A 72,089-nucleotide genomic window follows, 5' to 3' on the forward strand; every position below is an offset into this window, starting at 1 on the left:
AAGACACACACACACACACACACACACACACACACACACACACACACACACACGCAAGTGTGCCATTTTATTTTGCCTGTATTGTATTACTTTACATGTCTTAGTTTTTCATCCAGGAACACAGGTAATACACCTCTTATAACTGTGTTATTAAAGATTTAATTGGTTTTGTGTTAACCATACAGAAGCCATCTTTAAAGTCATTGCGTCAAGCCCATTTAAGCTGGGGAGGTGGGAATGTTTTTGTCTGGATATCTTTATTTTATGTTATTACTTTTATTTATTTGTAATATGTAGTTTTGATATTATATTGTGGGTCAAACATGTACTTCTAATTATGTCATAGATCATATCTCACACACTCAAGCCACACATTCCCTTTCCTAAGGTATTGTTTTTCCCCCAAAAGTTGCAGGATGAAATTGGTTTGTAGCAGTAGGTTAGAATGCACACAGAGTTCTGTTCCGCATTGGGGCTGGAGGAGGGGTAGGCTACAACTGAGCAGTGTGTTACTGAACTAGTTAGTAGAGCATCAACCCAATTTAAAACATGTGAAAATTAAATTAAATTAGTTGTAGACGCTGAAAACTTTAGAAGGGAAATCAGTATTTGGTGAAACAACTTGATAGACATCTGAAATTTGATCCCTACTACACTGCGTTCTGTAAGACGTTAGAAGACAAAAAGGTTTGAAAACAGTGGTTTAAACTTTAGCAATATGTCATATAAATAGCTTCATATATTATCCATTATGTATAATCTTCATCTTAAAAGTGACTAGTAACTAAAATTGTAAAGTAAATGTTGTGGAGAAAGAACAGTACTTCCCTCTGAAATGTAGTAAACAGTAGCGTAAAATGGAAGAATGTGGCTTGCATGATGCCCCTGTTTACAGTTACTCTTACTCTACATCACCTGCATTCCATTCATCAAGTTTGGCCACAGAAGCCTCGCTTGTACATGTTTTCCCCCATAGCAGTTTGGTGAGATTCAGAGTTAGCCATTTCATGTTCAAGCCAGACTCAAGCCATATTTGGTGCACTAGCTTACCATGGTGGCCCATGGCATGGAAAGTGTTGAACGGTGCGAGGGGGAGGCAAGAGGAAAGAGGTGAGCAGGCACAGGGCCTGTTTCAAGTCGGGTTGTGCCGCCAAGAGCTCGGAGCTGCATGCTAGGCCGTGGAAACTTTCCCGTCCGGGGAAAAGGAGGCCTATATTAAATATCCAAAAGGAAAAGGGAAATTGTAAATTGAAGATCCAGACAGGAAGACGGAAAAGTTTGACAGCTGAAGTGAATAGTTTTGCTTGTAAAGGCCTCCAGCTTTTTATTGCTTTTGTCAAGCGGCATTTATATTTCCTCAAAGTGGAGCTGAAGCTGGGTTAGTGTGGCCATATGCCTCCGCAGTCATTGACTGGAGTATAATGTTACCGAAAAGTCCAAGGAAAAATGATTAACAAACATTTCCAATCTCTAGGGACTCATTTGTAAAGATGGACGAAAACAACAAAAACTAAAAAAAAAAGACTGGATCGAGACAGATGGAGGTTTAAACCAATCAAATCAGATGGTTTCAGTTTGTACAATGATGAAATGATACCATGATGTACCCATCCAGGTCACGGAAAGGCTGACATGCCGCTAGATGTCAGAGACACAAAGGGTATTTTTCTCACAGGCGTTGCAGCCAGCCTGTGTGCCCTGTGGTCTCTCTGGTCTTCAGGTCACACTATTGTTTTTTCAGCATCTATGTTAACACTGGATCAAGCGCATGCCAGCAAACAGTCAGTCTGTTATTTATAGGGGTCTCCATAGACTGGTGAGGGTGGGTGGCAGTGGGAATGGGGGAGGGGGGAGCAAAAGGGGAAACAGAGTCGTGTAAATTTAGATCCTACCAATGGCCGCCTCCATTATGTCACGTGGGCCCCTTCTACACATGTTCAACTTTGACCCACGAACCTCAGCCAGAGTCTGTGAGCCAGAGCTACCTTTGAACTTCAATTTCACTTGATGACGGTGCGTCTATTGTATGTCCATTTGAAAGTATGTGTTATTTCTGGAGTTCCTAAAATGCTTGATTTGTCCTCCCAGGCACCTTATCAGAGAAGGGAAGCTGTCTCAATCTGAGATGCTCAATTTAAGCCAGATGCAACTCCAAGCTATTCCAGGTTCTGTGCATGTCTCACAGGATCCCCCCCCCCCTTCCTCCTGCCCTTTTTTATTAGCTTCTGACTCCTAATCTGTGTGAAACATTAAGCCTCAGATCATTTTTGGTTGTTTTTATACATCTCCATTTTGGGTTCCTAGATAAAATATCAATGGAATTAATTGAAGATGTTTAATATAGTCTATTCATTAAAAAGAGTACTACACTGTGCATTTATAGCATGAAGAGCACCACATTACACCATTTTAAGTTAATAGGTGCATCTGCTGAAGCAGTGCACATTACAAGGACCAGAAGGATACTTTCAGAGAAGTAAATACCTTGTCTTTGTCATCGTTCTTGCAAACTTGACAATTAACACAACTATTAAAACTCTGTTTGTCCATAACTGTTTCTATGTCTTCATGCATTGGATGTGGTACATGCACCACAATGTGTGGTTTATTTCCTGATATACTGTATATGTTGTGTGGCCTGCTATAAAACTCCTCTTCCCCTAAAATACAGAATTAAAACACTACATTACTAGTGGTCGCGCACACCTTTTGAACATCATCTTTCCATATCTGTCGAGTACGATGTCTGCAGCTCAATGACAGTGAAATTGTAAATTACAGTGACATTGTAAATAAATAGTCGCTTTTCTGTCACCAAACAGTGACCGTGCATTAATCCAAACCGCAACAGGTGTGCATCAAGTCAAAGGAATGGCGTTCTTTTCGAACTATTGGGCGTACCACATGCGCACTGACTGTTGACAGATTAAATCGTTTAGATGGCACTCCCGGTCTTCCCCACACGACCCATTTATCTTCCAACCACCACGAACGGTTTCCCCATATTTCAACCGCTCTTTGACAAAAAAACAATTAGCTCAGCCTTGATGCAATACGGCCGGAAACGACTAAATGAAATCGATTTAAATCAACAAACCAATGAAAAATAAAATTAACAGTATAATATGACATTATGACATTAAACAAATATATAACTATCAAGTAGGTGCCAAACTAAATGCTGAACTTACAAAACCTTGACTTAAGGCTATAATCTTAATGGTGTAAACTTTATATGTATTTCATGTTAGTCAAAGACATGGTATTAGTAATACGGCCTCTCATGAAAAAAAATTAAGAAAAACCCCTACAAGTGTCCTTTGGGTAGTAACTTTCATACGCTCTATTCGGATCTATTTTGGATCTAGCCTAAGACACGGGAATAGTTAATATATATTAATATATTTGATGTATTCAGTAAGCACAGATCTAAATTGCATTGCATTGTCTCCGTCATGACTACAAGGTGTCATTTCACAGATGTAGGTTATACATCATTTGCACTTTGGCAAACTATGAGCGGGTGATACTCCTGTTGCTCCTCAAACGTGCAGTCGAAATCCTGTTGAAAGTGTATTTATTTCATATAAAAACTAAATTCACAATGTCCTTATTCCGTTATATTTCCGCTGTAGCGACATCCCTTTTTGCCAGGCTTGCCTGTCGTCTGGAGACGCAACAGAGGGCAGAGAGTTTGTGTGAGCTCCTCTCACTGCTCCGGCTATGGATGACTCTTCGTGTCCCCTTATCGCCCCAACCGGTGGGCAGGAAACCGCCAAGCTGTTGGTCTCTTCATTTCTCTCTCCTCTACCTTTCTGAAGAAGAAGTCTGGAGTTACGTCAGACCCCGGCCAAAAGTGCAGGGCAAGCACATAAGCGGCTAAGGAGCTATTCGTAGGCAGAGCTGCCAAACCCGGGTGAGAGCCTCAGCGCACTCCTCAGAGATTTCTGCTATCATTGCGTTAAGCGTATGTGTTGCAGCATGTGGTAAGTCATCTGCTTTCTGCAAATATAAAACACTGGGGATCTTGGCAGTTCTTTTATTTCTTTACACCAATGACAGGTATTCGGCACAGGGTAAGTGCAACAGAAAAACTTATTGGACGTAAATAAACTTTTTTTTGGTCAACCTGACATGCAATGACATCATGGATCATTTAGAATTTTGTGCCTGGAGAAGTTGCGTGACCCTTTTTTGACTAGATTTATCATTAATCTCAAGTCAACATGCCTCACACTCGAAATAGGAACCCCAGTCCTATCCCAGAGGTAACATGGGACACGGGCTTAAAAGAAATGAACGAGACTTGGAAGGGAGCAATTGCCTGCCTTGGAGTAGCAGTATTTTTTGTCATGACCATTGGGATCATTTATTGGCAAGTTGTGGATCAGCCTAATAAGAATTGGATCTTGAAGGGGAGTTTTAGCGGACTGATATGGGAGAGAAGAAGTCAAACTCTTGTGATCCAGACTCTGACGGAGGACAAGACGTTTGTGGAAATTGATGTGGGCAACGTGGGGAACCCCGACACGGAGGTCCCGTTTGTTCGGAACCTGTGTTGGCTCAACAAAACCGAGTTCTGTTACACCTGGGATTCGGTTGCGGACGTGAAAATATCACTGGATATACCTGATATGCTTCACCAAACAGAGTGCTACAGCATGAAATGGACCCCAGTCCACTGTCACGTACACCTGAAGGTAGGACACCGGTGTTTTACTATCAATCATGTCAGAGAAAGTGTCTTTTTAAAAGTAGCCTAAAGAAATCTAATTTTGTCCAGTTTAGAGAACTTAAAGTCTAGAAATATTATGAACGTATCAATTCCATTGGATTGTGCCTTTTGGCATAAATTGTCTAATATGCATGAATGATTAGATAGGCCTAATCGATTTAGGTACCTCCACATTCAAAATCCAGAATACCATGAGGTGCTATTTATATATTTTATATATTTTTTATACTTATTTCCCTTACCCAAATTACATTGTTAATATTACGAAACATTTAGCAATTTGGTGCAAAATATATTTTTTATTAAATATGTTCCCCATACAAAGGAAATATTGACTGAAAAAGAATTTAAGTAACACAGCATGTGTGGTAAGAGTAGCCTTTATGCTGTATTTTATTTCTCGTTACCTTAGATTATTCATTGCTCTGTCTTCCTCAGAGGGTTTTCAAAGCAATGGCGGATGTTTTGAAAGTTTAATCTTTCCATTTAGTACATTCCCGAAATGACTCCCTGTCATGTGTTCCTTCAAATTCTCCCCTAAATCTTGTTGTTTTGGACAAAGTGTTTTTCACAGAAATTCCTAAATCCTATTAGTGCTCAGACGACTTGCACCTGCCTCCCCTCTGTGTCAGATGATAAGCCCTTGGACACATGCTGTGATATATTAATTATGGAAATAAACAGGGTTAGGTAAATTTATGACAGAAGTGACACCCCAGAGTCCTTATGCTTGATAGCCTGTAATTGCAGACCTCCCGTGTTGTGCGTCCAGCCCACAGCAGATTGCATGTAGTCTGTGAAATATAGAAACATTTACAGTAACACATTGGATACATTTCTGAACTCACACCTAATTATTGAGTGAAGATCCAGGTTGCAGACATGATAATGAGCAGGAAATATAAGAAGTATTTTGCATTCTCTGGTGACAGTGTCTATGCGAATACACTTATCACACAATGTCCCTGTAGAAATTAGAATTTCTCTCATTACCGTGATGTTTCATAAGTGAGACACTGGGAAACATGCATGGCAAAACCAAGAACTCCCTTAAAATACTTGTGTTTCACCTATACATGTATGCCAATTCATGCTGTTCTGGAACCTCACATTAGCATGAATTTAAGACACATATTATTTTTAAGACAGGTGCAGAATGTAACTGACTTGTAATTACATGCAGTACGAGTGCTCTTCATGTACCCCTGTGTAAGAGTAATACCCTACACGGTATACAAAGCAGCACACATATGTGTTTCTTCACAGTTTTTTTTGCATCTAGCCTAATTCACAAACCAGTCATCTTCGTTTGTTTGTTTGTTTGTTTCACTCATCGTCTCTCTCTCCTCCTTCCTCTCTGTCCCCTCGCCCCAGGACTGTTTCTCCATGAGTAACGTGTCATGGTATGGGGGCGCAAGCGTCGTCATGCCCAGCTGGCCCATTAATGAGGCCAACATCTCCATGCAAGCCTTCGTCATGAGCGACCTGCGGGACAACCCCTTGGGCTATGGCTCCGTCCTTGAGCGCTACTTCCTGGGCTCCTCAGGTGAGGGGGCTTCTCACACGCCACCCCCCAGAAGACAGGGGATGCACCCGAAGTGTCGTATGTGTATGTGTGTTTGTGTGTTTGTGTGTGTGGGTGTGTGTTTTTGTGTGTCCAGCCACCAACTCTGGTCCGACAAGCTCAGAAGAAGGCCTGCTACACACTCAAATATAGAGTAACTTAATCCTAGAGGTAGCCTACTGCTTATTAGTGTAGAGATTAAACAACAAAGGCCCAGGACACTACCTACCCTCTTTAATTAACTCGTTTGGACTCCACCATGATTGCCTCGTGTTGCTAAAAAAAACATAAACAAGCCAGAGCCATGGTGATTTTAATAACTTGTGAAGCTATTTTTGGGGGGTGTCTGGATGATTGTAATGGGGGTGGAGGGGCAGAGATTCCATGTGGATGTGGGTAAATGGTTAATGGGATTCATTGAGAGGGCATTATAATGACCCTTGGGACTCCAGACCTCCAGCCCTGCTATGGGAGACATGTGTGAGTGGGCAGCTGAACACCAAACCTGGCCAAAGCCCTGCATCAGGGGCCTGGGAGTGCTCTCAGGAGGACATGGGCATACGGATACACAACAACTTACACAGGCCTCTGCTCTACACTCAACACATTCTTGAGTTGGTCCATAGGTAAATAAAAACACAGAAATCACACACAAGTGCACACACACGCATGCGCGCACACACACATATTCTCGACATAGTTTTCAAAACATTTTCCACATTTTGTCAAGAATTAGAGAAGGCGCTTATTATTGTTTGTACGCTGGCACTCACTGATACATCTTTATGCGTAGCTTCAGAGTTTCTTTTTTTCTTCTTACGTTTTTTTGTCATCTAAGTATTCGCAAATATATGTGTGTGTGTGTGTGTATGTGTGTGTGTGTGTGTGTGTAGTAGTAGTCTCTGCGAGTGCTTTAGTCCTCAGCTAAAAGGTGAAAGTGGTAATCTGTGTCCCAGACAGCTGTGGAGAATTACTATAAATCAATAAAGGGGCATGGCACCAACCAAAGGACATAATTATCATCATGTGACCCAAACAAAGGCCTTTTATGATTTCCTAGACGATTGTGTGTGCGGTCCTCTTGGCACTGTTGTGTAATGCAAGGGTGGGCTGAACAGAGAGAAAGAGAGAGAAACAGTCGCATGACTTTAATCCTTTTGCCACCTTCCTCAAAGGCCAGTCTTAATTAGGGCCGGAGCTCACAGCTCACAGGCTGCCCCACCCTCATGGACACACACCATCATCTGATTGTCACAGTTTTGAAAGAAAGAACACTAAGCTCTCAGTGAAGGCCAACTGTTGCTTGTTGCTAGGTAACCACACATAGACAAAATACATATCTGTTGGATCTGACATGTTGGAGAGTAACAGGAATAATACCGTTGGCTTGGTGCCTGGCTGTGTTTTATAATTTTGTTTTGTTAGTGGATGTCTATTTTTCTTTGTGGGATGTAAGTTGGCTTGAGTCATGTCATATCTTTATGAGGTCACTCACTGAACATGCCCTGTTATCAGGAATGTACATAGAATACACTGGAATCTAAAAAAGGCGCTTAGACTTCTGGTCCTTAAGCAGGTTAGTGGCTTTACGTCACATCAGCTGCTTTCCTACCTTATACAACCCAAATCAAATTTCGCTTGTCTACTTCGAGTTTACTAGTTCCCCCTCCTGCTTCAGTCTCATGACGCAGAGGCACGTGGTGCACCTATCTGGACGCTGTCCTCGCCAACTCTCGAGTGTGAGAGTGTGACATTCGACACTGGCCACCGTGATGATGAGGAGAAGGGTTGGCTGTGGGGTTGGGGGGGGTGGAGGGACTTGTCTGTGGTGGTGCCCCCCCCCCCCCCACCTGTATCTGACTGTGCGGAAGAACTGTAAGTGGCTGAGTGCAGATTGAATATCGCAGAGGAGCAGGAAAGAGAATGAGCTTCATTCAGACGCTGTGGATCCTCAGAGGCTCACTCCTATTTCTGTGATAAACGACCACTGCTCTGCTGCCATGCAGTCGGGCTCCACTCACAGAACTAAGGGTTTACCCCCCCTTGTGATCGCTGAACAATGAAAATATTCTTTTATATCACATTTCTCTCTATAACACTAGATTTTTTTTCAAAATGTATCAAATATTTTCTTATTACAGCCACTCATTTTTGGCAATGAATGGTCTCAAATTTGAAAGACGACAACTCAGTTAGCCTAAATGTATACAAGTACCAATAAATACATTCATTTACTGGCTTTACTGATCCAAACAACTGTCGTAATTAAGGCAGCTGCAAACAGTGACTGAAGATTTCAACCTCTCATGTTTAAAGGCACAATATGCAACAATTATGCTTCAGGATTAGGGTTAGGATAAGCAGTTTAACCTTAAAATAACAGCTTAAAAAAAATTGGGGCGCTGCAATGACTTTCAATATGGAGAATTGCGTCCGTGCCAATGGCATAGCAGGGTCGATAGGCATATAACTGCCTTCTGTAGTTTTGCCTGCCGATGCCCGCCGACCTGACTTTGATTACCTTCTGCCGATCTAGTAAGTAGCTTATTTGCCGTCTTGCTTAGTCTTGTGTTGCACATGATTGATGTTTGACTGTGTAAGGACAGTCGTTGAGTAATTAGTTTGTCATAATGTCAAAGTCAGCACATTTCAAGAGATTTCGTTAGTTTTAGCTGCTAGCATACCTTTAGCGAATAGCTATTAATCCTTAATGCACCTTTAAAAGTACTCAATTGCTGTAAGCCTAATTCATCTATCGATTTATTTGATATCATTTCTATGTTCATCCTACATCCTGTGAGATGAGGACCATTTTTGAACTTTGTTCTTTTATGAACTCAGCTTAATTTTTTTTTATTAAGGTAATCATAGATTACACACATAAAAATGCCAGTGAGGCAGGAAGTTATATTTATGGATATAGGTTATCAGTTCTAAAAGGAAAACGTGCTGTTTGAGTGCTGACATCTCTATATATCTCATTAACGTTAACGACTCACAATCTATTGGCAATAAGCAAGATTCTCATTTAATTAAATTCTTTAGTATATTAAGTGTAATCACCCAGTATTTTCCGTTTGCTATCTTATTTAAGCCATACAAAGCACACAATAAGTCTTTCCTAAAAAAGATGGATTGTTTGCCTCTCTGAAGTTCCCCTAGTTCAAATGCACAAATGAAGCCTTCGGAGAGACACTGGTCTATGTTGCTTTTATAGCGAGCTCTCACAGAAGATGCAGTCATTGAACGATAAAGAAATCACCTGTCTAAGACACAGCCTGGAAGAAGTTAAAGTGTTTTCCTGCCCTGATTTCAGACTCAGACGTTTTTTTTCCCCAGCAGTCTTGGTGAAGAATGAGAAGAGGATTAGAGTTTGAAATTAATTCTGAGAGACAGGCGGGACAGACTTTAGCGTTTGTTCTACCTTTTCTCACCCTGAGATTCCTTGGCTGGAGGCTGCAGGGTCACTGCACTGAAAAGCCTTCAGAGTTAGGGATGGGGCGTTTCTGAATCCCAGCTGGAAACTCTGTGGTAGCTTTTATTCTGACTCCTGTAGTGGTTACAACGTGGATCATATGGTGGCCTGTGCTTTTTGCAATAAAGAGTCTATTTTATCAGTGGCCTTAAGAAATCATTTCAGTTAAGCAATACTACTGCTTTTCATTTTAGATGCTGTTTGTACCCTGCTTCCTGCCCCATATGGTCAACTGGTCTTTCAGAGATACAGAATCGTCAGACATCTTCTTTGGGTGCACACTGGCCAATTTCTGTTGATGAGCTGGCTTCTTGGTCTGTCCACCTCATCAGTTGCAAACATTTCTTCTTAGTTTCCATGACCGAGCTCTCCTTTTCTCTGCTATGACATTCACACTCTCAAAGGTCTCAGCAATTGAATGATTGAGGGGAGTCACCGCAGACTGCACAGGAAGCTGCTTTGCCTCCTCAACAAACCCCCGCCAAGACTCCCCTGTCTGACCTACAGTGGAGAGTCCCTAAAGCCAGTGGAAACCTTACAGCATTCTTAGGGTCAGTCTGACCCTTCACCTCCTAGAACAAAGAGCTCTTTAAAAAGCAGAAGAGACTCCTGGAGCCTGCTTGCTCTGTTTGCCACGACTTTGATGTTTACTTCAATGGCTTTTGAGTGAGCAAGGGTCAAATTGTAGAAGTTGAAGCTTACCAAATTCACCTTTTCCCCCTTCAATTCAACCCCTCTAATTCAACCCCTCACCTCATTTTCAGGGTTGGAGAGAAAATAGGAGATACCAATAGGTATTCATATTTTCTGTTAAGCGCGTGGAAAATATTTCAGGAAAGCTGGCAGTATTTCCTGAGGGGGAATTGTTCTAAAAATAAGAGGCAGACCAATCCTCCAACCATCCTCCATTACCTCCACCAACTCTCCATACTTCAGCCCCCCCCCAGCCCTCATCCCCTTAAACTCCAGGGGAACCCAACGTGGCCATAACTCAAGCCCTAAAACTCTTAAATTTCACCAAATGACAGTTATTGATTCCCTTCTCTGTAGAATTCCTGTGCGCTACATGCACATTGTGCGAGGCCCCCGGAACGTTTGAAAGTGCTGCTGCTAGGTAAATCTTTTTTTTCTCTGCGAGCGCTTCAACTCACCACTATTTCGATACCCAAAAATAGAACTGTACGCCAGTCTGCGCACCATCTCACGCATGCATTCTAAGGCATTTCTTTTTCCACTCGTGTGTCTTTCGTACTCTTCCCCCCTAGCTGCTGGAAAGGTTTTACCCGTCTTAATGTAAGCCTCTGGGAATCATGGGGAACATTTTAAAGTCTTAGATGTTGGCTAGACTTTTATTGGTAGTTGTAGTTATAGTACTTTTTTGTTTGTTTCTTGATGTATGTGTGGTAGCTTGACAGTGTCACAGTATTATATCTTTATAGTCATTTGAGTGGCAGAAGATGCCACACAACTGAGGAAAACTGCCTCTTCCCTCTGCCCTGGGCACAGATCTTAATGTAGTCTGCAATCAGCCGTGGGATAGTGACTTAATACCTTGGGAAAGTCAGTGGCCGTGTAACATGTATTCCTTTGACATTATCCAACACTCTCACATGCTCATATTACCAATCCCTAACAGCCCCTTCTCTAACTCTGCAGCCCAATAAACTATGCTTTTCACATTCTTGAAAAAAATTTACATTTTAAAAGAACGATTTTGCTCATGTAGTTGCAAGTGTAAATCTTAACAGTCTACTTTAAAATACTGACAAGCAAACAAACAACTGTTTTATGATGACGCTGGCAACATCTCCATCTCTTTTTCAAAAATATGTTTTTAATGTTTAAACCCTAATCTTCTCAGTGTGGTTGTAAAATCCCAGGCTGCCTCATACCCTCGTGCCCTGAACTTGGTGAGCAAGACCTGGGAAATGAGGATGAGTGAGGGGAACCGGTGAGAGACGAAATGAAAAACAGCATGTGGTACAAGTTAGACAGACAGTCCTGGGTGAGTCCTGGCGGAGGTGTGAGCGACAGCTTCATTGGGTTTTGGAGGAGGGAGGCATGCAGGCCTGGGGGTGGGGTGGGGGTGTTAGAGAGTTGAGCATAAGGGGCTGGGGCTGGTGTGGCTTTGGCATGGCAGGGAAACCTGAGAGGGGGGAGGAATTCCTGGTAGGGCAGCTCCATCTGCGGACACCATTATCTGGCACGCATAATCTAATTTTTTCACTTGGGATGTGGGGGACCCTTTAAATACGAAACAGAAGCAAGGTACTGCCCCGCGTACTGACATACACACAAACGTACCCACACAAATGCACACATAAACTCACATTCACACATACACGTGCACATGCACAGACACACAAACATGGACACACAAACACACATTCACATGTATGTGCAAGTCTACCCCTTGTTGACTTTGAGGGTCTGTTGAGGGAGACTATCCATATTTGTCCGATCAGATCAGAGATAACATAGTTTTTGCATATGGGAGCTCTTAACTCTACCATATAATTTATAGATGTGGCCTTAAAAAGAGTTTCATGTGGTATGGGTTTCCTAGTGTGGTTTAGCTATAGTTACGGGTTGCAATCGAATTCTCAGCGCTCCAAGATACGTGCAGTTTAAACAGTTGCCTGGGGTTTTATTCTGGTTTGTTATAACAATAAGAAGGCCTCAGCACTGGCATTGTCTCCTTGTTTGTGCACTCTAGGTTACTGGGCTGCTGATGAGCATAACATCCAACTTGATGTAAGGGAGATTGTAGAAGCCTGTGAGATTTCAACTTTAATGTATTAATGTAAGGCATTCGTCTCACAGTTGGCAGTGAGTAAATTAATGAGTGAGTGTGTGTGAAATATATGGACAGAAATGGAAATAAAGTAGAGGTTGGTATTTACCACAGCCTGTGAGAGGACTGGCTTTAAATCAAAGCTCTGTTTTGGAAAGTCCACACCAAAGCAGAGTGATAAGACAGGGGCTATTAATAAATGATGGTCCTCCCCAGTGGCCTATAGGTGGACATAAGCTCAGGGTCTGCTACCCCTATAGAGAGAGAGAGGGATAGAGAGAGAGGGGGATAGAGGGAAAACATATTGCTTCACTTCCTTTCACCACTCAGAGATGTGCTGAGTGGACACAGAGAATCATTTCCAGCCTTTCTCCAATCCTTTCCTTCCATCTGTATCTCTCCATCATTATCTCTCTCGCTCTCTCTCTCTCTCATTCTCTCTCTCTCTCTCTCTCTCAGCCGTTAACTATTTCGTCATTCCTCATACACTTTTTCTTCATCTCACTCTCTCTCCTTCTATCTCCATCGCCACATGTGAGTGAGTGTGTGTGTATGTCACTACTGAAGAATGTGCTGGGGTCTCTCTCACCAGGGGGCTCTACTGGTGTGTGCGTGAGCTGGGGAACTCTGACCACGTGCTGTGGTCCTCCTTATGTTGACATCAAACAGCTCTTTGTTTATTGAATAATTTGAATATTTATTGATGAAATGGAAATATCGGGAAGCTTTTTCAGGAAGCTGTTAACAACTCTGAGATATCTGTAAAGGTGGCCCCAACTACACACTGCTTTTTACAAGACACCTGATATCAGTGAGGTTACATCAATATTGAAATTCCTGACGTCTAATTGATCATTCTGTCTATGCACACATATTTTTGAACATTATGACCCACTCTCATTGTTGTTTTTTTGTTATCTTTTAGTTTGTAGTCATTGCCTGCTCAAAACACTGCTGCATCCATATCTTACCTCCCTGTCGACTATGAGTGACATTGTGACTTTTATCAAACCTAAACCTGAATGGCAACTTTACACATACATCTGTGTTTGTGTGCATTCTGAAAGGCAAAGCAAATTTGTCATCATTCAGCATTTCTTTGCACTTATCCCTCAGTTTCTGACTTGCAGAATTCAGTGGTCAGTGTGTGTGTTGATACACTGACCACTGCTGATGGCTAGACAGTGTTGATTGCATTGTAATTGTGTATTTTGTGCATTGTTCTATGTGTTCTGTGTACTCATCTTAACACATCCATCTGTGTTTGTGCATCCTAGGTGTGGCGGTTATGGTGGCTCCACAGGTCCCCCTACTGGTAGGGGTGGAGAGCAGACAGCAGTTCTGCCTGCAGAGCGGCTCTAGCCTGGAGAGGCCCCCGCTGCAGTACACAGTGTGTGTGGGAGAAAACCTCCGAGACCTCCACCAGGAGGTGGCGCCGCAGCGGAGCCTGCCCACCCGAGAGCTGCCTAACCTGGGCATCTTACGGTGAGAGTGGGGTCACAAATTTCAGGAGTGATCAGCTGAAACACAAGAAATGTGTTATTAGTGTACAAGTAAAGTAAGAGATGAGCCAGGAAAGTAGTAGGCAAGTAGTAAGTAAAATGCTCTCTCTCTCTCTGTCTCTCTTTGCCTCTCCCTCTCTCATACACACACACACACACACACACACACACACACACACACACACACACACACACACACACACACACACCCTTTCCAGGCAAACCTTCTGGAAGTTTCTCCCTGATGAAGACTCAGGTTTGACGGTGGAGCGGGAGCTGAGGACCTTCTCCAATCGTCTGAAGAGGCACCACCTGGGGGAGGGGGTAATCAGCCTCAATGAACATTCCACATCCCTCCTCGTCAACATGGTGGGTGCTGCTCCCCTTGTCACAAACTACTCATAGAGAAAGTGAGAGAGGGGGAATGAGTGTGTGTGTGTGTGTGTGTGTGTGTGCGTTAGTGAGTGAGTGCATGTGCGTTTGTGTGTGTGCATGTGTGTGTGTGAATGTGTGTGTGTGAATGTGTGTGTGTATGTCCATGCGTGCACGTAAGCGTGTGTCAGAAAGAGACAGAGAAAGTGAGAGAGATCGAGAGCGAGACAGAGAGAGAGATGTACGCTGACTGGGGTGGTGAGAGGCTCTGGAGACTCTGACCTTCAGTGTGGTTGTGGAGTGGCTGCTCTCAAAGCTGATTAATCTTTGGCCGTCAGTGGGACGGGTCCCCACACCTGTCCTGCCAAGGGCTATCAGCTGCCACCCCTATACCCCAGGGGCTGCTGGGAGAGGAAGGGCCTCTGGGAGCTGGGGCTGAGCCATGCTCACTCTCTCTCTCACACACACTCTCTCTCTCTCTCTCTGTCTCTCTTTCTCTCTCTCTGTCTCTCTCTCTCACTTAGATCTCAAACAAGCACACACATACACATTCTCTCTCACACATACACTCACACACACACACTCACTCTCTGGCTCTGTCTCTCACTTATATTTCAAACAAGCACATAAACACACACACACACACACACACACACACACACACACACACACACACACACACACACACACACACACACACACACACACACACACACACACACACACACACACACACACACACACACACACACACATGTACAGACTGTACTGTACAGCAGAATGACCATAATCTGTGTCGCATGACTAGGTTTTAAAAATGGTTGAATTAGTAAGATCTGGATTAGTGCTTGTGAATGGCCCATGCTGTGGTTTATACCTTACAAGTGTGTTTTGCAGACTCTCCTATACAATTGCTATTTATCTTGCCTGTAGTATCCAGACGTAGTGTACCCAATTAACAATATACATTAATTTATTATATTTTTACAGAATTGTGAGCATTATAATGTTTCTCTCTGTTTTATGTGGCAGTAGGCTGTATTCCCTCAACACAGAGACATTGCCAGAGCCACTATGAGGTGTTTTCGATTGTTAAGCTTTGATACAATCTGAGAGTTTTCTGTGGGGGTTACTTTGGATCTTGTGTGCCCACTGTACATGCACCTGGGGTGTAATTTGGACAGTAAAGGTTTGTGCTGAGCAGTGGTTGTCTCACAGTAATCACATCTGAGACAACTAAGGAGGTACAGCGGATGAATGGCAAGGATTGTTCGCTGACGGATGCATCTATGGGTCAAAGAAGGAACGAGAGACAGCGAGTTACTGAGAGACCGAGTGTGTGAGAAATAGAATGAGAGGCTGACAGAGGTCGATGCGGGTGCAGGAGGAGGTGCATAATGAATGAAAATGTGAGGAAAATGGAGAAAATGAGGGAGAAGAGAGAGAAAGAGGCACCGTAAGAGGGAGAGACAGACAGACCAAGAAGCAGAGAGACACATTCAGGGTTCTTAAGTGGACCTAGCTGCAGTTTGAGTGCTAAGTAATAGACATAGAAAATGGGCTGCAGTCCAACACTAACCACCTGGGGTAGAAGGGACACTACAGTAATGCACTAATCTGCCGGCAGCACGGGGAGACGAGTCAGGAGTTCACTGGTTGTTTTTCCAAACGGGCCGCCTGTCACATCACAGGTATTATGTTCCCCATCCAACCCCCCCTCCCATCCACCCCCCACTGCTTGGCTCCGTGAGAAAGATCAGTGGCAGCACACTGTAAAAAGGGAGAGGCTGGCAGGGCCACAGCGCATGGTGTTTCGAGGCTTGTGGAGTTTCATGAAAAAAGGGAGAATAATGATCATTTGGACATTTGTGAAGGAAAACTATGAGTTCAGTTTTCCCTTTTTTCCCAGTTTTCCCTTACTTTATTTCTACATAATGGTGGACACACACAGTTATAACAGTGGTGTAGTGTGTGTGTGTGTTTGAGTATGCGCATGTGAATATGTCATATTGTCTGTCGTGAAGTGAGTTTCCTCTCTAGTTTCCATATTAACGCGCATAACACCAGTCACAATCTGCAACAACAACTTGGCTTGAACGGACTTTCAGTTATAAATACGCCTGCCAGATTTCTCTGTTCATTACTAGACTCACACTTTATTGTACAGTGGTGTGCATAGCTAACCAAAATAGAATTAGACAATAAATCTGTACAAGCATAGATAAAGTGGAAAAGACATTGTGCTGGGCTTTCCAAAGGTAATACGTCTAAGCCAAAAAGTACACTTGGAGTAAAAACAACGCCAGACACTGAACTATTACTTGAAATCCCCATGGTAAAAATATACTGTCCTCGGGTGGAATTAAGTTTCTGCTTCTGTGTCTGTGCTGAACGTGTCTAATATTTCATGCGTAGGATTAGCCTTGTTCATATTGTAGGTCACCATCCCTATAACTTCAGTGCTGGTGTAAGATGATCAAGGCTTCCTCATCAACATCTGCCTTATAGGTTGCCAGTATATGTCAGTCATTTGTAGAGTGATGTTTGTTCCTCTAGTAAAATAGACATTTAAGACCAAATGTATTTCTCACACATGGGCCAGTTCCTCTGGTTATAAGCACAGACTCTGAAATGGAAACAAGAACTCTTTCACAACATTTGCACAAAAATAGGCGAAGTCTCCATATCATTCAGGTCCTGCTATGCATTACAACCGCTTTGACTGTACTGGTGTGAAGTGCTTGCTGTCACATGCTAACCTCCCTTTCACAAATCTGAGGTTGTGTTGTGCCCCCCCCACCCCCCCCCCCCCCCCGGCAGGACCATGACTACCTCTATAGCAAGAGAGGTATGTCGAAGAGGCAGAGCAGGGACCTCGCTTTCGTCAAGCTTCTGAACATTTCCGTCACGCTGTCACCGCTGCTGAGGGTGGACACGCGGCAGTTCCAGAGCTCCATGCGGGACGGCACAGAGGCCTTCTGGCTTAGCCGGCCCTCCTCTTCACAGGGCAGACCGGTAAGAACACGGCACCTCCTCCTGCTCCTTGCACTTCAGCTCATGGCACCTCCTCACTTCTCCTCTGTTTAATTGCTTAGAAGCAAGATATTTACTTATAAAATATTATCACATTTGAAATATGGAGAAACACTAAGTTTATTAGTATTAATATTATTATTATTATTATTCATAAGATATATGTCTGCTCCTCCGCCTGCTCCTCACACTGCCGACTACTCATGTATTAAATATTCTGAAAACAAGAGATTTATTTAAAAAAGATAAAGCATTGGGATATGAATTGAATATTACCTTAGATGGGAAGGACAATGTGTTAGATTATTTAAAAATAAATATATAAATATATAGTCTTGCAAAGACAGACAGACAGACAGACAGACTCTGATTACATCCTGCCTCTTGCTTCAGGTGCCCCTGCTGATGCAGTGGAAGGGGAAGTACTGCGTCAAGCTGAACCTCAGCAACCCTGAGGCAGTGAACTGGTTCCTGGAGCGAGTGAACGTCCTGCAGGCCCACCTGGGCATGGAGTACGTCATCTTGGAGGGGGGCGAGGGGAGCCTGTTCGAGGATCAGGCCCCCCAGTACACACAGGCACTCTCTGGGGACGAGTACGTCCAGCAGCTGGTGGAGCTGGCCGGGAGGATAGGGGACACCACCATAGTGACCTCAGGGACGAGGTGAGGGTGCTGCTGATTGACGATGACCTCAGAGGCATCAGCTTTAGGATAACATCATCTCAGTAAAAGGTCATTAAGAAAAAGGGACTTTCTATTGCTTTTCAAGAATATATGCAAACCAACCAGTCAATCAAGATGTTACAGGGCCACATTTTACTACAATATAACTTTTGACAGTTATTGTAAAACATTTCCATATTCTTGTTGTGAATTAGGATCTCCCCATATCCATTAAGGATGACAGCATGCATATTGCATCATTGTTTTTATGAATCTAGATTAGGTTTGTCACAGTTTATCTTATTTATTATCTGTCATCATTTCAGCTGATTACTTTGGTGGGCTTTAAACATGTTGAAGTACTAACGGCAGTAAGACCAATAGTACCAATCCCTTCTGAACTTCTTTTTTTACCCACCTGTAGTTGTGAGTCTATCCAGAGACATTGTTGCAGTAAGGGGCAAAGTCAGCTAATGCCCGTTGCATTAAATGTCCCACAAACTCAGCATGCATGCTAATACCAGTCTGGTCAGGCTTATATATCTTTGTGCTATTGGAGGGACTAAGGCTTGCTGTCACAGTAGTGTCACAGGTTCAGCCAAGACATGGTATGTTCCTTGTATGACGAGGACATGCTGATGATCCCCTTGTCTCTGTCTATGTGCTTGTTTCTTTATCTCTGTGTGCATGTATGTACAATATTAACATGTATGTGTGTTTGTTTGTGTTTGTGTGTTTGTGTTTGTGTGAGTGTGTGTGTGTGTTTGCGCTGTATATGTTATTGTGGAATTGATGGGCCATGTTTTTTGATCTGGGAACATACTGTACATAGGAAATACTGTTCATAGAGGTGTTGCATGTGTATGTGTGTACTGTATGAAGTAATGTACATAAAAATGTTGCTTGTGTATGTGTGTTTTTTGTATGAAATTATGTGCATAGAGATATTGCATGTGTATGCGTGTACTGTATGTACATCAGGTTTGGCAGATTAGCAGACATCTATGTGTTTTGCGGACATAATGAAAGCTAAGCTGCATGCACAGAATCCAGCTGAACTCTGTGACCTCTGCAGGTCCAGTCACAAGCCGCACTTCATTCAGATGGGTCCGCTGCAGTCAGACTGGAGCTACGCGGGAATCAAGGGCATAATTCCGGCCCTGCTGCACCACAGCCTGCTGGGATACAACTTCGTCATTCCCGACGCAGTAGGTAATAAGAATAAGCTGCCGCTCTTCAGAACATCTTTAGTAAACCACAAAGAATGTCCTCCCCCCCTCCTGTCTTAAAATGGCTTGTCAACTGTTGTTGTGTGTTTTATCATTACGAGGGCAAACATGATAGTTTATGATGGAAAAAAAGGATAAGGCCAAAAAAATCTCTTTTAATCTTATCAGTTTTTGGAGCTGGTGTTTGTGGACCAGCTATTTTTAGAGACTCCAGATGATTCTGATTTCTACCAAAAGTGGAATAGCTCTGTTTTTCCATTTGTATCCCCAGCATCAAATGTTTTGCTCTGTGTTGTTTTTTAATTGTAAATGGAGAGAATCTTGTTAGGAGTCAATCTTATATTGGGGGTTTGAGGCCTCCAAGATGTGCAAAGCTAAGGTATGTTTGGCTTTTGGCAAGTGCAGAGTATCCTTAAATACTCTGAATTCTTGATCCAGAGTACAATAGGCATAGTGGACATGCCACTCACCCAGGGCACTGAATACCCTCTCTTCCAACATTTCCTGCACATCTTTTAAGGCCTAGTTGGGTGGGCAGGTACTTCATATTGACATTGTTTTTGCAAGATTTTTTCAAGATCCAAAGCATTTTGTTTTCTGAATTCATTCAAAGGGTTCAGCTGGGCCTAGCCTCGTTGGCACTTTAACCAGCAGTGTTACTTAAACCTCTAAGTTCTTGCACAAGTTCCTCCAGATCTTTACTGTTTTTTTTTCTATATAAAATGCCATATCTCATCTTCACTGTCTTGGCTGTAGGAGGCTCCCTATGGGAAGAGCTGGTCACCGATGAGGAGCTGTTTGTGCGCTGGCTGGAGATTGTGGCCTTTCTCCCAGTCATTTCCTTTCAGATTCCGCCATGGGACTTTGGGGAGGACAGGGTGAGTTCTAAATCCATTACGATGCCTGATAGACAATATCAGCATCAATGAGCCGAATCCCTGGTTTGAGTCTCTTCCTATATGGCTTCTCTTTCTCCCATTTACTTGCACTCCTTTCTCAGTGTTTTCTCAGTCATTTTTCTTTTTAAGCCAGACTCTCTCAGATTCATCATTCGTTAATATACAGTTCAGTTCACTTGTACTTTATAAGATGCAGCTCACACACAAGAACAAAACCCTTTTTTTAGAAGTACCAGTATTTTAAAAAGTAGTACCCACTGGATATGTGGTCCGTGAAGGCCCAGAAGTGTCTGCTCGCTCATATAGAGCTGTTCTTAGAGATGCTGTTGTAACTCATGCTGTTGTAAGCTGCTGTAACTCACCTCGCCAGTGGGAACTAGGAGACTGTGGAGAATGTTTGTGGTACTAACTCAGGTGTCTGAATAAACAGGCGAGGCACAGGCCAGAGCAGGTTTGTGTTATGAGCGCTGTCAGAGGCAAGGCAGGCTTCGGGCTCCTCTGGTGCAGGACAGGGACAGGGTCTTCATCTCAAGCCACATGGGGGACCAGAGGCACGCCAAAGACAAACAGAAACTTTAAGTTGCATTACTGCTGTTTGAGGGTATCTGTTCCTCATTGATATGTTTAACGGCTTGGTGCCTAGGTTGGATATTGGGGGGAAAATTAAGCTTATTCTCTTTCTTGTGTGTGTGTGTGTGAGAGAGAGATACAGAGAGAGAGCGAGATTATGTGTGTGGGTGTTGGGTGAGGGGTGGGGGTGGACTGTTTTCCTTGCTTTAAGGAAGTAAACCTTGGCGCCATCCCAACATCACCTGTGGTTAAGCATTCAGCTGTTGTGCATTAGCGTCTTTTTTAAATTTACGACCTTCAATCACAGCTATCATGAAAACCACTTCAGCCGGAATGATAATGAATTGAAGGATAAGCCTCACAAAATGAGAAAAATCATTTTATTATGGGCAATTAAACTTTTGAATTTATGGGGAGATATGGTGAAGAGGGCCATTCATAGTCTCCTCTGCTGCTGAAGGTAAATAGATTAGATATGAAACTAATGAGGCAAACGTTATAAATAAGGAACCCGTCCAGTGGTGGTGCTTTGTGTGTTTTTACTTACTAAGTGCCAAGATGCTGTTCCATCTTTTTTCATAAGAAAACAGCCATATTTCATGTGCTCTGGTTACATTTGAAACTCAAAACCAGTATCTCGGTTGGTTAGACACCTACCTTTGCTTTATATGTGGGTCTACATTAGTATGTACATGTGTGTATATGTCTGAGGCTATTTGAGTTGGCTGAATTGGAGATTGGTCCATGTGTGTATGTGACACCCATCAGAGACTGTTAAATCAATGACGGAGTTGGGCCTAAATAGGAATATAACCCAGCACGGTAACCACAAGCCTGTTTTTCCATTTAAGACAAAGTCGAACTCAGGGCTACAGTTCAAAATTCATTTCAAGAGATGTTTTTTCTCCTCCTCAAAATACTTTTTTTATGAATGTGGTTGGACTGGGTTTCCGTCGCCAGTGGCTGGGTAGGATGTGAACTCAAGGATGTGACCCTTCGTGGAATGTGAGAGACACTCCACCAAAGGAGTGGATGAACGTAGTGTCAAACCACAGGTTCAAATATGCACATTCCCTTTCTACATCTGCAGGACAAATTTTCCATCAAAACATCGTGCCGTGGTCACTCTCAGACGTACTCCTTATTTCCCACCTTTAAGAAGCCTGCTTAGTCCATACCAGAGCGACCGCAAAGCACACTGTTGTTTTAGAACTTGAACAACACAAATGATAGGCATCAGTGAGTCAGGTCAGTCCTGGTCGCCTTCAGGACAGCGTGTCCAAACACTCTCCTCATGCTCACGCAGTCTCGAAATAGGCCGATTAACTGCAATCAGTCCGGGTCCCTGTTTCTGTTCTGTGCTGACTTACCTGCCAAACCACTTGCTACTTCAGGTTCTTACCATTTATATTATACTTCAAATTGTAGGCCTTCATAAACAGAGCCTGCTGTGTCAAAAACCAAAATGTCAAATTGATACACATTCTTAATCACATTGAAATGTTAAGTCTAATCGCAGGCTATGACTGTACCCTTCTCATTGAATGTATGTGTTTTTATATGTACAGTATGCTCTCACATTGTGTAGAAATAGAACCAGGGGCATCGCTAGGCCTATTATTGGCCTATTACATACCCTACATGTGCTTCACTTAATTAAATCTATTTGTATATCGAAAGCTATCAGTTATTCTTTGTCATTCAAAAGCCAATCCAGTGGGAAAGCTACTGGTGCCATGGCTTGTGCAACACGCTCTGCAAGAAGTAGGAGCCCTAACCGCTATAGATTACTCTTTGCTTATAACTGATAGCTTCACTAAACTGCAACCCACTGTGCCATTACAGTTATTTAACATTACCTTCCTTTCCACTGACATAGTAAGTAGGGCTACTTGAAGTTAAATATCTACTAGAAAATAAAAGTGTTGATATATTCAAAGTTTCCACCCAGCTCTCATTCTCATTGTTTATTAGGCTGTGGTGAAAAAAAAGTTACACTGCATGATAATAGTTTAATGTAGGCTGCAGTTGACATGACGTTTGTAAGTAAAAAAGGGTAGCAAGAATTTTGGTCAAATTGCATACTTTACCTTCTTGCTTCCTCAGCTGTACTGTACTTCAGGCCATTGACATTTTAGCAGGAGCCTATTTTCTTGTTTTAAACATCCCTGAACAGAACTGGTTTCATGCAGTAATAGTACTAATTGTAACAAATGTTGTTGAACATGTGGCTTTTTATCTCAGAAAATAGTAATGTCAATGAGCAATTTGCCAGCAATTTCACAGGTGCTGGCTACCATAAAAATAAATTGTTGCATGGTTAACCAGTAAATCAGTTTTGATAGTTAATCAGAACGAAAGTTAATAAGTGGAATAAGGAATGGTAAGGGGACATTAAACAGCGGATTGATTTTAATAGCTTAGAGTGCCTCAAATGCATCAAATGCCTCAGCAGGTTACCTCAGCTTAAATTTTGAAATGTTCCCGTTCCCATATGACATAGCAATCTCATGCTGCTACATTCCTCCTTCTACTGTCCTTCTCCGTCCCCAGACCCTGAACCTCACCAGGTTCTATGTATCAAAGCACCAGGACTTAGTAGTTCCCCTGATAATGAAGTACGCCGACGTGTGGCAGACCAGCGGAGACCCAATCTACAGACCCCTCTGGTGGATGAATCCAGATGACCAGGTCACCTTCACTGTGGATGACCAGTTCCTGATTGGGGATGAGGTACTGTTTGGTTAATGATCAATTACATTTTGAACATTTGTTTGCATTCTAAACCCTTATTATTTTTTTCTTATTTCAATAATATATATATATATATACATTCACAACAGGAACTTCTTCCAACACCAACTTAAATATTAAAAGCAAACAATATGTCTGTTGTCAAGCTATGCATTTAGTGTCTGATTTCATGTGATCTGCATTACAGTTGCATGGGGAATCGCCGTAAAATGCAAATTTGTTTTAGATTTTTCCTTTTTTGTGTTTGTTCTTGTGCTCTCAGATCCTTGTTGCCCCAGTGACAGAGAAAGGGGCAACACACAGAGACATTTACCTCCCAGGCACCGACTGTCAGTGGCAGGACCTAAACAACGCTAAAGTGTTTAATGGAGGCACGATGCTGTACAACTACGCGGTCGCTCTGGATGAAGTGGCCATTTTCTTACGCAGGAACTCTTGAGGCCAAGTCACCTAACTTACTTACATTGCTGCCATTTAAAAGAAAATCATCGTGCTGATCTTAAATTGCACTTTCATCAAAGACCAGTACTCTCATCTCAAGACGAGATCTTGAGACTAGATCGAATATCATTTTTATATTTGCACTTTACAAAAGAAACAATTTCTGTTTTCTCATGGTCGTCGTCCTGTCTCCAATCACCGCCATTTGTTTGACCTCAATCGTGCTCCTCTGCTCTTTTTACGTTCTTTCAGTGTCAACGAGTTCTGTGCGTTTACATTTGATTCATTTTTACAGCCTTTTAAAAAGTTACCTTTTTGTATGGAGTCCAGAATAGCCCTTTATTTGCTTACAAACACTATGAATTTCTGAAGACCAAACAAAGATTGAAAGACTGCTACATCATCTCTGCTGAGAGGAAGCCTTCAATGATAGAAAGTGTGAGCAAGTCCTGGACAAAGCTCAAATTCATGTCACTGACTGGTTGAAGGCTTTTTACTTGAACTCTGATGGCTAATTTGCCAATGTTTTGTAAATGTACCTCAATCTAGGTTTATCAATGCCTTTTTTTGTGAAATCTTGTCTCTGTCAACGATCACCACTGTCCATAAGAAATGCTGCCTTAAAAGCACTTATTGTTTAAAGAATAATTTACCACAGTAATGTACAGATGTCTACCTAGAAAAAGGACAAGGTCACGGGAAGCTTGAATAACTCTTACTGTAGGACCCTTGCTCAATTCTGAAACTCACTGCCGCTCCTAGAAGTATGATACACAAACATCTGTTTATCACATCTGTCCTGCCCAATATAAATTCACACTAAAATATTTAGTCCATCAGCACAAACTGGTATTTAGTTTATCAGTATAAACTGGTATTGTCTGTTCATTTTAGATATCTTCTGTGTCCATCTTCAAGCCATTTGATCTAATGAGGTAAATGACTGGAGGTCGGAAATGTGATATTAGCAATATAGTCTTGCAAAACTGGACTGGACGAAGTGATGTCAAAGAAAAAGAGAGCGGTGTAGCAAGCTGAGGTATTTTCATTGCCTTTTAGTACTGACTTGAATACTGTGAGGTACTTTTATGTCTGACCTCGAATAACCTAGTGGTGTGAATAACAATACCTAATAAACCAACCTTCATTTGTATTAAACAAGAAGGTCATCCAAAAACAAAGATCTAAGATGTTATCGGCGAAACTCGAAAACTTACCCCAGCTCTGTTGAAAGCCAATGTAAAGTACCTAAAATCATATTCTACAAGATGACCACAAACTACCCAGAGAAAAGCAACAGATTAAAATCCTGACCCAATAGGCGTATAGTCAGTGACTGAGTCAGGATCCTCTCCTCTGCTGCTGAAGCCTGAAATGCTTACGTGGCTCTTGAGTGTCCTAGGTATACCTCATTAATTCAACTAGCTGTAGGTCTGCAGAGACACTGACCTAGGAGAGAACAGAAGACGGTTCTCCACACAGAACAAGAACCCAGACCAGTACAGTTAGCTTGCAGACTTAAAACAAGGACTTAACTGGTAATGGTATTGACCTTTTAGAACACTGTGTGTTTTTAGTAGAACAGGCTGTCTTCTGTAGTTATCCTAGTCTCTCAGATTGCACAAGGGTTGTTTCATGAAAGGAACATGTTGATAGATAAACCAATTGCATTTTAATATAATAATGATAATGAGTGTGATTATGATGAAAAGAAACATAACGAGATGATTAACTTTTATGTGTGTCCATCTGGGACCTCCGACTTAAAATAGTTCATGTTTACTGTTGTTTTCTGGACACTCAGGTCTCACCTATTAAATGAGAAATGTCTTAGCGAGGCCCTGGATTTAATACACTTTAATGTCTTAAACCACTTCTATATGTGAACGTGATGTTTAAACGTTAAGAAAAAAAAGAAAAAAAAAGAGAAAAAGAATACTAACTGTGATTACCGGCGCCTGTCAACAGGAGGTTTTTTTTTTCTTTAATGCTTTTTTTTAGGTTCACATGAATGAAATTACATTAAAAAACAGTTTTTAATTATTCCCTTCTCATTTTCAGCAGACTTCATGCTATTTTGTGCTTTTTTACCTTAAAACAGGACATATTATGTCAGTCATGTATATATATTTTTTTCAAACACTTTGCCATTAAATGTTGTGTTGTTCCACTGTAAATCAGAGAAATAAGATTGACAATATGCAATAAAGTTTACATTTTTCCCTAAGCACCTTGTCAACCGAGGGGTACGAGTGATTGATCGCATAAGGGGTTTCCATAACGTTATTTTTGAGCTCATTAATGGTGCAGTCCACAATTCTGGCAAAAGGTATTTGACAATATTTAAAGTCAACAGCCATTCAAATGCCATCTCTCCCTTCTGCGCTCCTGAATCAATCTGATGATTGGCTGGAATAATGTATGGCTCAGTACGAGCCACTTTGTCTGTTGTCTATTTACGGTGCCAGGACCAGTTACAGTTTTCTGGGGCACATACACACATTAGAGAGCTAGAACACCATTATCAGCAGTTTGTTGATTTTGACAAAAAATTGCATTGCAAGTGCATTCGATCGCAGACTGCACCTTCAATTTGAGTGGGGGAACATGGGTGTCTGGCATGTGAGAGGCACCTCAGGCCTGGCGTATTGGGCATATCGGGTGGTATTGAATATAGAACATGTTCCCATAAAATGGCAGCTTCCTGTGCTGTATATTTGTATGCTATCTGAGACCATGTGGGAAGTCCGTCAGTCATTCTGCCATCCCCTGAACTCGAGCTCTCTCCTTCGCTGCGCTAGTTCGCCAGACAAGTTTGTGAGCATGTGTGTCTCTGTGTGTCTGTATGTGTCTGTATGTGTGTGTGCTTATGTGTGTATGTACATGCACATTCATCACGCACATAAACACACACACACACACACACACATGCTCACATGTACGGAGGCTGCAAGTCTCTTCCCACCAACCTGGCGACAAACATCTCCACTAATTCTACTTAAACCTTATAAATCTTATTTATAACCACTGTGAGCACGCAAAGCAATTCATATGGGAAACACATTTGCAGGCCCCCTCCTTTACCTTTCACTGGCGGTCTGCCAGCAGTGACCACTCGGAGTCAGCCTTTCAGAGCTAAATGAGAGAAATGCAAAGAAATGCTTATTAATAAATACTGACAGATCTGAATATTTCAGGTGCCGACAGCCAAGACATCTTCATCTCCTTCATGTGTGAACACGCTTTTCAGTTGCTTGCATAAAAACAATATGTTGTTGCGGTTGTGATTTTAGCATGTTGGAATGTAGTTATTTAACATACTTTTTTAAACAATGCCTTCCTCTGTGCACCAAGAAGATTATAAAACTGTACTTTAATTAAGGCTTTTAGTAAGTACAGTAGGACAGAAGTAAAAGCATGACATATTTTAGCGAATAAGGCTTATTTAATTGGTAGGTTATTCATTGGTTATTGCTGTAAATAATGTTCAAAATCACAAAGAAATTATTTAAATGATATCTTAAGTATAGTGCACAAATGTATTGTTGGAAAGCAAACCAAAGTTTTTGTGCATTACTATTTTATATGAATCGATTTCAAGAGAAATTGATGTAAATCCATGGTTGTTTGTGTCTGAAGTGCTGTGCACTGATCTTGACGAGAATTAAACTGGTGACAAGCAACAGGGTGAGAGCCCTCTCTCACGGGCTACTTTTAGAAAGTGCAAGTTGAGGTTTAAAGTTTCAGTGGCTGTCAGAGTGAATAGGTTTTCCAGCTTGCCAATTACAAACACAATTTTATGTTATGCTAGCAGCGAACCGTTAGCTCAGTTGCAAAGGGCAGCCTTATTTTTTTTGCATATGAGTACATATGTTTGTGGACAGTGGACTGTACGCTCTATTTTCTGTTTGTGTGCATTTGTTAGCCTCAGTTTACGAGGTGTTTGCCCTGTATTGGTTTGTGTTAGGGGGCAGGGAATGAAAATCAGTATCTTGTTGTGTCTTACTTAATACTAAAGAGGTTGCTATTTTTCATCTTAAGAGGGCTCGTGTTTAACAGACGTCTGGTGTTCAGGCGTGTTTAAGTAAAGGTCTAAAGAGCATAGAGTTGTTGAAGGGCTCATGGATGCCAGGAATGTGGCCTTGAAATGTAAGCCTGGCAGGGGAAGTGCAGACTACCATGGGTCAACTATTGTGGTGAAGCCCGACTTGGGAAGAGGGTGTGTGTGTGTGTATGTATGTAAGAATGTATGTGTATAGGAATTCACAGAGGTGTGTGTGTGTGTATCAAGGTGGTTCTGTCGCCTGTAATGACTTCCTGTGTCTCCTTGCTGAGAAATGTGTCACCCCACGAGGGCTTTAAACGTCTTCCTCTGCCCAACACACCCACCCGCCTGCTCACCCGCGGGCCCTCCCTGGCCTCCTACAGCAGGGCTATTTTTAAGCAGGCAGGCGGAATTGCCACCACCTGGTGTTGGAAGGTGAGTCCGGGAGGATGGTTGGAAGAGATGTGAGGGAAATTCTCACAAAATCATCCAGCCATGCCTCAAACCAAATGTAATGCTCTCCACTCACATCACACTCAGCCCTGACAATTACAAATGTCTGCAAGAGGTGAATGTAAAGAACAGTGTTAGTTTGATTTTCTCTAATGTGATGGACATACCTCACAGTGTTACTCTGTACATTTAACAGAGTTCTTGTTTACAACTTCCTTAGAATCAGCAGGAACAAACTCAATCATGCTACATCGAGCCCTCTTCTCCGTCATGCTATTAACATTAACATGCTATAAGCACCTTCATTTTGCACTTCTGTCATACTCATTCACATAACGTAGTTCAAATAGGTGGGAATTCAAGTCTGTGTACATTCCTAAAGGTCTGCAGTACATGCCAGGGCTGCATAGGAGTTCATTTCCAAGCAGAAATCTCATTCAGTGAAAACTATCATCAGTTTGAATGTCCTGCAAGGTAGCAACATGCGTTAGAAGAGCATGTGTGATGAAAATCTGAGAATATTCAGGAATAGAACAGACCCCAAGTCTATGTTCTGAACTGGTAGACAAACTGTCCTGTTTCTAAGAACACCTTAAGCTGGTTATTTTTATAAGAACATCTTTAGTCAAAGTCTGCACCATCTTCCAGGCTTTTACCTCCCTCTGCTGGACATGCAGTGTTAACACACGCAGAGAGAGATTTCAAACAGACACATGGTCTCTTCATTGGTACCAGTTTTAAGGGTCACAGAGCATATTTCACTCATCACTCTTCAGTTTGGCCATCAATGATATTACTAGAAGTGGTCTGAATAACTTTGGTCGCATAGCTCTCTCTCTCTCATGGTTACCACTCATACAGTCCCTCTAGTGGACACATCTGAAAGATCTTAAAAATTCATCCAAATTCATGTAATGGGTGAGTACAATATGTGCAAATGGGAGTTATACTTATCTACTTGTGTGTAAAGTAAGGAGTGTGTAAAACTGAAAGATCAATCAAGTCTAAAACTAAAACCTATAACTCTCAAAGTCAAAAGAAAAATGAAAAGGGCTTGTCTCGTGTCTGCTTTCTGTTATCATTTTCAGATAATTTTTCACAAGTAAATGTGTCCCGGATTGCTCATATTATAAACTTTGATGCTACAACTTTCAGATACACTGTTCTTAGATGGAATAATGAAGAGACACCTCTCTTGCAAAACCACAAAAAGACAACTCAGCCCTCCGCTTGGTTATTTAAATTTTATTTTAAAACCAATCTCTTTTGGCTTCTCCGCTGCTCAACTCATCGCACATGTTAATACAGTGAGCGTCATTCTTCATCAAAACCATGCAAAAATGTACATAGAAACCTATGGTGAAAAATACAACTATTTTCCATCTCGAATACCTCAAAAGGAAACATGTTGATGGTGTGTTGACCATTTCATAACTGTACACTTGACTGCTTTCTCTTATTATTTAATCTAACATAAGTAATATAAGTTACAGCAGTGACAACCATCAATGCCCTCTCCCCTCCAAAACAAACAAAACAGAATCCCCAACATACCATTGTCATGTAGAAAGAACTAAAGACTAAAACACATGAATAAATAGCACACTGTTCTCCCGCTGCGGAACATCATATACAGATAAAAATGATTGAATTCCTATTACACCAAGCTTCATTTGTTCTTGAATATGAAAGAGCATTCTCTCATTCTCTTCATATCACACTGACAGACATTGATTCCAGAGCATTCTCAGACTCACCCACAAATACAGTCTTCATTTTCTGTTGAGGAAATCAACGTCAACACTACCAACCCACCCACCCACCTTCCCCAAACATCTAAACTATTGTGGAGTGATTTCTACCACAGAAATGCTAACTAATGCAGTGGTCTACTATGTTGTTCAGTAAAGAACAGTCTCCCTTTGAACATTCGGATATAGGGCATATGAGCACTACACATACCTGTGGCAGCAGTAATGCCATTTGGAACTAACTGGCCATTAACGGAGGACAGAGAAGCCAATCAAAAGTGCAAAGGTCAGCTGAGATGAAGAGACTGAGCTGAAAGTACTGCTAGTAAATATTGCTACCACAGAGTCCTGCGTTACCACACCACCCCCTCCCTCCACACACACACACACACACACACACACACACACACACACACACACACACACACACACACACACACACACACACACACACACACACATGCACACACACACATACACTCACACCCTTGTCAATGCCAGTGCATTATGCTCTCATTCAACAGGTGCTAAATCAGGCATGGAAACAGGTGCACCATGAGTCCCCCCCCCCCGCCCCTATACCCCCTCCTTCACAGCTGGCGACTATACCCACCACTACTGTCCTTAGTGAGGCACGTAGAAGTGCTGAGTCACAGCTACAGGTTAATCAACATACAGTAACTATTTGTGTCGCTGAAGAGCATGGCAGCTAAAAGAGAGGAGACAGCTGACTGGTCAGTCCTACAACAAAGCAGCGGGGTGACAGTAAGGCTCTTACACACACTGGTAAGGCTCGGGCAAGAGCTCTCCAAGATGGCCGCAGCTCCCTCACGGCCCTCCCCCATCCCCCAACCCCCCCCCCCCCCCCCCCCCCCCCTCCCCACTGGCCCTTCAGTCCCAACCCTTATACAACCCTTTTGAATAAAAACAGACCAAAAGGCAAACATCAAACATTCGTAATGAAGAAATGCTTCACTTTTTTTCCTCCTAGTTACCTTTCATAATTATTTGAATTGTATAAATTAAATCCAACAGTGTATCCGTACAGGTTCGAGAAAAGATTCCATCTCTCTCTGTACCTATTTTTTTAAGTGTCCTCCTTTGTTTCAAAAGAAAGAGAGAGATCATTTGATATTTTTCTTATCAAGCTGAAAGAGTTCCAACATGTCACGCATAGCCTGTTTGATTTTAGTTCCAAAGCGATGAGAATCCTGAGAACAGAAAGAGAAAAAAAAGAGGGAGCAGAAAAGAAAAGAAAACAGATATTTTTTAGGACATCTGAAAGAAATTGTAAACTTATTATCAAAGGTTTATTGTTTGTCAATTATTGTGCTGCCTTTAGTGTCCACTGTGATGTTTGTCTGTAAAAGCTTTTGCTTTGCTTTTGAGCTTTTGCTAGTTTTAATGAAACACCATCAGGCAGCACACTTAAATACATGTGCACACTCACGCCAAATGCTGTGTCACTGTATACCAACTTCTGTATATGACTATATAGCTCCCCCTTTTTTTGTGTTATTTAGATCAAATCAGGGAACACTTTAACACAAAATGGCCATTATATCATATATGTCAAATCATGGCACATATCATAAACGAAGATTGACTAGATATGAGACATTTCAACGTATACTGGTCATTTACTTACTCAACCAAGTGACTGTGATATTAGTGTTACAGTTTCTTACACACAAATAAGTGGTCACTTGTCTACGACTTTTACAATTATTACGATAATTTCATTATTTGTAATTATTAAATAGGTTACTTGACGTTATGGTTTGGCCTTTGATGTGCCCTTGTCCCAAAAAGGTTGAAAACTTATTTTTCTTATTCATTTCTATAAAGCACTTCCTAAAACATATTAGATACAACCTGGAGCTTCTTCGTGTCATTACTAGGTCTGTCCTCAAACACAAGTCATGGAACTAATGTAACATGTGTACTCACTGTCTCTGGGCTTGATCTTTTGCTCGATATGTGGAAGTTAATCAAATCTTCCCCAACAATGATATAGGACACTCCATAACCATCATCAGCCACCTACAATGACAAGAGGAGCAGACAGTCATCAGCTGCCTGTCTGAGAGGGGCCCTTAGGCCCAACACCTCTCTATTAAAAAAAAAAAAAAATGTAAACAAGCTGTCAGTAATTAGCAGTAGAGAGAGAGCCTAGGTAATTCAATTCAATCATATTTATATAGTGCTAAATCAATACAATTGTCTCGTGCTGTATTGAGCAAACAAACATGAGGGGCAAATGCAGTAATGTGCAGTTATGTGTTTCTATCATATTCATGCACACATCCTCTCAGTCCTTGTAACATGCCATGAGTGTTGATCACGAGTGGAATCAAAGATATTTAAGCATAGGAGCCCCTCCGATTAAACTTCTTTGGTGGGACTCACCGGGCCAAAGCCTCCTCCGCTGCTCACATACTCAGGGTGGTTCTTCAGGTCAAACAGTGCCACCTGCTGTACGGGAGTCTGACTGGTGGACAGCCGCCAGGGCTGAGACAGTACCTGCACGCACCCACACACACAGAGCGGAGGAGAGGAGTGAGAGACAGAGAGAGACAGAGAGAGAGAGAGAGAGAGAGAGAGAGAGAGACTATCAAAGCCTTGCTTTGAAAACTTTTGGTTTAAGCTAAGTTTTTCAGGAAAGTCAGATCCAGCCACACAAACCTCCTTAAGGAAAGGCGACTCCTCTCCCAGGTACTTGGACACCAGGTAGAGACAGAAGAGGTGGCGGTCAATGCCCTTGCCTGTCATTGCCAGGCGGTACATGCTCTGATGCTTCTCTGCAGCATCCTTCAGCAGCTTCAGCCTCTCTTCTCTCTGGACAGAGGGACACATATAAACAAACAGGGGCGGCAGGAATCAATCTATATAGATGAGGTTTGTGTGTCTGGGTGTGAGGGGGCATTTATACAGTGGGGTGAAACTGAGACAAATGAGGGTGTGTGTGTGTGTGTGTGTGTGTGTGTGTGTGTGTGTGTGTGTGTGTGTGTGTGTGTGTGTGTGTGTGTGTGTGTGTGTGTGTGTGTGTGTGTGTGTGTGTGTGCGTGTGTGCGTGTGGGTGTGTGTGCCTTCTGGGGAAGTATACCGTTTCATCTCTCATCATGGCGCGTACGAAGGCACATGATTCCAGTGTACAGGAGCGCACGGTCTCTGTGCGTCCCTCACGGAACAGGCGAGTCATGGAGGCCTCGTACGTCAGGCAGAACTTCCCCTTGTCCTGAAGAGGCATGTCAGTGATACAACAGCACATTTAAAGACAGATCACCCTCAATGGAACACTTGGACATATGCACTCTTGTGAATTCTGAATTAAATCTGTACGTCGTGTTCCTGTAGGTCAACTGGTAGAGCCTACTAACAACAAGCTTTGATAAAAATGTACACCTGCATTTGTGTGCAAAAAGGAGCTGGACAAGAGAGGGAAAACTAAAAACAAAATGATCTCAACTTGAAAATGGTAAATATAATTTTTTAATATTTATAAAAAAAAAAAAATAAAGATACCGAAACCGTATTATTACCGTGGCCCAAAGAACATGATACATATTGAACCGTGGGCCCACGTTGCATTTCTACTAATAATATCTGGTAGACGAAACAGAACGAGTGAATGGCTCATGTGATAAGATGGACAGCTGGGAATAAGGGGGGGGGGGGGGCAGTCTAGCGCAGTTGTCGTTATCAATATGGCACACATGGCCAGTTGTTTTTTTGCTCTGAGTCTAGAAACGTTTCTGTTTTTCCCTCAGTGAAATGTTCCCATTTACATAAATCTCTTTAACAAAAGCCACCGGATGCTAACTCATGGATGTGGAGAGAGACATGTGCTCCCAGTGCCTGGTGTTGAACTATGGCTGCACCCTTGACACGTCAGAGGACACACCCTACACCCTGAGTTTGCCTCATAGCTGCTTATCTGAGCTGAACATGCAGACAGCTCACAGTGAGAATCCAAGGAAGTTTGTTGAGAGTGGGTTGGTTTGGGTGTGTGTCTTTTTCTCCTTAAATTGTGCAACATGACCAACATTTTAGGTGTGTGAGTGTGAGACAAAGAGCTATTACAAAATGACAAAGTATTGACAAGCTCACAAAGAAATGCTTGTTGCGTAAGGTCTGGTACCAGAAAACAAGTGTACAATGGAAACAAAATCTGCCTTCATTTGTCGTGTTGTGTTATATGAATAAAGATATTTACACTCATTCCTTAGTGACATACATATGTACGTACGTATATACCTTAGCATGTACAGTATGTATGTATGTATGTATGTATATATGTATGTATGTATGTATGTATGTATGTATGTATGTATGTATGTATGTATGTATGTATGTATGTATGTATGTATGTATGTATGTATGTACTTGTGAATGGGTGCATGCCTCTCACCCTGAAGTGTGCGAGCTGAAGGGTGATCTGAATGAAGGCATCGGGGCTGATGCGGCACTTCTTGATGAGGCCCTTGCCAAAGTCACTGAAGGGGATGATGTGGCAGTCCACGTCGTCAGCCAGGGCCGTGGCTACATTCAGAGAGCTGTTGATGACGTTTTGGCACTGTGGGGACGCCAGCGAAGCATGGCATGAGTATAGGGACATCAACTAGCCCAGTGGCAGTGCTCCTGCGGATTAACTGGTAGACCAAAATGCTAACAACTCTCTATCTCCAAAACCAGGGAGCACACGTACGGGTGTAATGTGCATGTGCCCTGTACTCTAACTTGTAGACAATGTACTGACTTAATAAAATGGGTTTAGCAGTTAAATTAATTTTTCTTAATCTGGCTGCGTTAAATGCATAGGTAGCTGTATTATTCAATCATATTGAAATGTGTAGTCTGGAAACATTGACAGATGCTAGCCCACAGTGCCTCACCTCTTCTGGGATGTCCCACTGCAGCCTTTGTGGCCCAGGCAGGTTGGGGTGCATTTTGCCCTTGCAGTGGCCATCTTCTGCGTAGCCCAGATTTACAGGGTCCATGGACAACACATGCTGCAACACAGCAGTTATTTTATCAATATACAACTCTAAGCGCTTAGACAATATTCTTATATAAGTCATATACACAAACTCATATCTAAACTTAAATTAAAAGAAGTATCTATACACGTCACAATACAGTGCAATTCAGTGACTTTTAAATGTGATTTCAGCTTAAAGTGGCACTTTTCACTATTTTGCCTTAGTCACCACAGTAAGCGGGCTGTTTGTCTAACACTATGAAATATCCTTTGTTTTTGTAGAACATCTAAAGCCTCTGTAATTGTTGTATGTGTAACCGAGTGGGGTGAACGTGATTGTGCCCTCCTGTTCCTCTCATACCCTACCTCCCAGAGATGGCCAACGATGGGGGCGTCGGCCCACGCGTGCTCCGCATTCAGACCCATGGTTCCATTTTTGAACACGATGAGGTTGAAGGACTTATCAAACCACCTGGATGGAGAAACACAACAAAGTAAATCCTCTAGACTTATCTGACCATCCTTTTATTGTGGCACAGAATGAAGTTAAGGACAGACTGGCTTTTACAGATACTTCAGATATAGATGTTTATATTGGCTACTGTCCAGCTACTTTAGCAGAAAACTAAACAAAAAACACAGTTGATTATTTACCAATGAAATAAGAATTTGACAGTCACATACACTTTTTAATATATGCAACAGCCTACTATAGATCCATATGGACTCACCTGTCGTAGCACTTTCCGTGAAGCAGGGACTTGGCATAGCTGTCCAGGGACTCTACAGGGTTTTCGGTGTCGTAGCGCTGCTCTGTGTCATCCAGAGTCACAACGAAAGCAGCCTTCTCTATGGCATCCAGCGACTGCTTGTTCTTCCCACGGCTGAAGTATTCTGTGCGTGCGTTTGCCCAGGGCACTCTGGGGACATGCGTGGGGGGGGGGGGGGGGTCGGGGGGGGGCAGGAGGGAGAGGGAGCACATGAGACGCCACATCACATGGATAAATAATGAACTTCTAAGAAATAACAATTTGTTTTCATTAAATATATTTCTCAAAATAGCTGTCTTAAGGAAGGATTATGACTATTATGTGTAACACCAACATATTCAGCCCTTGTGTAAGAGAAGGTGACTTCAAATGAAGAGGCAGTATAAAATAAAGTTTCTCTCTCAGTAATTGATCATTAAAATGAGGCAGAATTGCTGTTGATGTTTCCTGGCTCAGTGTCTGTGTCTGAGGCGTCCCTACCTCTCTCCGGCGGTAAGCGCGGCCAGTGTATGCTCGCCGGGATGGGGATCAGACTTGTCGGCAAGGATGCGCTCCATCTGCTGCTCGATCTCCCTGGGCAGGAGCAGGCGGCCGTCGTAGAAGACGTACACCTTGAAGTAACGACCCCTGTGGAAGACGGTGATGTGCTTGCTCTCCGCCTCGTGCTGGATGGTGTCTGATCACACAGTGGTCAGGAGGGCAGAGTGGGAGGGAGAGGAATAGGGATGAGTGGAAAGCATTTATATTTCTCATGTACAGTATGAAAAAGACTAACTGGAACGTTTGCAACAGGCACAACACATATCTACTGAGTCTTAAAGAGCAGAAGGCAGAACATAATTTAGCTCAGTCTCATCCACAAACGGCCCAGTGAAAAATTCAGCTTCAAGTCTGAACCTGAAGCCGAACTACTAAACAGCTGGATTGGGTTAGGCGTTACACAACTGCTGAGGTCACTGTAGGAGACTAAGTTCAGTCTTGCTGAGACACCACAGAGGCCATTTTTGGATGAGGCTGATAAACTACTTGTTAAGCTAATTAATTCTAACTGACTGATGCAGATAATGAAGCAGGGATGGAAGGGGGAGAATAAGGAAATGGAAGAAGAGAGATGAGTGGATGACTCCATGAAGGAAGCTCTGATGGTTGTTCATTCAGATCCACACCAAAACAGGGAAAGATTCCTCAGTGGTTCCCAAAAATCGTTAGTTAGATACTGAGAGATCACATGCATCAAACTGGCACACTTTGCCCTCAGAGCCGGCCCTGATACGTCTATTTCACACCTGGGATACCTTGGAGACTTGCATATGTGTTGTGGTGTCCACAATCTCAATTGTTGACTGATTTTGGACACAGGACCAGGATGAGCTACAAAATATGTCCAGATCCTCCCCTTGCCACATACACCATGCTTACCATTTACACTGACATCTGGGCCCGTATGCACAAAGCATTTGATCTTATCGCTAAGATTACTTGTAAGTCGCACTAAAAGTTTGTAACTAAAAGGTTTCTCCTATTTATATAAGTAGGCATGCGTTTAATAGCTGATAAATAAATAAATAGGTAACAGGCTACACAAATAATAATAATAATGGAATTTGCTACCTACAAAATGAGTTTCTTTGAACTGTTTTAAAAATACATCTTTATGATGACGTGTTTGTGTAAACAGGAGCTAGTTTGAATGTACAATCAAACATAACATTGAATTCAATTTCAGAACTGACTGGGTTGTTTTGGTTGGTTGATGTTATTACCTTCCTTACAAGCAATTATTCCATCGTGATTGATATGGTATCTTTTACAGTAATTATGACCGCCACTGCAGCGCAGTGGAATAGCATTTTTACATATAAAAGTGTGGATAATAAACGTTGTATAGCCCACTGTAGCACAGCTTGTACTGTGGTTATCTGAATATTCATCTGTGGAAATTATTAAATAGAGGCACGTACAAACAGTACTGCTATGAGACTAGACATGGTGTTGCATTCTGAATGTGAGCACATTGTTTACTTTAGTGAGTTAATGAGTCCAATTGATTGAGCATGTCTTTGAAAGGAAGAAGCCAAAGTATGTGGAACAGGTAGCGGAAGCGAGGGAGCAAGGTTGGCAAGCACACACAAGATCAGAAAAGCTAGGGTTTAGAGGCTTTATAGCTAAAACAACCACAACTCTTCTGTTGGATTTTGGTTTTCGAGGCTGTCTGAGGCTGCTGAAAAACCATGCCAGTGGTTGTGGCTGAGGCAGTTACAGACTAGTTGGGGACATGGATTAACCTCAACATATGTGAAATCTTGTTGAGGGGAGTTCTGACCTAATTCAATGAAACACTGATAAAGGAAGGTGCCTGCTTGAAAACCCCAGTGAAACGCTCACAAACGCAGCTCTGTGGTTCACAGGGTGATTGGACAGTGAGTTGCTTCTTGTTGTGCATGCTGTGCACACAGAAGGCATTCGTGCCCAGGGGCTCTTGATGGTCATAAACCATAATCTATGCTCTTTCTATCACTCACGGAGGTCATCTGACTTACACAGTGCTATGCGGCATGTCTGGTTCTGCTTCTGAATTCCAAAACATTGTAACATGGAATGATAGAAACTGACATTTTCTGTTTGTGTGGGAGTTGGCCTTAGTGAGTTAGCAGTCCTCTACATTACTTCTTAGTTCTCCCAGACTTAGGTGCAACTTTTTGCGGTAAGGGGCTTTGTGAATTACTCTTAGTCAAGAGGACTGACACATCCATTATGTTAAGGAGTTTCTCCTAAATTGGCAATTTTAGCCTTACAATGCTTTGTGAATACAGGTCCTGACTTCCAAACCACATCCAATTAATCAGTCCAATTCAATCAGTGCGACAAAAATCAGCTGCAAACGCAGGCTCCATTGCGGTGAGGTGTATGTTGTGCATGCAGTGGCTTGTTGTTTCAGGGCCAGGCGATCAGTCTGAATTAGGGTTTGTGGAAGATGCGGGGCAGGGGGGAGGTGGCTCTGGAGACTCTACCTGTGTCGACCCCCGGGGTGCGACTGGTGTTGAACATTCGCTCGTACTGGGACGAGCACATGGGGATAGTGTTTAGAAGCATAAGCTGGAAAAAGCAAGAACGACGGGGTAAGAACATGAGCAGGAAACAAACAGGGAGTGGAGAGAGCTGAGGCTGGGCCTGCTGAGGCAGGGACGACCTGCTGAGACACCAGAGGAGAGAAGGAGGAGGGAGGAAGGGGGACTTTCTGCTGCAAATGAGAAAAATGGGCAGTGAATGGACAAAAACACAGAAGGACGGGAAAAGAAGAACAGGGAGTGATTTGGCGGATCTTCAGAGTGAAGGAGCATGTTGGGATTCGAGCATGGACAAACATCCACCCTGTCCATTCATACCACCAGCACAACTCCACCAATGGGAAAGCATCAGCACAAGGCTGGTATCTAAACATGGACTCCCCTACAAATATGCCCTTACCTACAGATCAAATCTTAAACCACTAACTACAAAAACAGAATTCAAAGACTTTTCTTTGCTTTTGTTGTGCTAGTGGCCTGGACTGGGGTCAGAGTGGAGTTTGATGAACGGTGGTGGGGTGGGGTTGGTTTGAGGATGGTGGATCCGGGGGATGGATCCGCTGCTGACTGGCTTGCTTGATCCTTCTCTTACCTGACTCCTGGCCGGGGACGCGAGACGTGTTAAACATCCGCTCCCACTGGGCCGAGCAAAGCGGCACTCGGTTCTCCAGCAAGTATATCTGCAGGGCAGCCCAGCGAGCCACAGAGCAGCATCCGAGAGACGGGGGGGGAGGGAACAAACAAACAAACATTTATATGCCACTGGTCACATCAGCATCAAGCAGAGAGAGACATGTGTGAAAGACAGACAGAGATTAAAACAGTAAAAAGGAAGAGGCAGAAAATTAAAATAGAAAGAGAACAAACAGAGGGTGGGGGGGATATACTGTATGTGCTTTTTATAGGAGGGTTTCAGTTCCTCAAGTACTGTGGAGGGAACACTCTCAGTTTCTCACAGCAGTGCGTCTTAAAGAAAGGTACAGAAAGTAAAAAGATATAGCCGAAATTAGTAAATTATAACATTCTCACGAGTGACATCTGTCTTTCTTGAAGCAATGTTACAACCATGGCAACGTTGTTTGCTTCGAGTCCATTCAAATGACTTGGATTAGTCATCAGCATCTTACTTCCTCTAAAGATCTTGCACCTGATCTTGTACTGATTAGGAGTGGTGAAAGGAGGACCTACCGGTTTAATTTGGGCCCGGTCCAGTTTCCTCCTGTACAGCATGATGGCGTGGATGGCGTTACCTGCGCGGGCAGCCTGAAGGTGGGTGGGGAAGACGTACAGGAAGTCCTGGGTGCAGAGAGGGATGGGGGAGAGATAAGATGTGAGATGAAAAGGGCCTGGAATGTGCAGATGTCAAAGTACAATAACAGTGCTAATTGGAAAGGGAACGCAAAAGAGAAACTGATTTTGCTGAGCCACATCTATGGTTCTTGAGTGTTTTGCACAGTTCTGGAAAAACTATGAGACAGATGGGGGAAGTGTTGCTTCAAGGAATCCAGGGTAACATACTATAACACAAACACACACACACACACACACACACACACACACACACACACACACACACACACACACACACACACACACACACACACACACACACAAACACACACAGGGTAACCATGGTCCCAAAACAACACATCTCAAGGCTCAGGGCCCGTATTCACAAAGCATTTTATTTTAGCACTAAAAGTTTTTAACAAGAAGTTTTCTCCTAAATCCTATTCACCAAGCTGCTGACACCAACTTTAACAAAGGAAAATTGAGAATTCATAAGCTAATAGAAACTCCACTGCTATGACTGAGGCCAAGTCTCATGCACTAGCTTGCTGCAATGACCTCCATGATTGGTTGATGATTGACAAGTACAGTATGTGTGGGTAAGTAGGCATGCACTTAATAGCCTATTGCAAAAGTATCTAAGCACAGTTTTTTAAATGCATCTGTATGACGATGAGTTTGTGTTAACAGGAGCTAGCGATTTGTACAAAGACGTTCCATTCAATTCCGTTTCAGCATTGAGTGGGTTGTTTTAGTTGGTTTGTAACATATTGCATCCCTTACCAGCTCTATTATTATTCCTTGTGTTTGAGACAGTATCTTTTCGGTAATTCTGCAGCTGCATTCAAATACATTGTAACGTGGACTGATAGAAACTGCCACTTTCCATAGGAGGGTTTCTACCCTGGGGCACTTGATGTCATGAACTGTCAAAGCTCTTTCTCACACTTTGGGCTGTGGTCACCTGGCTTACACACTGCTATGCAGCATTTCTAGTTCTGCTTCTGAACTCCAAAACATTGTAACATGGAATGAAGCCAACTGAAGCTTTTATTGTTCGTGTGGGAGTTGGCCTTAGTGAGTTAGGAGTCCTCTCGTCTGCTTCTTAGTTCCTGCCGACTTAGGTCCTACTTTAAGCACTAAGGGACTTTGTGAATTACTCTTAGTCAAAATCAACAAGTTTGGAGTAACATTTAGTCTTAAGATGCTTTTTGAATACGGTCCCAGATCTTTAATACCAGTTGAACAAACGGCTCCTGTATTTTACACTCTAACCACCAAAATACGACAGCCAATAATGAGTCCAATAACTTAACTGTAGCTGACCAACCAACCAACATCAGCAAATAGGGTTGTGTAGTGCAAACTGCTAAGACTGTCTTAATGCGATTCAAACTGATTTGGGAATTGACACTTAGGTCATAGCAGCAAAGTAGTTAATCCCATTTTGCATTAGACTCAATTAGACAAATATCATCCAAGCTACAGGATTACACCAGAGAGTCATCAGTGCACCACAGACATCTAATTCTGGTTCAGCTGACATGTTTTTGCTTTAACTTGTTGTCTCTCTTTATTCTCTCAGTCATGTTATCATTCTTTAGAGGAACTTTATCATGACTGTGTTCATCAGAAGCCACAAATAAACCGAGCAACTAACTAGTTTCACTTAAGGCTGAAGGGTAAATGTGAATAGCATGGTATAGTAGAGACTCATATGTATGACAGTATGGCATAGTAGAGACTCATATGTATGACAGTATGGGCACTTACCATGGCATAGTAGAGACTCATATGTATGACAGTATGGCGTAGTAGAGACTCATATGTATGACAGTATGGCATAGTAAAGACTCATATGTATGACAGTATGGCATAGTAGAGACTCATACTATGAGAGTATTGGCACTTACCATGGCGTAGTAGTTGCTGTTGACCATTATGGGTCCTCTGCCTCTGAGATAAATGTACTCCTCCCACCAGTCACTCACCTACAATATAACAGCAAGTGAAATAAACTAAATAAATAATCAAAAAATCTTATTCAAATCAAAAGTTTCAACCTTGAAATAAAACAAAAGCTAAGTGACGTACGTAATTTGAGGCCCACCAGGACTTAAGTTTGAGGTACCACTGAAGCCTGGGGCCGAGGTTCTTCTCAAATTCCTTGGCCAGACCTTCCATCCTTTCGTACTTCTCGTCGTCCATGAGCGGCCGCACTGACTCGAGGTACTGTGGAGGACACACAAAGGGGGTTGTCTAAATACTCAGCACAGTTCAGGGGCATGGCAGGTGGTGTTTCTTACTTTTCTTCATCCCACTGCTTTAAAATTCCTCTTTGTCACCCAACATCAAGAGGCCTTATTCATTCACACTGGCCCTCTGTCTGTATCATGTCACTCTCCATGCTCAAAAACAAAAAAGGTGCTTGTCTGTGGCCATCAGCTTCTCCTTCTCAACCACCTACAGAGTGTTTATTATAAGCACCATGGCTTCCTGAGCACGGTTTGAAGAATTGTGGAGAAAGAGAGAGAGAGAGAGAAAGAGAGGGAGAGAGAGCGAGATGAGTCCCTCTTACCCGTGACATTGTGTCTTCCACGGCGGGGACGGGCAGCCGGGGCAGTGCACTCTGGAAACTGTACAGCATGGGCTTTCTCCCAGAGAACAGCCTGACCAGGACCTGCAGATGATGACAGATCAAACGGACTGCGTGAGCACAGAGAGCCCAAAAAAAGCTGTTGTGTACCCATGTGCGCTGTGCTTGCTGTGCTGAGTTTGGACATCAGCACTTTAAACAGCAGTGGTGTTGTGCTAAGCACTCGGTTTTAGTTATCAACCATACGTATGTGTCCTATCTATAGCCGCCAAAAGCAAAAAGAAAGATATATTGCCTGACTGTCAGGCAGGGACACATGTCAATCACAATGATATGTAAGTGTCGTCAACCAAGACATTGTCTGAGAACTGAGACTGGCCCTCAGTGGTCTTGTACTGACCATCCAGATGCTGGATTTTATGGACATACGGCCGTGGGGGTTGTACATCCAGCCATGCCAGGAGAGAAGGCTCTTCAGCACGTTCCTCATGACGAAGATGACGGACACCCACAGACCCGTGCCAACCAGTACGCCCCCGACCACATACTGGCTGTCGTCTGACATGTACTTACTGCAGAAAGGGAGAAAACACTCAGCAATACTGACAATAAACAAACTGCTAAAAACAATATTGGTTTATATTCAAATATATGATAATTGTGTATTCATATAAAAATATATATTAATAATGACAATGACCAAATAGAGTGGGAAAAAAGAGACTCCTTTGGGTTTCATTATCTTGCACAGTGACATTATCATGGCATGCCACATCATAGCAAACAGAAAAATTGTCAAAAGCTAATCGTGTCAGGTAGCATTGCATAATTTCTGGTTGAAAGAGAGTTCATGTACAGCCCTCTCACTCATATGCCTAACACAAACACACACACACACACACACACACACACACACACACACACACACACACACACACACACACACACACACACACACACACACACACACACACACACACACACACACACACACACAGCACACAAATGTGACATTGCTCTTTTTGCTTCAGCTGCACACGTGTCTCTAGAGAGCAAACTACTTTCATTCTTATGTACTAGATGTTGTAATTCTGAGAACTGTACCCTTACCCACCAGAACCCACTACCCCATAGTGATGTGATTAAGAAATAGTGGAAAGAAATCTGTGAGGAACACTTCCGCCAGATGTTAATATGTGATCAAAGTGAAGCACTTCCAGTAAGTGATCTCGTGCCAGGACCTGTTTGTACTTTGACTCATCATTTCAATACAGCTTCACCAGGAAGTTACAGAAAATGTAGTCCCTAGATATATTGATTCCTTTGAACACTACACCTTTGTCCCATCCCATAAAACAATAAGGACATCAAAATATTATTTGTAGACAATCATGAACTAAAAACTGTACATTCATAGGTTAAAAGAATAACCATAGACTTTCAAATCTGCATATTATAATGCTTCTTGTCAACAGAGAGCTATCAATCTCACTATCCCTCACTGCAACCAAGTAACACAGAAGCATTACACATCAGCACCTCTTTCTGGGTAACCGCATGGTAACCTTTCACCTAGTTCTAAAAATAAAACCAAATCAGAGTTAGAAACATGCTTTGTACACAGCAAAGGCCATTTCAAACACTAAGCAAACCAAATACCATTTCAAACACTAAGCAAACCAAATTATCTCACCATGAATAATACTGTGTACCTTCAGAAACAGCGGCTTATTGATACCAGACTACTAAACTTGATATGGCACCAGATAACAGTGCTTGCAGGGAACATCAGGTGCAAATAAAGGCAAACATTAGTCTTTTGCCTGCAATCACTGATATGAAACGTATGGAACATACACTGTAAGGTCAGATGGCAAAACAGCTTACGGTGTAGGGCAAACAAACGCATTATTGACTGAGTAATATTTTCTTTGTTGAACTTTGAACATTAGCACTGCACACAATTTTTTGGTTGTGTTAGCAGAAGAACATCAGAGGAAAGTGTAACATATAGATCTCTTGCTATTCGACGCTATTCAAACAACTTCAAAAAGTTGACCTACTGCCATCAGTATCACATCCGAATGACTTGGCCCTGTCCTCTCCATTTCAATGTGATTAATTGGCATTACTCATCACAAGGTTGGCAAAGACAGTCTCTTCACGTGGTTTATTCACACAGACCCCTCTACATCAACACAGAGGATCACAATGGTTTTACCTGACGGGCAAGTGAGCCCCCAGCTTGGTGAAGAGGCCCAGCGTTGGATCCAGCTGAGCGTATTTGGTGGAGGACATGTACCCCACCAACACCACCATCAGCCCAGGCGGGCTCCCGGGGTACACTCCAGTCATGATCCCATTCTGGGTTGGAGGCGAAACAGACATGCCACAGGTGATATTGAATAGCTCGGAGGGTTGACATAAATTCAGAGCGGCTCTTTAGAAAATTGTTAAAAAAACAACAACAACAATAAATTAATTGGAGGTTCGTAATATGTGCAGTTGTAGAGCACCTCACCTTGAACCTGATGAACCTCTTCTTCCACGAGTGCAGGCCGGAGAGGTAGATCTGTCGCAGGGCCTCATGGCACAGCTGTAGGTCAATGCCATCAGGGGTCACAGTAAACTGGAAGGCCACTGCCTGGTGTGCTTCTGCCATGGTGGCTGCTGGTGCTCACTGTCTGGGGCACAAAAACAAGAGCAGCACCATTCAGCTCTAATCTGCTCCATCAGTTCATGTCATATAAATACAAAAGCACTGTATTTAGTTCTGTGAACTGGAACATAAATTCACCTGTGACTCTATGCACACTGTGCACAGACTTACTACTTGCTTTGAAGAAGAACTTTATGGATTGAATTATGCATAGAATTGTGATTGTTAGGTTGTACAACAAGTCTGAGCATACCCAGAATGCATAATGAACTTTCAATGGTCAACTTTAAACTTTGACACACAGTCCCCTTTGGATTGTCGCCACATCTACTGCTCTTCGTGTGAACAAAATGGAAGCTTTCGTTATCTCTTTGATAAGATTATTTTTTTCAAGGACTGTGAAGAAGAGTGTGAAAGCTACTACTACTGCCATTTCTTTGTTGTCACCGTAATAGGTCACTTTATCTCAAGTTCTGGCCATACAGTTAGGGGACCACCCAATTTATATTGTGCAATTGATTTTTTTTTTTTTTTTTGGTAGGCATAGGCCTACTGTAATTACAATGCAACAATATTCTGAGTGAGGTGAACTACTTTGACAGCTTAATATCAGAAGGCAAAAAGTAAGGGGAATGAATATTTCTTAAAGATAACAGGGGGTATAACTAAGTTGATGCTGAGTTGATCAGCAAGTGATCTGATTCTAATACCATGGATACACATAGCCATGTCTACACCTGTCCACAAGCTAACGTAGTTGACGATACAGTGTGGCCATGGAAACGGTTTCCTTGGGGCTAAGGTGGCAGAAAACAACACAGCCTTTTGAACAGACATCACTGCATCACAACAAATAAGTAGCCTTCATTCCATTTTCGCCAATGTGAATGGAATATTTAATTCAGCAAGGTGTGTGGTCCGCCGTTGCTGTGTGCTGGCAATTATACCATTTATGTGGGAAAGAACTGTTTCATTACTCGAAAACGCAAAACGCAGTTTCCAAAAGATGTTGCCTGAAGAACATTCAGGGTGACGATCCCTTCAACTTTCTAAAATTCCTAACACAGCCTTACCTCCTCTACACCCTACGCCTCTTCCCCATCCCCCAGCGTCGTTCCCGCGATCACATGACTTGCCGGTGCCACTGGAAACTGGGGGAAAGGTCGTGGCGCTGAAGCATGCGACTGTTTAGGCGATGTTTCAAAAACATCGAGCTTATTGAAGTCGCCATCAATAAATAAACCATAAACACATCAACACGCTAGTTTTACAACACGACTGTCCGACATAGTGACGCAAAAAAATAGTCTACACACAATGTCTCATGAACTAAACAAAGCTATTGTCCAAGCGCAGCAATTACAATAACCCAAAAGATATCTAGCTATGTCAAACCATGACAAGATCACGGCTCTTTCCATAGCCTTGCATTATGGCAGATGGGAAGTTCTTCATGGCCTACTACCCCCATACTGGCCTCTTACACTAGTTTTTAAAAATGTATTTATGTTTTTGTTTTTATCTTGAACAGATCTGAACCCCATGTGAAATACAGACATAACCCTCCCAGTTCATTAAGACACATGCAGGCCTATGGGAAACTAGTCAGAATGTAACACATTAGGCCACTATACGCGAATTAATTGAAAGAAGAAACGGCATCTTAGTATGTAAAACACTCACTGGCCAACGAACAGTATGCTAAGTACCTTTCAAATCTGTACTGAGTGACCTCTTTTTGGACTCCTGCCCTCAGACAAATGCCTTTGCCGACCTGGCACAGTTACTACATTGTGTAACACTAAGCCGCAACAATCTGTTTGTTGATGTTACAATTTATTACACAGTTACAACTAGGTAAGAACGTGGCCTGCCATCAGGTCCCTCGGAGAAATTCTACACGGGGGCTTTTGTTAACGTTAGGTGACAGTTGCGCACTGTCAAACAAAAATCGTTCAAGTTTCTTAAAAGCTGAAACAAAGCTAAAAGGGAAACATGCGTACGCTTGTAAAAGTGTACTCTATTCTGCCTCGTAACATATATAATAATATAAATAAGCATGATCAACTTTTAGAAACTCACTGCACCTGATACCCAGAGAGGGAAATAAGACAGCGAAGGATGCCGGTTGAAGAATCACCACCAGTGGCGCGTTTGCCATTAGCTTTCTGCCATGTTTAGGCTACTTTTCCGTTATATCTTAACATCTGGCCGATAGAAAACACGAAGAAAAAAATGTTGATATGCCTCGCCCTTACCTGTAAGTTGGGAGTGTGTTGAGTTAGGGTTGGAAACACACTGTCGGACTGACCGAGTTTACGCGCTGAATGAATGAAAGTGATCGAGGACATCGTAGAGGACCGCCCATATTCTCAACGTCACATTTCAAGCCATAACATTCAAGACATAATCGATGTAGGCTACTCTTTGACCCTACATTATTCTTGCGTTGACACGGGCGCAATTCTACTTCCTTGTTCATCCAAGAGTGTGACAACATAATATTAATGGCCTAAATACGTTTTAACAAATGAACAGTTTGCAGTGTTTATCTGTGCTTCCATCCATAGTACAACACTATGTAGCCTATGAAATACTGTGCTGTCATAGTCTGGTGCAGTGTGCCACATATAACCCTTAAACAGAGAATAGTATAAAAGGACTGCTTAATGATACATGGGTGACAGATAGACAGAGAAGAAAGAGAAGAGATGGAAAGGTTTATTTGGAATAACATGTGAGTTATCTGGCAGACTGGCAGTTTCAGGGCAGGCAACAGTGTCCTTTTTTTTTTTTTTTTTTTACCATAACAGGCCTGTCAGTGTCACCTGAAGGTAACATGAAAGACGGATACTTCCTGGTTGGACCTCTTTGCGTCACGGGTGGTGAGGCCAGAATGTGTTCTTGGACACAAAAGCAGAGCCGATAAACAAGTTCTGGTAAAAACGAAACACTAAAGCAGGAAATCTTAAAACAAGCAATCTTAAAGCAGGAAGCTTTCACAAACAGTAGCCTGAGAACATGAACAGGAGAAAACTAAAGGCACCCACAGGCCTGGCAGAGAAAGCACGCAGTGGCAAGATCCACTTTAGCAAAAATGTTAAATACAGAGATCCAAACAACAGGCAAAGTCATAATCTTGAAACAGAGTCCAAAGTCAAAAAACGAGCAGGACCCAGAGTATAGACAAAGAACAGTGGGGAAAAAATTCTCAGGGGGCGGAATTTTTTTGATAATGATTAAGGCGACCCATTCAGTAGGTACATTAGGCAAAACAATTGTATGAATTTGTTGTCAGCTGATTAACTCATACAGCAATACCCTTGTGTCCACTAGATAGCAGCACACAACAGAAAGATGTCCCCTCTAGCTACATAGAGCAGCTACAGTTACAGGTGGAAAGCTATGGGAAAAAAAGTTGCATCCAGGAGCCCTCATAAGTAAAAATGATGTGGCTCCACAATAAATTATCCCACTTATTCATTTTTCACATTACTCAAACGTTGTATGATGTAAAATAGCTTAACAGGACACATGATAAGTCCAGTAACAACATAAAGAAGGGGGCGACACATAAGTCATAACCAACAATATTTATTGACCGATCTTGCAAGTATTGACTAACAAAAGCAAATAATTCAATTCAATTACATTACATTTTATTTGTATAGCGCCATAACAATACAATTGCCTCTAGGCACTTAACAGAGCCCAGAGCCTAAACCCCCTTAGTGCATGCACAATGGCAACAAGGGCAAGGAAAAACTCCCTGTTAGGCAGGAAGAAACCTTAGGCAGAGCCACGGCACATAAGGGGGGACCCATCTGCTTGAGGTCAGCCGAGTGGAGACAGGAAGGTGGGAAGGGGGGAAGGGGGGAAGGGGGAGGGTTGTCTGGCAGAAGGGGAAAGGAAGCAACAGGGGTTATACACAGCCAGCATTTGGTCGCTGGAAATAGTAAGTATACAGACATCCGGTGGTAAACACATGATACAGGCAAGACCAGATTACTGTACCAATAGGGTTACTGTTACAGGGGTAAGTGATGTAGGGACAGAGAAACATTTCAGTGTTAATAACTCAGTGTTTTTGCAAGTAGTGAGAGCTTGAAACCAATGGCCAGATAACTCAGCGATGAATGTTCTCTAGGGCTGGGTTCAAATGCTGCTGCTAACGAACAGATAACTCTCAGGTGCACTGGCGGTAGAACGATAGTTAGGCCACAGTAGGCATTGGATAGGCCACAGTAGGACCAGGCTTTGAATGACTATAACCCACCCGGGCAAAGTGCCACACAATATAAAAATCACCACAACACACTGGGGTCATAGATCTGTGTCTACAGCGGACAATGAAAACACGGCTGATACACTAAGGACAGCTCTCGCTACAGAGCCGGAGGTGTACGAGTCTTTCAAATAATATCGTATGAACAGGCCTAGGGAGAACTACGAAGTTGTCATGCACAAGTCCCCATGCCGACACTCTGCTGAAAAGGGCCTGGGCCTCTCGGAGACCTGGAGGGACTTGTCGCTCCACAATTGTGTATGTCAACATCACTAAACCAATGAGAAAGACACTGAGATGACAGGGGGAAGCCCAGAACGCATAACAGCTGATTTGTCTTCCATATAGATCTGGTGCTCGCCACGTACCAAGCCAATGAGCGCACCGCACACAGGCGATGTAAGTGTTCTTCTCTCTCAGTTCCATGGGGAGGAGGATAGAAAGCATTTAATCACGCCACCTGAGAGCGGTACGAGCTCGTAATGCACCTAGGCAGGTAAGTTGGATTTGGTCTCGGCGTGGCTTGGCTGCGATCCTGATTAATCAGAAGTCAGTCAGGCTGCACAGAAAATGCATGCAAATCACTCACCCACTTTGCTGATGTTAGAGCTATCAGTGGTGCCGCTTTTAAAGACAGTTATGACAGGTCTGAGTGAAATGTCAGATATTGGTTCAAATGGATGTGCCAAAAGGCCTTCCAGCAACAAAAGCAAATCCCACTGTGGGGTAGGAGGAATGAGATGGCGGACCCCTTCTATGATGGCATATAGCATTGACTAACACAAGCTGCTCTGGTGACACCAATGACGAGTGGAGTGTACAGCAGATGTCAGCAAAACTGAAGCCCAAATTTGCGTCTTAGTGTTCTTTTGTGCCAGTAGCATACATTCTCGCCCCCACACGGAGTCATTTAGTGAAAGTGGTTGAGCGCTCAACTCAGGGGAAAATGTTTAGGAATGTAATGTAATGTACTGAGCCTAAGGCACAACCAATAGAGGACCTGTCTGGCAGGGTTCCCAACTTTTGCCATCTCACACTAGCATGACCTTTTTTTCCCATGGACTTTGATGCATCTCACGCCAAACAGTACACCCATTTTGGTCAATCTCACCGATTCTCACGCCAAGTCAGCCTTGACAGTTAACAACTCTGGTCTCAAAAGGGCTGGGCAGTGTTGGTAACATCCAGACAACACATTCCGGATGGAGGCCCGGATTTATGCAACTAGTCAGCCTGTACTGAGGGGGAGGAAGCATATGTTACAGTCATGGACAAAAATATTGGCACCCCTGCACTTCTGTCAGATAATGCACCAATACTCCCAGAAAAGTGTTGCAATTACAAATGCTTTTGTATTCACATGTTTATTTACTTAGTTTGAATTGGAAAAACACAAAAAATCTGGCAAAATAATGCCAAATCTGACTTTCCACATAAAACTCAAAAAAGGGCCGGACAAAATTATTGGCACCCTTAAGAAATAATTGTATTTTAAGCATGTAATGCTCCTTTAATCTTTATTTAAACTCACCTGTGGCGAGCCACAGATGCTGGTAATAAAGAAATCACATTTGCAACCAGTTAAAATGGAGCAAAGTTGACTCAACCTTTGTGTTGTGTGTCTGTGTATACCGCGCTGAGCATGGGGAAAAGAAAGAAGAGCAAAGAATTGTCTGAGGATTTGAGAACCAAAATTGTAGAAAAGCATGGACAATCTCAAGGCTACAAGTCCATCCCCAGAGATCTTAATGTTCCTGTGTCCACTGTGCGCAGTGTCATCAACAAGTTTACAGCCCATGGCATTGTCACTAACCCCCCTGGATGTGGAAGGAAGAGAAAAATTGTTGACAGAATGCAACAAAAGATTGTTTGAATGGTGGATAAATAACCTAGAACAACTTCCAAATAAATTCAAGCTACCCAGCAGACAAAGGGTACAACGGTGTCAGCTTGCACTATCCGTCGCCATTTGAATGAAATGAGATGCTATGGTAGGAGACCCAGAGGACCCCACTGCTGACACAGAGACGTACAAAAGCCAGACTTGACTTTGACAAAACTTTCTTGGGGAAGCCAAAATCATTCTGGGAGGGTCCTAGATAGATGAGACCAAAGTAGAGCCTTTTGGTAAAGCAGTTTACAGACAACGAAATGAGGCCTTCAAAGAAAAGAACACTGTCCCTACAGGCTAATATGGTGGAGCTGGACCGGTTTTGGGGTTGCTTTGCTGCTTCTGGAACCTGATGCCTTGACTGTGTGCATAGCATCAGGAAATCGGAGGACTACCAAATCATTTTTGGGCGCAATGTAGGGCCCAGTGTCAGAAAGCTGGGTCTCCGTCAGAGGACATGGGTCTTCCAGCAGGACAATGACCCATAGCACACTTCAAAAAGTACCCAGAAATGGTTAAGACAAAGCACTGGAGAGTTCTGAAGTGTCCGAGATGAGTCCAGATCTTAATCCCATATCACAACTGGGGCATGATCTCAAATCAGTAGTTGGGAGAAGGCACCCTTCAAATGTGAGAGACCTGGAGCAGTTGGCAAAAGAAGAGTGGTCCGAAATTACAGTAGAGAGGTGTAAGACACCTCATTAATGGTTACAGGAAGCAATTGATTTCAGATATTTGTATTTCTTTATTTTTAAGGGGGTTCTACCCAGGGGCGCCTGCAGATTTTTTTGGGGAGGTACGCAGAGAGCCACCAACGCCCCTCTGTCTGCAGTTTCCCTTTTGTAATATGCGTTCATAATATTGAATTACAGTGGCAATGCATGCGTCGTGCTGGGAACAGCGTGTGTCAGAAAACTTTTGTAAGCGTTTGTTTGTGCTTTAATCACTATTCGTTTGTTTGTGCCTTGTGCACTGGCCAGGCTCTCTTTTTCTTCTTCTCGCGTAGCAGAAGGTACGCACAGTGCGTACAGCCGTACGGCTGCAGGCGCCACTGGTTCTACCCATTATAAAGTTGAGGAAAGTCGATATTTTTGTCCATGACTGTATGTCTGTAACAGCATTGCTACTCTCCAGTGCAGTCGGGTCAGCAGTCTGTTCAACCAATAGGAGAGGCGCCTGCAATCTTTTTTAAGTGACTGGAGGCCCCGTAGTGTTGTTGAGTCCGTACCACAGACCTCCTGGTGGCACGCGGGTCCGTTCAGCAGGATCGCTTTCTGCGCCTCGGGCATTGCAGTCAGCCACAACCACTGCTGGCTCATAGCCACTACAGTCTTATTCCACAGTCGCTAGATGCAGTGCTGCCCCCCGCCAAGTGACTCACTTACACCATCTCCAGCACACTCGTGGGGTAAAGGAAGGCCAGTTCCGACAGGAACGCCAGCAGAAGAGTGACATTGTGCGAAGTGGTGGGGGTTTGAGTGGCCACCGCGAACAGCTTGTCTATCACCTTGGCCTCTGCCTCCCGTCTGGCCGAAGAGGATGGGATGAGGTAAGCCTGCACACCACCCTCCAAAGTCGGGTCCCTTTCATTAACTCCTCAGGCCAGTCTTCCTCCGCTGCAAAGAGGAGGGCCTGGGGAAAGGGAAGGGCACGCCCACAACAACGAGCAACGGATCCGGCCCTAAAATGACCAGGCTGGATCGTTGACATATTGCAAGAGGCACAGTCCAGCACTTGCATCAAACATTGCAATCTTGGGCAAAGGAAGGTGGGCATGATAAAGGATAATGAAACCTATGGGTGCTTGAACCTGTCATAAGCACATCTCTTCAGGTTTGGGTGTCCCATGTCTCTTCACATATCTATATCTCATCTGCATCACTTCTCCTAGCTATGAGATCAACAAAGGGGTAGTTTTAAAGCTTTCTGGAATATATTTATGTCTATGATACTTCAATTGAATGACTTTTGCTTAAATGATCTAACAAAAATAAAAAGTTCGGAGGAAAAATTGTTTCATTGTCTCCCCCTCCCCCCTTCTCATACCCTATACTCTTGATAGCCTACACTATTTTATTATACGGCTCTTCAGAATGTTCCAAAACGTAAAAAGAAAAGGAATTATTTAGCCTATTTCTACAATGATCATATTAAGAACGTGCTTCAGTTTAATTAAGATAATATGAGGAATCCTCTTAATCTATATACGTACTCTCGTAATTGAAATGGCTTAAATAATGACACACTTGAGAATAAAAAAATCAATACTGTATATATATTTATGTCATTACTCTGCGTTACTTATGGTGGATGACATATACAGCCAACCCATAGAGAAACCACAGCACAATGTCGGTCGCCCCTACTTGTTTTAACATGTTCAATAGTCAGCCAATCGGAATGAAGTACAGTCAGGCGTGCCCAATGAGAATTGTGTATGGTAAGAAGTGCATTGCGCTCTTTGCGGCGAAAACGTGAGGTAGGTCGGTGGAGAGGTTGTGAACATTAGTGAAGTTACAAGGTATACTAAAATGTTATATTTTCGTTGGCAAGGCACTGAAATAAGGATCAACAATGTCGGATGTAACTTTGTTTAGTTTGGGCTGAGTTTCACGACTCTTGTCCTTTAGTTCAGAGATGCTGTCACAACGTGACAGTCTCCATGTGCCCGAGGTTTCTATGCGGGCATTTAACAGAATAGACAGTCTTGGTTTTAGTGTCGAGAAAAATTGTGTCTGTTGATAACGTCGGTATAGAAGTTAACACCAGGAATCACAGAAGTTGATATATTGTCGTCTTGCGGGTGACATTAGGACCATTGAAAATAAATGTCAGTAAAGTTGTATGTAACTTTCGGATAACTTAACTATCTAATATCGCTAAAGCGATTGCTCGGTGTTAATCTTAATAATGACTGAGACATCCACTTGCTATCTAACTTTGGCGGAATGCGTAACTTAATTGTAACTTTTGATAATTTGACCTATTGGCAAGATGTCTATCTGCTCCATTAATACACTGTGACATAACTTTAACCCTTTAACGTTATTCCACGTCAAGCCAGCTAGCAAAATTATAGGTATCTGTCAAGTTAGCAGTTGCTTGGTACGTTTAAGCTTGCACCGATATTTTAAGGCCAGCAGCCGGTTGCACCAGTCGAACGTAAGTTCTAACTTAAGCTACGATGGACGTAGATTGCCCCTACGTTCGACTTTACACTCTACTAAAAAAATGGCAGTTGCACCAAGCAGATAGTTCCAACGTAACGCTAAGTCCTAACTTAGATTTTACACCTCCCAACTAGTTGGTGTAAGTTCCATGTCATGCGATTAAGAGTCTGTATTAAAGACCGCTAAATACGTTAAAAAATAAAAACAAAAGATGGCTATTCGTTTCGAGCAATGGGAAGAGGAGTTTCAACGCGGGTTGCGTCGCGAACGGATTGTCCGTGACCGTGTAGATCCATTTAACGAGTACGACGATGTTGATTTATATACACGATTTCGGTTTCGCCGAGCCGAATTGGTAAGAATAACCAATCTTCTTGCCAACGACCTGCGACACAACACAAACCGAAATTGGGCTCTAAGTCCATAGATGCAAGTGTGTTTGGCTCTGAGATATTTTGCCACTGGTTCTTTTCAGAACCTGGTGACTCAGTCCATGTCCACAAGTCTACCGTCTGTAGAGTGGTTCGATCTGTAGCAGTGTTAATTCGGTTAAAACATTCTTCACGTGAAAATATTTGCTGAACAACTCAACTTACCTCCTCGAGGGATAAAAAACAATTCCACCCCAGCTACTACAAACCATAATGTGTGTGAACAATGGCTAACTCTGACAAAAACTCACGACACACAACGTATACAAAGCAGCAATAAGCTGCAATTTATTATAAAAATCCGCCATCAAATAGCTTAACCTCACGCATATACCGCCCTAGGGTGGCCAGGCAGTCATGTCAATTTAGAGAATAAATGACGGTTGAACTGTTTTGCCCTCTCATTTCGGGTGCTAAACGCGTCTTAACTCAACACATGTCGTGTAAAGAAACTCGCCGGTACTTCCTGTTTACATTGTTATCTGTAATAATGATTGGCTTGAAATTGTCTTAACGTCATTAAATGCGACACTGGTACACTTTACGAACTACTAGTTAAGTTAAGACTTAAGTTACGGTGGTGCAACCCAAATTTAGAACACCTTTAGTTTGAAACTAGCTACGTCGAACATAGGGTTAAGGAGAACTTTACGCCCTAACTTACGATCCACCTTACGTTCGACTGGTGCAACCGGCTGCAGATATGTAACATTAACCAGCTCATGCTTTGGCACAGCTGTCGTTACCGTGCTTTACTCAGTTGACGTTAGCTCGCAGTAAGGCTGTTTTGTTTTCTAGTGAAATGACATGCACATGGGTCATACATCATACTGTTAACTTTCACAGTGATAAGTTAGATTGCTGTCGGGGCTGGCTGACAAACCTAGACACTACATGACCAAGGACGACGTCATAGCTAGTTGGCTCATTTTCAGATATTCGTTCGACACATTTTATTCAGGTTTGTCGTAAGTGAAAACCTAAATTCCTTAGTTATATGGAGTTTACTTAAACAGCTGTTGCATCACTCGAAGTCGGTTGTGGCCCAGGAAGTGTCGAATAACTACACACGAGTCAGAACTGGGTGCGATGTGGGATTCCTGTGCAGACACAATCTCCTCTCCTTTGAAAAATGTCTTATTTGCGTTTTGTGTTCGCAGTGGAAGGGGGTGAAACTTAAACATGGACGGAAGAAAAGGAGAGGGTAAAGGTAAGTTGAGGACATTGTATCATTTGTTGTGTAAATCAACTTCTTGATTTGAAAATGGGATGTCTATGTGAGGCAAAGCCACTGTTTGACTTGCATGTTAATGTGGCAGCACAATTTTTTTGGCAAGCATAAAAATGCGTAGGCCTTGAGGCCACAAGGCTAAAACACAAGTTATCCTAGGTAAGGCTTACTGGACATTTTGGTGTTCAAAAATATTTCCGCTCTAGAAGTTGAGCAAACTGTGTTTTGCCCAACATTTAATGGCAGATTCACTAAAACGAATGTGTTGTTTGCTTGACAGGTAAGGCTGAGCTGATAATGGCAGGCGATACAAATGAAGGGTTCCCTTCCATTGAGAGGTAAGAAACATTTGGCTCATCAGAAGTCTGTTGTTATTTGTTTGCTACGTTGCATAAATGTTCAGCCTAGTATTTACCCTTGAAAGTTTGATAGTTGATCAAACTTATTTAAAAGTCCGTTGAAAGATTCCAAACTTGTCATGAAACTAAGGCCTTGTTCAGACTACCAGCCCGAGTCCATTTGTTGGTATCCAGGGAGTTTCCAGATTGATTTTTGGAAGTCTGGATAGTAAAAAAAAAAAACATATGAAATCCGACATTTGGAGGTGGTTTGAAACACGATTCCAATCAAATTTCAACACATGCCTTTCAGTCCGGACACTCTGGCCACTCAGATTGGATTTCAAAGTATCTATTGCGTCACTCGCAACACGACACACAACGACAACATCAAATCCAGAGTGACGGAAGTGCTGGAATTCATGCTGCTACTTAACTACTTCTACATTGTTACAGCAGCAACCCATGCAGATAGATTTGTGATGTCTGGATACACAAATCCATCTGATCCCTTGCAAATAACTAATTTGTAATAAATAATAAATAGTGCGGACAGTCATCTCAAAATATCTGATTTGAGAAACAAATCTGATTTGCCTGCAATCTGAACATGGCCTAAGAGTACCGCAGAGTAAATGGTCAGGCTTTGTAAAATCCTAAAATGGACCTAAGATCTTGCACTTTCTTGCCATTGAATCTGTGCTTCTTCAGTTCAGTTCAGCAAACATGTATTCCCCCCTCAGCGTTCTCCCTAAGGCAGTGAAGAGGAGGGTTCACGCCCTGAAAAAACTGCAGCTGCAGTGCGCTCACATTGAGGCCAAGTTCTACGAAGAAATCCACGAGCTAGAGAGGAAGTACGCCGTTCTCTACCAGCCACTGTTTAACAAGGTAACCACCCGCCCACCACCAGTGATCTCAGTTTCAGCCTTGCCACACCAGGCCCTCTGCTCTCTGCTGCTGCCTGCATTCTTAACCACTGAATAGAGTTCAGTCAACACAGAGAGCATGGGTGGGCAAAGTCATGTAGACTAGAAGCGGCCTGTGGCTGAGCTGCAAACTGCTATCGATGAGCTGTTATTTCATGATGAGACCTTTAGTCTAATGCACAGATGTGTGCTGCCTTCCCCTTGGTGTTTTCAACCCAGCAGAGGCAACACATCAGTGCTACATTGTCATCCCCCATCTCCAACGAGTAGCCAGTTCATTACTGGGCTATTTCCAGGGATGGGGACAAGCTGCCTGGTTCCAACCAGAAACCAACTGGAGGAACTACTGCTGAAGATCTGTGTCTCTGGTGTGGCAGTCCACTGATGACAGTTTACTATATGATACTGTAAAAATCTAAGTATGCAAGTAGCATACAAGGACAGGAATAAAAATACTACTTGTCCACAGCTGCATGTGCATTTGGGAGACCATTTATTTCCCTGTGGAAAGAATAGCAATGCCTGCCACATGTTGGATTTTAGGTATTTGTTTCAGTACATGTCCTTCGCGATCAATGTAGTTGAGGTTATTCAGCTGTCTGTGCTTTATTGATTCACACTGTGGAGTGCCTATGCATGCCTGAAAGGTAAGAAGCATTGCTGGTATAATTTGGTTGTGTGTGTGTGGTCTCCCCCTGAGAGACAGCATGCACATGCGTGTGTGTGTGTTTTTACAGAAAAAAAGAATAACCGATTTTTGGTTTGTTTGTGTTCCAGAGACGAACCGTGGTGACCGGAGCAGTGGAACCCACAGATGAAGAGTGTGAATGGAACAGTGACAGAGAGGAAGATGAAGATCTGACGGTGAGGATTTGTATAATTATTGATTATTTACTTGCATAGATTCTGTGGGCCTAGTGGTTGTGATTGATGATAAGCTTGTCTAACTTGCCCTAAATGTTATCATGTGAACATAACATGGTTACATCCATGAGTCTATATGACCTCTGCTTAACTAACCACCAATGAATAGCTCATCCGTGTTTAGGGTACTAAATTGTACCCTGAAATGTAGAATTTGTCCGTAATTGCTTAATGAGCAATAAATCCACAGGAACTGGTACCAGGGACTGAAATGTATGGTCTTCAGCTTCTCGATAGGCGCGATTCCTGTGAAGCACCATAGCACATCAGTAGCATAAATGTCCTTGTGTTTGCAATGTGTTCCTCAGGAGGGGCTAAAGAAGAAGGCTGTGCTGGAGGAGAAGAGTGAACTTGGAGAGGCCCCCAAGGGCATCCCAGAGTTCTGGCTCACCATCTTCCGGAACGTTCCCATGCTCAGCGAGATGCTGCAGGTCAGGCCTAAGCCATGGTGCCCTGTCTAGTTTGTTTCTTCACCAATGTGCACAGAGATGTCAGAAAGTTCCTGGAGTAAAAACTGGAATTTAAAATGGAAAATATTTATCAGAAGGCTCCTGAGTATAATTGACAAGATATACTGTATCTCTCTAAACATGTTGCCTCATACAGGAAGTTCTTTAAAAATAAGACATACAGAGATAGAACAGTTGATTTGTATCATGCCACAATGGCTTAACGAGCAATATAGAACTAGTGTAACAATAAATACTATTTTACATAAGAAATAGAAAAAAGAATTACTAGTTAAGTACTAGTTGAAGTGCAAGCTAGGAAGGGAGGTGCTCTCAGAAGAGTTTGGTCTTCAAGAGCTTCTTAAAGGTAGAGAGGGATGCTCCTGCTCTGGTAGTGCTAGGCAGTTTGTTCCACCAACGTGGAACTACAAATGAGAATAGTCTGGATTGCCGTACTTGCACAGACGGCAGTGCTAAGCGATGCTCATTAGACAAGCGCAGCATCCTGGGTGTAACATTTGCCCTTACAAGAGCATTTAAGTCGGTAGGAGTAGAACCAGCAATCACTCAAGTTATGTTACGTAGTACACTCTCTCAAATGATTCTGCCTTTCCTCTAAACAGGAACATGACGATCCAATTCTGAAGCACCTGCAGGATATCACTGTGAAGTTTTCTGAACATGGACAGCCAATGGTAAGTAATTTAGAGGAAAGATTGATTTATTGCTTGATTATTATTTCCCCCCCCTTCAATTATCAATGATGTTTGCCACAAGCTATTCACCAATTGCATAGGGAAAGTGAGGTTAGGTCTCAGTGGAGATAACTGAACATTGACTGACCTTATTAGCTTGTCACTATAGGAGGAATTATGTTGCAGCAGAAATGATGAGCTAATGGTTGTTGCTTCTCTCTAAACAGAGCTTCACACTGGAGTTCCACTTTGAGCCCAACAGCTACTTCAGTAACACAGTCCTCACCAAGCTGTACAAGATGAAGGCTGAGCCAGATGCTGCAGACCCCTTCTCCTTCGAGGGCACTGAGATTGTGGACTGCGAGGGGTAAGAAGACTTTCTGACTCAACTTTGATTTAAAAAAAAAAAAAAAAACAATAGTTCAGGAAAAAAGAATAACTCTTCTTTTCCTTGTCCTCTCCCAGATGCCAGATCAGCTGGCAGAAAGGCAAAGACGTTACGGTGAAAACCATCAAGAAGAAGCAGAAGCACAAGGGCAGGGGCACCACGCGCACCGTCACCAAGCAGATCCCACAGGACTCCTTCTTCAACTTCTTCAACCCCATCAAAGGTAAGGGCTGAGGTGCCCTCCGGCGATCACATGCCTGCACACACCCAAGCTTATGGAAGACCTTGAGTGGCTCACTTTTCCCATTCACTTTTTGACATCACCCTAAACATTTACATTTATTCATGGAGTAGGTTATTTTATCTACTCAGTATGTGTATTTGACATGGGAATCAAACCAGGTGCTGCTTTGGTGCTGTTGGCACATTGTTCTCAGGGATTAAAGCATTCCGGCACCGTGCCGGATTTCCGGCGTGTGGCGTTTGGCTGCGGAAAAAAAGTCTAATATAATTATATATATATATAATTTTTTTTAACACACGTCTCGATATCATCACCATTACTTTCGAGTTTATGAGTTCGTCTGCCAATGATATGAAAGGAGCACAACTTTCAGGCGCTCAAAATAACATTATTAGCCAATCAGAAGTAGATTGGGGCGGGTCTTGTGAAAATGTGCTTTCAGCACCGGCTTTTCTATATGGCTCTGCCTTATGCTACGTAGAGACAAACGTAGAGATACTGTCACACCGAAGCAGAGTAAATTCAAGAATCCTTGGGATGATGCCCTCCTAGTTGATAAAGGATTGAAAAATACATGGCGCTGGGCATGGATAGAAGAGATGGGGAAGGACGGTAAGCCTTTTGGTAGCCGGTGTAAGAAGTTAAGAGAAGCAGGTGCTCTCTTGAGCTCAAGAAAGCTTCTGTATGCAACTAGCGGGGGAAAAGTGCTTCCAGTGCTTCCACTTCATCACCCGCTCATAGAGCAGTTCGCGCTATCCAACACACAACGCTTTTACAACCACATATGATGTACCAGCATCAATAACTGACCGTTAATGTGCCCTGAAATACGCTTGTGTACGTTCATCGCAGAACACAATCTGTCTTCCAGGCTCGCCCAACCCCTGTTGAATATATGCCAAAAAATCGCTGAAGTCAAAATTGCTTTGAATAAACTGTCAATATCCAATCAGCATGCCAGCTATTTTAACACATGGCATAACACCAGAGTCCAAAAGACGTATTTCGGAAAAGCTAAAAAACGGCATGTTTTTCTTAAATGTCGACAAATTCACCAACAACAACATAGACAATGTCCTCGTTCGTTTTTTGGATGAAGATGACAATGCATTCAAAACGTAACACTTGCCAGGCAGGAACATGAATATAGCCAATGCCTCAGCACTTACTGCTAGAATAAAATATGTACATTTTAATTTACGATTATTTCTTTTGAACAAAGTAATTATGGAACTGTTGCAATATAAATCTGTATTATCTACGTGTATTATCTACACTGTTGCACTTCAACGGTTTAAAAAGTGGATCACTGTCCTTTTTCATAGATCCTCAATGAAATGGTTGCAAATCAAATCTTCTTCCACTGACTGAATTTCACATACCCTTATAACATGTCACCTTATGATTGTAGGTCATCTTGAAATCTTCCAAGGACAAAGCTTAGCAGCAAAACTTGATATCAAGAGAAATCGTAAATGCTACATGTGTTAGTACCATATTGTAGTGGGGTGGAGTACTATTGCTGACCTTCTTGGGATTGCAGTTTCAAAAGTCCCACCATAATCTGCCATCATTCATTTCTAAATGTTTTTTTTTTTTTTTTTGACCCTGTAAATGTGTGCACCACCGGACCACACACCCCCTCGCACTCAACCACATTAAAAAAAAGTTCAGGCACAGGATTTTTTTTTGCTTTAAACCCTGTGTTCTACTAGTTACGTTCCAGGAAGGCTTAAGGTGCTCACATGCTTGTCCGATCGTGCTCTCCGATCTCACGAGGCACGCCCTTAAACGCCCTCCTTGAAGTGGGACCACACCTTTGAGCACCTCGGAGAGCCATCCGAGGCTGTCGGATGGCCTCTGGAGCACCGCTTGAATTTTCTCTCTATCCGATCCGACTATCCGATCCGAGCTGTCCGACACCCCTGGCTAAAATGACGTTTCCTGTTTCGTTCCCTATGACAGCACCTCCGTTTTAAAAAAAATCTCGCTGGAAACCTGGGGCTGGAGGTCCAGGAGTGCAGTAGGAGTTGGAGGAAGATCAGGGACAAGTTTGTAAAAATGAAAAAAACTATGAAGGGCACCAGCGGCGATGCAGGAGGAAAACCGACATCTCCCTTCTTCCTTGCTCTATCGTGGCTCTCGCCGCATATAAAGCATAGGGAGACGTCGTCTAATTACAGCAATAATAAAAACATTTCTTGGTTTTCGAACAGCCTCTTTGTGTTTGAGTTAGCAGAGCATTCAGTGTAAATGATTAAATTGTAAAATAACCTGAATTGTAGACGGAAAAAAGCAGACTGTTTGTGTGGTATAATAATAGAAATATTCGGCAATAACCGCGAGCTTGGTCATTGTCGTTAGTAATTCATTTCACAACAACAGCCTCTGATCATTAACTGAAAATACACGGATAAAAACAAACGATTTCTTATTTTATAGTTTGTTGTTGATGATGTAATGGCCTTGTAACATCATAATAAACCGTTGGTAATCTCCACAGCCCCTCGTAGAACCATGCAGGTAGAGGTGAGTCGTACGATCATCAGATTAGAAAGGGCGTGTCTCTCGTGAAGTCGTACGAGGTGAATTGGATAACCATGCAAATGCCTTTTAGATGTGTTCTATGGTTTGTAACTGATCTGAGTTCAGTCAAACCTTATGCTGCAAGGAGGCCCTCTTTTATTTTTTATTTTTTTGTCTGCAGTTTCTGAATGTCTAGCCTGTCATTGGCCTTTTAAGCCTCTGCAGACTGTGGTAGTCTTTTTGAGAGCTTGATCTTAATATGTGCTCTTTACTGCACAGTCACCTCTTGCTGTAGTCCAGTTGGTTGCTTTGGAGATGTGGGTCATCACTAAGGCCAAGGACACTCAACCGAGATTTATACAGTAGGCGAATTTGGGTACCAATGCATGGGTTGTCCAAATGCATGATGCATCGACAAGTTTGGAGATTTTGTTACGTTTCTCTCTCCCAGTCACGCACCATTACTCCCTCCCTCTGGGATGTCTCTGCCAACCTCATGGCTGTTCTGTTTCTAGAGGTCTTTCAAGCGCCCTTTGTCCCTGCAGTACTCTGAAGTGTCTAACAGGGGGAGTTGTTGTGATGTGCCTTGTAGTGGTTGCAGTAGATGTAGATGTAGATGTGTACCATGAGAGGGCAGCAGAGTTGTTGAGTTTTTAGCTGCTATTTCATCATTCCTTATTATTAAGGGGAGATGCTACACAGGCAAGTGAATGTGCTTGGTGTCAGATACCTGAGTGAAACAGACACACACCTCGGTAATTGATTTAATTGATAATGACATTCATAGCTAGAAGAGATTATCAGATAGATGTTTGGGTACATATTTTAATTGATTGCATCAATAGTTTCCATCACTGGTTAGCAGGTATCTTAACATTGATGAGAAGAAATGTGTATAATTAGCAGGTTGGCGTACAGATGTCTCAGCCTTGTTTGTTAGTCAGCCAATATTGTGGTTGAAGTCTGTGGAATCTCCAGCAGACTGTCAGTGCCTGCTTAACCTTTTCTGTCCATGACCACAGATACACATTACAAACATGCCACAAGGAATACTAAGAAACTGAGGTAACCTTAATGATGTTGTATCAGAGCAGGAGTTACTGTAATGAGCCATTCTATTTATAGAACCTGGTTGGTGTTTTTATGTTCTAGGGAATTTGACTTATCTTGCTAATTCTGCGTAACGTCAATGGATAGAACACATATTAATTATCATAGACAGTGGTGGATTTATTAAAACAGTTGGATCTTGAAATAAATGTAGGTTGCTGATCGGCGCAATGGTAGGCTACGACAATCACTTCTTCACTGATAAACCCACAGCTCTGTGACATTCAATTTGTGTGTGTGTGTGTATGTGTGCGCACACGCGCCTGGTCTCTGTCCCCAAGCCGCATACCAACCACTTGACTGTCGAGTCTGTTGGAAGGTGTGATCAGGTGCCTTCCCAAGCGAAAGGAATTTCATTAGACCGGCCCACAACTAAATTTGCGCATTGTCATTCAGGAAATGTAACCAGGCGTCACTTCATTGACTCAGGCATGGCCACTTAACCTTAGCAGAGTTTGTCGCTTGCCTGAGGAATGAAGCCCTGCCTGGTTAGACTGTGGGAAAGTAGGTGTGTGTTTGAAAGTGTGACGCTAGGCGGCTGCTCCATCACGTCGCTCAAGCGGCCGGATGTGCATAGTTGTCTGAGCTGTTAATAGGTTGCCAAGGTGGTTTCCATGGCACTCACCTGTGAGGCGTGCCTCACTTGTGGTTGGCTAGGGTTTATCCTTGGTCAAAATGGGTCTTCGGTGCTCCCCCCCAAAAAAACAGACTGTATTAACGTGTCGGCTTATTAGCAGATATCTATGTTTTTTTTTTGTTTTTTTTTACCATTTCAGAAATAATGGAGGCTATGCTTGAGGAATTTAATTTGCTTCCTCATTTGCTTCCACTTTAGATTCAAATAAATAAGCTAATAGATTGACAATAATTCCATCACTCGTGCAATGCATGTAGTTTATTAAATAGTTCTCGTTTAGTCATGTGAAAGTGCTGATGTGTGTAAACCAAGGAAGACTCAATTGCGGAAAAATATTCTTTTTTTTTTTTATTCTAAAGTCGGGTACAGAGGTCACAACCAGCCTGTGAACATTTCACCCTCCGCCTTTTGGTGGCCTGGTAAAATGATTTCACAAGTTCACGGTAATTTACACGCCAATTACCGCCAACTGATGAAGTCAGGATTCCGCAGGTTGATAATAGGTGCTTGCTTAGAAGCAAGCTATTGTTCGCGCGCAACACAGTTGCGTCTTGATCAGACAAGAAGACACACGCGATCTTTCTATCAGCGCGATTACTATTGATCAAAACAGAACGAGGGTTCGGCTGTATTTAAAAAAATACTATTAAACATATTCGCGGACATGCATTGCACGAGTGATTCAGTGCGATGGCTGCTCCAATAGAAGTTATAGCGACCACATATAACTTTATACCTATTTTCTTATCAATGTAGGCTATTTATTCCCAGGTGTTTTTGTAATTTACTTTTATTTTCTTCGTGCCTACACTGTATATTATCATTCCAGGTTCAGAATACCAATGGAGGCTGCGTTGGAAATCGTAAATCAAACTTTTTTTCAGCATTTTGAGTGGAAATTGAATATGCATTTGTACAGGTGTGTTCGTGCACGTCAGGCTGTTCCTCGCAGTGGAAGGACAATTTTCAACCGCAGCGGTTTATCAATGATAATATTAATATTCAGTAATTATAATCGAGATGCAAATCTCCTCAGAACGAGCTGAGCTTTCATTGATAAACCAATGCGGTTGTCTGCCTCTCCCGAGGTCCTGCGGTCTACTGTTACTCGTTCAAACGGGTAGACAAATCAATTAGGGCCTCAACATTGCAGATATTTTATTAAATTAAAGGCTATGAACACCGAAAATGAAATGTTATGCTCAAAATCACCACCGACTGACAGTCAGGATGCATACGCAGATTGAGTGATTGGCAGCTGGCCGCTCTGTCCATTCGCGCAACTCAGTTGCGTATTGATCAGCCAAGAAGAAGACACACTTATCAACTCGTTTAGGTTACTGATTAAAACAGAACGATGATTCGGCTGTAGGACTCTTGAACATACTATTGAGAACCTATTCGCTGACAGGCATTGCAAGCATGACTCGTGACGCATAGATTACATTTTTATTTTTTTTCATTGTGCACATTTTGTTTTACCTTAGGCGCCCAGGATTTTTCATAGGTGCTCGGCAAAACGGCTTAGGCGCGTGCCCAAATTTTCTCTATGCAGGAAAAACCCTGGGCTTGATGCAGGGAAGTGATTAACTCACCACCTGTCTGATGTCATCATTGGCAGGCCCAGGTTTAACCAAGGGGCTTTCAAAGCACAGGCAGAAGAAGACACGTCCCAAACAATGAGAGATTCTTTTTCTTTTAAGCCTGTGGAAGCCTGTTTGAAGTTTGGGTGGTAGGGTTTGATATGTTGATCTGGTAACTGTTCAGGCATCAGCTTGGTCCTAGAACAGACATGGGCAAAGTACGACCCGCGGGCCGTTTACCCGGCTTGGGCTTGGGCTTTTTAATCCGGCCCTAGCATCTGGCCCAAAAAATTAAAATAAAATAATAATAATTTTTAATTAAATGACGCGTCGACTATAAAAATCCACGTCGACCATTTTAAACAATTGTCGACTTATCGTTGCAGCTCTATGCCGCACAGAGCCTGCGTTGCTGCTCAAACCTCTTAATGTAAATAATAAAGAAGTTCAAGTGAGGTAATTGGTTTGGGCGCAGGCCTCAGATGTTTTCATGATGTTTGATCAGTCATGTTACGACATGTTTTTGTATTGTTCATGTTTGTGCAATTTGTTAAATTGCCTTGCAAATAAATGTTTTGCTACCTGTTAAAGGCCATCATGTGATGATTTTTACATGTAATTTACATTAGTTCACACAAACACTACATCCATCTGTTCCTGGCTCGGCCTCTCTGACAGAGTCTTAGGTTCAGTTCTCAGGGAGCACACACAATGATCAAATATTTATTTTACCTTTATTTTATTTTTAATAGTAGCTGTTGATAAAAAAATATAAGCGTAATTTTACCGATAACTTGTCATTTCCAATCAAAGGTTAATGATGAAATAAATGTATTTCTACAATAATGGTGTCATTCCTCTCTTTTCTCTGTCTAGAAACATCTGGAGATGGTGAAGTGGTGAGTCTGCCTTCTGGAGTTGTTTTGAAATGAATGGATGCCATTTGATGTAGCATTACCTAGCATCTATCAGCACATGCAGATCATAAATGTTGATTGGGTTTGTTTGTTTGTTTTGATTTATCGGTCTTAGGATGAGGACTTGGACTTCACTCTCGCCGCAGATTTTGAAGTTGGCCATTTCTTCCGTGAGAGAATAGTCCCAAGAGCCGTGCTGTACTTCACCGGAGAGGCCATGGAGGAGGACATGAGTGTATGTTTCCAGCTCCCTCTCAATGCCACCATTGTGCTCTGTTTTTATTACCTCAGCATAATACATAATACTTACTGAATTGCTTTAGATTAAATATGAGGTATATATGATAGAATTATCTTTATTATTAATATTAGAGAATATTAGAGCTTTGTACTTGACACAGTGCTGTTTATCCTGCAGTGCGACGAGGAGGAGTACGAGGAGGGAGATGAGGTGAGTGGTCTGAAGGGATTTATATTTTTTTTCTCACTCGTGGCATTACAGTTAGTGTTTATTTAATCAACACAACTCTGTGTTGTGTGTTTCAGGAGCAAGATGAAGAAGGCGATGAGGATGATGAGGATGACGATGACCCCAAGGTAGATTCACTCGCATCTGTTTTTGTGTGTGTTGGTGTTATTAACTGTCTGGGAGTGTATGTAAATAAACCAGATGATTGATAATAACTCTGTCAATGAACCCCTAAGGTGCTGCTGTCTCTGTGTTTTGTGTGTGTTTGGAAAGAACTAATGCAACGCCTTGTGTGTGACCTTTTCCAAATTAGACAGACACACACACACACACACACACACACAGACTCACACACCTATGCACACAAATCACACACACACACACACAGAGTAGCCACAGTGGAAGAGATGACTCAGAAATCACAGCGTAATTGCATGTTAGGACTTGCTTGACATTTATGCTGTTTTTGTTCCTCTCCCTCCCTCTGTTTTCCCTTCCATCCAGGCATAGTCCTCTCTCCCTTCATGCGTTTCTAGGTAAGGGAGACGGGAGGATGGCATCCTGTCCCATCCTCTGTCAGGCTTTTTTCCCCCTCTCATGTGTCTATCTATTCTGCAGAACTTCTGACAGTCTGATACTGCCCCCCCTGCCCCCCCCCCCCACACACACACACGCACACCCCCTGTGTACGAGAAACAAAGAGTGAGTCTACTGCACACAAGTTTGTTCGGTTTAAGTCAGGTGTATTTCTACACACTGCCACTGAGTTTCTTAGTCGGATTTCTCCACCATGACTGAGTTGGCAGTGAACCTGTAAAAGAGGTAATTGGTGAAGTGGTATTTGCTCACAGGAGAAAATGAAATTAATCTGCTGAGCGAGGCCAATAGGAACCGTGCTTCCCATTGAGCATGTGAAGCGTTGTCATGGCATTTCATGGTCTTCACCTGCAGCAGCATCGCAGCTGACTCACTCGGTCTTTCTCACTCACACTCCCCCGCCTCTCCGTCTCCCTCTCTGATCCAGCAGGAGAATCCATTCAAGTGTCTAAAAGATGCAGGCTTGATTGAATTCACCACCCACGTGGGCTGTTCTTGGATATATTCACTGTAAAGTCTGGCCTGATCTCTTCCTTTCTTACCCTCTTCCCTTCACTGACCCCCTCCTGTTTCATCTCATCCCACATCCCTCCTCTCCTCTCTTGTCCTCTCTTCTCTGCAACACTCTCCATCTCTGTTTGTTTTCTCTGTTCCTCTCTCCTCCCTGCGCAGACAAACGAGCCCCAGCCTGCTGAGTGCAAGCAGCAGTAAGGTGCAGATTGGACTGTTGAGCCGTCCATCAAACTGGCCCCCTTCCCCGTGATACAGCAGGATCTTGTCCTTCCGCAGGAGGCAGCCCCTACCCCCAAAAATGCATCAGCAAGCCAAACACTGTTCAGAAATATGTAACTGTGTCTATATTTATGTTTATTTGTTGTTGTTTATTGTCTTTAAAATGAGATTTTGGACAATGTTGACCCTGCGTTCAGACCCACCATCCACAGTTTGTGCTGAAAATGTGTAAACCGGTGTGAAAAGCCTATGTGACACTGGGATTCCTGTCAAATTACCACTTCTGAAATCCTTCCATTTCAGACATATCTCTTTCTCAGGGTCTTTTACACCAGTTCAAGCAGAACTGAACCCAAAGATGGTTCCAAAAATGTTATTGTCTCTCGTTCCTTGTCTGTGTTGCAGTATCTATTTAAAGAAAGGTGTTTTTTGAGTTGTTGTTTTCCTTTCCCAGTGCCGGTGGCCCACAGTTGACGACAGTATGATGCGTTGTGTGGAAAGACGCATCAGCTGTTGAGTGTTGCCTTTGCCTTTGCTTAGTCAGGCTCAGTGATATCTGTGTGCTGCCTAATTGTATCTCTAAAATAACAATGATAAATTAGAGCGTTTTTTTGAATTGTATTGTATTTGTATGTTTTTGTTAGTTCGTTTTTTAACACACCCATTAAGTGTAGATCTGTCAGAGTTATGAAGAGTTTGACACTTTAAAGGGCAATATTTTTGTCATAGTCAAGATGTGCTGTCTACGCTCATCTGTGTCATCATGGTAATGTTTTGGTTTCATGCTATCCTGCACAGGAAGTCATTGTGGATATTAAGGCCCTGCCCATCTGTGTCTGTCTAACATTCAACAATAATACGCTGCCAGGATGCTAAAGGTTACCTCATGAATGCCTTTGACCTTGGGTTGTCGAGTTCTGTTACTGCGCTTGTGGTGAATTCACTCATATGCAAGTCTGCCTGAAATGCACAGTGACTATGGGACAGTTTATCTGGCTCGTGGTGGCAGGTAGTTGAGCTGATCTCTTCATACCGTAACAAACTCATTTATGACCATGAACTAGTGATGGCCTTAGCTGTTTCCTCTCAGATTTGTTACGCAATGTCATTTTTTAGTTTATACTTACAAGTCATACAACTATATTCAATAAAGTTTAAAGTTGTGCAAAACATGTGATTGGCTTTTCTGTACCTCAACTGGTGATCAAATTTAATTTCCATAGGTTATTATGGAGAACCAGAATTGTAAAACGCTGTGACAGTAGCAAAACACACAAAAGCTAATGCAACAAAAACATCTTGTTCACCATTAGAAGAAACAAAATATTATTCAAATGCAGCAATGAAACACGTGCAACACTTCAATATTACAGTTTTTCTCCATTGCTTTGGGTAATTTCACAAAACAGAAATTACATTATCAAAACTCTTAGTGCATTTGGGAAAATAGCCTATATGGTTCAGCACAACTACATAGATCACCTTAAAAAGGTCATATCTCACCCAAAAGAGTTAACTTAAGCTTCAAAACCAAGTCATTTCCCCATATAAATAGTCAGTGCCCCCAAAATAAGCTAGATGGTTTAGCACAACTCTATGGCACACCCGCAAAAGGTCATATCTCTCCCAAAACAGGCAACTCATCAGTCAAAACTAATTCCTTTTCTCATACAAATAGTCAGTCCCCCCAAAATGAATAGTACCTTTGGCATTGTTTAAACACTGCAGGTCAAAACATTTAGATGTTTTGTCAGTATGGCAGTGGACCACAGAAATATCCCTCATGTGCATATTTCAATCTTGGCTTAGTCCTTTGACACTGAATGGTTACTGTAGTAGATGTTTTCTTTTCAGAATACTATGTGTATCAAACGGAAAAACGATGAATTCAAGAGAACCAACAAGGTTTCACATCACATACTGTATTGCACTCATACTGCCATGGGAATTGTTACAGTAATTGCCAAACAGAAACAGAAAATGTGTACAGCACAATATACTGTCAAACAATTAGTACATCAAAACAAAAATTATGTATAGCCTTCACTCCTATAACAACACATACAGAAGGAAAGTAAAGCAAAGCTGGAGTTGAGGTTTCGTCCTCACTCTCCTACTCATCCTCGTGCTCATGTCTGTCTGGCCACAGATTTTCATCAACATCACATCTGATGTTCTCCCTTGCTATGCAACGGGGGTAGAATTGGCGTGCATGCCGCAACCATCCCTTACACTGATCTGCTGTGACATCAACACAAGCAGCATCCATTGCCTGGAGAAGGGACCTCTGGGTAAGGACCCGATGCTCGTAGAACCTCCACCTCCATGCAGAAAAAAACCTCGATAAGATTTAGGTATGGGGAGTAAGGTGATTAGAGCACTATCAGCATCCTTGGATGGGCAGCGAACCACACCCTGATGAGCGGGCCTCGGTGGAAGCTAACTTTGTCCCACACAAGGACATATGTAGGCAAGTGAGGCCCTACCAAACACCCCTCATGTAGAGGGATAAGATCAGAGTGCAGGAGGTCCAAGAACACCAGCAGCTTCTGGGTGTTGTATGGGCCAAGACTGGGAATGTGGGTGACCACACCATTCTCTGAAATGGCAGCACACACCTTTGCTCCTCTTCTTCTTCTTCTTCCTCCTCTTTAGTAAGCCTTTTTGGGGCCAAAAATAGAATTAATTGTAATAGAATTTTTTTCAGCATAGATAATTTCTATGAGGTGTCCAGAACAACATACTAAAAGTCCTAAGAAATCCTAGTTGAGGAAATATGTTAAATTCTCATCAATCCGAGATGTGTGCCATAAGGCCGTGCAACATTACATCCCAATGGGACTATTTTTTTCCTTTACTCCTATCAAAATTAAACTTTACACAATGAAACTACCCATGAAAAG

At 42.6% G+C, this 72,089-nt stretch overlaps 3 protein-coding genes across 6 annotated transcripts; 2 read left to right on the top strand and 1 right to left on the bottom strand.

The window, feature by feature from the left end:
* The first annotated feature begins 3,796 nt into the window (after window positions 1–3,796).
* Window positions 3,797–26,246, top strand: LOC308368330 (SITS-binding protein). Of its 3 annotated transcripts, none has more exons than XM_080842491.1 (10): window positions 3,797–4,700; window positions 6,110–6,344; window positions 13,846–14,053; window positions 14,289–14,439; window positions 17,263–17,457; window positions 17,869–18,137; window positions 19,213–19,349; window positions 20,123–20,244; window positions 23,389–23,568; window positions 23,852–26,246. In XM_080842491.1, the coding sequence occupies exons 1-10, from the start codon at window positions 4,227–4,229 to the stop codon at window positions 24,026–24,028; spliced, it is 2,148 nt and encodes a 715-aa protein (XP_080698617.1). In that variant the 5' UTR covers window positions 3,797–4,226; the 3' UTR covers window positions 24,029–26,246. The 3 variants fall into 3 exon arrangements, with proteins under 3 accessions (XP_080698617.1, XP_080698618.1, XP_080698619.1); XM_080842492.1 differs by having other exon boundaries at window positions 6,110–6,281; XM_080842493.1 differs by lacking the exon at window positions 23,852–26,246 and having other exon boundaries at window positions 19,213–19,345; window positions 23,389–23,528.
* A 4,937-nt stretch (window positions 26,247–31,183) lies between these two features.
* Window positions 31,184–45,646, bottom strand: cpt1ab (carnitine palmitoyltransferase 1Ab (liver); the record flags this gene model as incomplete). Of its 2 annotated transcripts, none has more annotated exons than XM_080841474.1 (18): window positions 31,184–31,490; window positions 32,230–32,322; window positions 32,689–32,802; window positions 32,965–33,117; window positions 33,386–33,517; window positions 34,691–34,855; window positions 35,175–35,291; window positions 35,627–35,732; window positions 35,992–36,180; window positions 36,511–36,706; window positions 39,042–39,126; window positions 40,287–40,394; window positions 42,302–42,379; window positions 42,483–42,620; window positions 42,967–43,068; window positions 43,385–43,556; window positions 45,206–45,348; window positions 45,506–45,646. In XM_080841474.1, the coding sequence occupies 18 exons, from the start codon at window positions 45,644–45,646 to the stop codon at window positions 31,404–31,406; spliced, it is 2,319 nt and encodes a 772-aa protein (XP_080697600.1). In that variant the 3' UTR covers window positions 31,184–31,403. The 2 variants fall into 2 exon arrangements, with proteins under 2 accessions (XP_080697600.1, XP_080697601.1); XM_080841475.1 differs by lacking the exon at window positions 39,042–39,126 and adding an exon at window positions 39,691–39,778.
* Window positions 45,647–54,271: 8,625 nt separating this feature from the next.
* nap1l4a (nucleosome assembly protein 1-like 4a) lies at window positions 54,272–70,356 on the top strand. Its single transcript, XM_080841484.1, has 14 exons — window positions 54,272–54,298; window positions 56,581–56,630; window positions 56,932–56,989; window positions 57,733–57,877; window positions 58,693–58,779; window positions 59,148–59,270; window positions 59,912–59,983; window positions 60,211–60,350; window positions 60,449–60,594; window positions 67,348–67,370; window positions 67,504–67,623; window positions 67,807–67,839; window positions 67,935–67,985; window positions 69,127–70,356. Exons 2-14 carry the CDS (start codon window positions 56,603–56,605, stop codon window positions 69,163–69,165), a joined length of 1,065 nt encoding a protein of 354 aa, XP_080697610.1. The 5' UTR covers window positions 54,272–54,298; window positions 56,581–56,602; the 3' UTR covers window positions 69,166–70,356.
* The last annotated feature ends 1,733 nt before the right edge of the window (window positions 70,357–72,089 follow it).

Source organism: Sprattus sprattus (genome assembly GCF_963457725.1).
Source record: "Sprattus sprattus genome assembly, chromosome: 7".
In the NCBI taxonomy this organism is placed as follows: domain Eukaryota; kingdom Metazoa; phylum Chordata; class Actinopteri; order Clupeiformes; family Clupeidae; genus Sprattus; species Sprattus sprattus.

Excerpts from the sequence above, each read along its gene's own strand:
- nap1l4a (XM_080841484.1), top strand. The coding sequence starts at position 56,603 with ATGGACGGAAGAAAAGGAGAGGGTAAAG. Across the intron at positions 59,271-59,911 it reads TGCTCAGCGAGATGCTGCAG|GAACATGACGATCCAATTCT; the intron begins GTCAGGCCTAAG and ends TCCTCTAAACAG. Across the intron at positions 60,595-67,347 it reads CTTCTTCAACCCCATCAAAG|AAACATCTGGAGATGGTGAA; the intron begins GTAAGGGCTGAG and ends TTCTCTGTCTAG.
- LOC308368330 (XM_080842491.1), top strand. The coding sequence starts at position 4,227 with ATGCCTCACACTCGAAATAGGAACCCCAGTCCTATCCCAGAGGTAACA. Across the intron at positions 4,701-6,109 it reads ACTGTCACGTACACCTGAAG|GACTGTTTCTCCATGAGTAA; the intron begins GTAGGACACCGG and ends CCCTCGCCCCAG. Across the intron at positions 19,350-20,122 it reads CGTCATTCCCGACGCAGTAG|GAGGCTCCCTATGGGAAGAG; the intron begins GTAATAAGAATA and ends TCTTGGCTGTAG.